Source organism: Hemitrygon akajei, chromosome 2, assembly GCF_048418815.1.
Source record: "Hemitrygon akajei chromosome 2, sHemAka1.3, whole genome shotgun sequence".
NCBI lineage: Eukaryota > Metazoa > Chordata > Chondrichthyes > Myliobatiformes > Dasyatidae > Hemitrygon > Hemitrygon akajei.
In genome coordinates this window covers 191,802,770-191,863,717 of record NC_133125.1, presented here as the reverse complement: position 1 = coordinate 191,863,717, position 60,948 = coordinate 191,802,770, and the positions used below count along the sequence as shown (strand labels likewise).

Sequence of the window (60,948 nt, the reverse complement as noted above, 5' to 3'; positions counted from 1 at the left end):
ATCTTGTGGATAGTCAGAGGCTTTTTGCAAGGGATGAAATGGTTGCCACAAGAGGACACAGGTTTAAGGTGCTGGGGAGTAAGTACAGAGATGTCAGGGGTAATTTTTTTTAATGCAGTGAGTGGTGAATGTGTGGAATGGGCTGCCGGCAACGGTGGTAGAGGCAGATACAATAGGGCCATTTAAGAGGCTTTTGAATAGGTACATGGAAATTAGAAAAACAGAGGGCTATGGGTAAGCCTAGTAATTTCTAAGGTAGGGACATGTTCAGCACAACTTTGTGGGCCGAAGGGCCTGTATTGTGTTGTAGGTTTTCCACGTTATTAAAATGTGGCGGTCAGTGCCAGGGAATTGAAAATTGCTGAGGAGATTGAGGGCATGAGAAGTGTCGCAGATAGAGGTTGGAAGGGAATGACTTGATTGGGATAGGATGGAGTCAATGTATGAGGACACAAGTTCAGTGGGGCAGGAGCACCCAGGAGCAGGGTCGGACAATAGGCCAGCAGTCTGTCTCGCTTTTCAGGAATTTTCCCTTTCAGTTCTGCCTTACAGTGAACCAGACTCCACGCTCCGGGTTCATTTATTTTCTTTTCAAATCTTTTTATTATTATTATTCAAAAATAGCACAAGTACATTGAAGTAACAACACTTACAATGCCTCCTAAAAGAGGAAATTATCTTAAGGATCGAAAATTTTGTGAATAAAAAAAAACCCTACCAAGCAAGAAAAGTGAGGGGAAAAAAAGAAACCCATTGGAGGTACAACCCTGGAGCCATGCGTCATACAAAAAGCTTCTAAAAATAAACATCAAACTGCCAGCAAGAATAAAAGATATATCAAAAAAAATTCACATTTAGATCATGGAGGAAATCTATCAGTTAACTGAAATGATAATAACGAGCAAATGAGCCCCATCTCTTCTCAAAATCAAGTAAAGGTTCAAAGGTTCGACTTCTAATTTTCTGCAAGCTAAGACACAGCTTCACTTGAGAGAACCATTGTGACAAAGTAGGAGCTGATATATCCTTCCATTTCAACAAGATGGCCCTCCCAGCTATCAATGTAACAAACGCAATAACATGTTGGTCAGACACAGAAGTACCATGGATATTCTGAGGAATTATTCCAAAAAGCTCAGTCCATTTATTAGGTTGTAAATTGATTCTGAATGCTTTAGAAGTTGTCGAAAAGATTGACTTCCAAAACTGTTTTAATATAGAATATGACCAGAACATATGTGTCAGTGTAGCTATCTCAGTTTTACTTCTATCACAATACTTGTCAACATTGGGAAATATTTTAGAAAGTCTCTTTCATCCAATGGTAATGATGTACAATTTTAAATTGAATCAGTGAATGACTAGCACAGATCGAAGAAGAGTTAACCAGCTTCAGAATCAATCCAGTCCTCCCATATAAAAGTCAAATTGAGTTCCTTCTCCCAATCCTGTTTAATCTTAAGGATGCTTATCCCATTGTAATAATAAATTATAAATTCTTCCAATAGAACCTTTCAACTAAGGGTTCATATTCATAATAGTATCTAACAAGTCAGACTCCAATATGTAAGGAAAATTACTTAAATATTTTTGTAAAAAATGTCTAACTTGAAGATATTGTAAAAAGTTGAATATGAGAGAGAATACTTATCGACTAATAGTTCAAAAGACATCAATCTGCCTTCTTTAAATAAATCCCAAAAAAAATTGGATCACTCCAAGAAGGTTTAAAAAAGTAATTATGATAAATCATACTACAAAGTTTAAATTTTTTAAGATTAAAAAAAATTACAGAATTGGATCCAATTTTGTAAAGAGAGCTTAACCACAGGATATAGGTTTAAATTAGCAACTTTAGCTAATTGTATAGGTAGAGCAACTCATAATAACGAAGTGTTACAAATCAGCAACAATGAATATATAATTGAGACAGGTTTTTTATAACAAATAAAACATTTATTAAAACACTGAAAAAAAACTCCAAAAGTAAACAAACGACTAGTTTAACCGGAAGTCCGCTGCAATACAGCAGCTCGAACAGTTCTTAAAGCGAGAATGCAGAAACAGTTCTTAGAAGTAGTAATGCGAAAGTCCAAAGTTTTACTCAGTTGCTTAGGAGAGCCTTCCGTGAAATAATTTAAGTTATCTTTCAGGGCGTTATTGCTGATTCCTGTCGAAGAATACTTTGCCCGGAGGATTTACGATCGAGGGAAATAAAACGGCTTAAAGGCACTGACCTTTCCTTGACGAAACTTTGCACCCAGCCCTTTCTACTCTTACAGCAGGGGCTACCATGGGCACAGCTGATCAATTCCTTCTGAATGAGGATCAAACAAGGTCAAACCTGATTCACCGTCGACGTTAACTTTTCCGATCCTTCGATAATTCTGAACTCCGTTGAATCTTCACTCTCCACTGCTGAATTGGCAGTATTGTAACAAAACTGCCCGCAATAACCTTTTAAACTTAAGGCAGAAAGTAAAACTCCACTTTTAAACGAAACTGCGTCATAATATTGGAATATGCAGCAACGTGGAGTCAGCGGCGAATTCAGCCACGAACTGCCCCGCCTCAAAGGAAGGGATCCTCCTTTTATACCCTGTTGAAAAACACTATCACATGACCTCTACTGGTGGGAAAATGACGCTACTCCACTATCACAAGACCATTACCTCATCTCCAGTACAGCCTCAATTGCATCACGGTCCTGTGACAGGTACAAGATACCCATGGGTACGTAACAGAAGTTAAATAAAACTGTTTCACAGCTCTCAGTTCCAGGTCTACCCAAATTGGCCGATTATTCCTATCACTTCAATATAACCAAAAGGACATATACCGCAAATTAACAGCCCAATAATACATTCTTAGATTAGGCAAAGCGAGACCTCCGTCCTTTTTCAACTTTTGCAAATGACATTTACCAATTCTTGGTCTTTTATTATCCCAAATAAAAGATAAAATAATAGAATCAATCTGATCAAAAAAACTTCTTAGTCAAAAAAAAGGAATATTCTGAAATAAATATAAAAATTTTGGTAAAATCATCATTTTAACTATATGAATATGACCAACAAGTGAAAATGTAAGTGGGCTCCATCTACTAAAGGAATACTGCATAGAGTCCACTAAAGGAGAAAAATTAGCTTTATAAAGATCCTTATACTTTTTAGTATTTATAACACCTAAATATCTAAAAGAATCCATAACTTTAAAAGGAATATTATCATATATAGAGACAGATTCATTTAAAGGAAGTAATTCACTTTTACTAAAATTTATTTTATATCCTGAAAAGTCTCCAAATTTGTCAAATAATTTTAGCAAAGCAGGAATAGATTCTTCAGGCTTAGATATATATACCAATAAATCATTAGCGTAAAGAGAGATCTTGTGCATGGTCTCATTCACAAAAATCCCATGAATATTTTTGGCTTCACGAAGGGCAATAGCAAAGGGTTCTAATATTAAGTTAAATAACAAAGGAGTTAATGGACAACCTTGTCTTGTCCTCTGTGATTGCTGGAAAAAAGGAGACCAACAGTTATTAGTGACAACAGTAGCAATAGGAGCTTGATATATCATTTTAATCCAATTATTAAAATTAATACCTAAACCAAAATTTTCTAAAGCATTAAATAAATATTTCCATTCGATTCAATCAAATGCTTTTTCAGCATCCAAAGATATAACACATTGTGGAGTTTTAGAAGGTGAATATATAATGTTAAATAATCTCTGAACATTTGAGAAAGAATAGCGACCCTTTATAAAGCCCGTTTGATCTTTAAAAATGATTTTACCCAAAAAACTCTCCAACTGATTGGCCATTATCTTTGAGAGAATCTTAGCATCAACATTCAATAATGAAATAGGTCTGTATGAGGCACAATCAGTAGGATCTTTATCCTTTTTGAGAATTAAAGAAATGGAAGCTTCATAAAAAGTGAGGGTAATTCACTTTTCACAAAAGATTCTTTAAACATCTCCAACATATATGGAGAAAGCAATTTTCCAAATTTTTTATAAAATTCTACAGGATACCATCAGGTCCCGGGGCCTTACCAGATTGCATTGAAAAAATAGCTTTATGAATTTTGGATTCAGTAATTTGGGCATCAGGAGTTTTGTGATCCTCAGCAGAAATTTTAGGAAAAGCAATCTTTCATAAAAAAGCATTCATTTCAGAAGAGTCTCCTGGACATTGAGATTTATAAAGTTCAGTATAAAAATCTTGAAAAATCTTATTAATTTTTTCATAATCCTGAGCTAAGGTACCATCTTTTCTACGAATTTTCAAAATTTGCCTCTTGGCTCCAGCTGATTTTAATTGAGATGCAAGTAGTTTATTATTTTTATCTCCAAACATATAAAATTGGCTCTTTAACTTAAGTAGATAACCTTCAATTGGATGAGTTAATAATAGGTTATATTGTGATTGAAGTTCCACCCTTATTTTAAATAAGTCAATATTAGGGGAAGTCACATAGATATTATCTAAATCTTTAATTTGTTTTAAAATTTTATCTAATTCTGCTTTAGTCTTTTTTAAGTTTAGTTAAATAAGAAATAATCTGACCACGTAAAAATGCTTTGAATGTATCCCATATAATTAATTTAGACATACCTCCTATATCATTAAAAAGAAAAAATTCTGTTATCTGGCTTTCGATAAAACTGATAAAGTCAGAGTTTTGCAATAAAGTCTGAGACATGTGCCATGGTGGACGGCCAAAGATGACATCGTCAAATTCAAAGGACAAACTCAAAGGCACATGATCAGATACCACAATAGCGTCATATTCACAGTTTTTAACATTAGGCAAAAGATGGGGATCAACTATAATATAATCAATCCTCGAATATTTTTTATAAACATGTTAAAAAAAGAATATTCTCTGTTATCAGGGTGTAAGTGCCTCCATAATTCGATCAACCCAAAGTCAGTCAAAAAGGAGTTAATAACTGACGCAGAACAATTTGGAAGTCGTTGATTAGTTGAGCTCTTATCAATCATAGGATTTAAACAACAGTTAAAATCCCCACCCATTATCAACATATACTCATTTAAATCTGGCAGTAAAGCAAATTTTTTTTAAACGAGAGGGATCATCGAAATTAGGACCATACAAATTGACCAAAACAACCTTTCTATTACAAATCACTCCTTTAACAATTAAAAATCTACCATTAGAATCTGATTCAATATCCTCTTGAGTAAATTTATTCGATTTAATAAAGATAGATACGCCTTTAGTTTTGCTCTGAGAAGTAGCATGGAGCTGTATCCCATTCCACCAGTGAAAAAAACTATTTTGATTTCCCGCCCTGATATGCGTCTCCTGAGCAAAAATTATATCGGGTTGGAATCGATTAATAATTTAAAAAGTTTTTTTCATTTAATGGTATGATTCCAACCACGTACATTCCAACTTTACATTAATCTGTTTAACTGCCATGCAATAATTTTATTCCAATTTACTTTATACATGCGCAGAACACATACCAATATAGGATATCAAAGATGGCGGTGATGAAGAAGACAACCATATAGAAAACACGCATGCTCCGGAACCACCCTAAACACTAACTCTCCGGGTTCATTTATATTCAGACCTCTTTAATCTGTTTCTGATCCCAGGCTGACGTGGAAATTGTTGTGATTCCTGCCCAAAGAACACTTGTGGCAGCGTGTACAGCACACTGGAGGAACTCAGCAGGTTGGGCAGCAGCCGTGAAAACAAGCAGTCAACGTTTTGGGCCATGACCCTTCGTCAGGACTGAAGAGGGAGAGGGCAGGGACCCTATAAAGAAGGTGAGGGGTGGGAGGGAAGGAGAAGGCTGGTAGGTGCCAGGTGAAAAACCAATCAGAGGAAAGATCAAGGGGTGGGGGAGGGGAAGCAGGGAGGGGAGAGGCAGGAAAGGTGAAGAAGGAAAGCACTATGTCTCGTAGAAGGCAGAATCATGAGAGAGGTGATAGGCAGCTGGAGGAGGAGGCAGAGTGAAACTGGGATGGGGGAAGGGAGAGGGAGGGAATTACCAGAAGTTGGAGAATTCGATGTTCAAGGGGCTGGAGACTACCCAGACGGTATATGAGGTGTTGCTCCTCCAAACTGAGTTTGGCCTCATCATGGCAATAGAAGAGGCCATGTATGGACATATCTGAATGGGAATGTGAAGCAGAGTTGAAGTGGGGCAGCCGGGAGATTCTGTCTGTTGTGGCGGACGGAGCGGAGGTGTTCGGCGAAGCTGTCCCCCAATCTGCGTCGGGTCTCGCTGATGTAGAGGAGGCCGCACCGGATGCAATAGATTATCCCAACAGACTCACAAGTGAAGTGTTGCCTCACCTGGAAGGACTGTTTGGGGCCCTGAATGGTGGTAAGAGAGGAGGTGTAAGGACAGGTGTAGCACTTACGCTTGCAGGGATAAATACCAGGTGGGAGATTCTGTGGGGAGGGACTTTTTTCACCTGGCACCTACCAGCCTTCTCCTTCCCACCTTCCCCACACCTTCTTTATAGGGCCCCTGCCCTCTCCCTCTTCAGTCCTAATGAAGGGTCTCGACCCGAAACGTTGACTGTTCGTTTCCACGGATGTTGCCCGACCTGCTGAGTTCCTCCAGCGTGCTGTACGTGTTACTTTGACCGCAACATCTGCAGTGTACTTCGTGTTTACTTGTAGGAACGTTCTGTTCATTCCCCGAAACTGCAGCGCGTCTACTGGACAATCGCGGTACTGCAGGGTTCAGCCGCTCCCCGAACGTGAAAGGATCCTGAACCAGGAAGTACCGGGAGTTAACATGGCTTCGAAAGAACAGGTCGAGAGTTGGACCGAGGAGGCAATTTGTCCCATCTGTCTGGATTTCTTCACCGATCCGGTTATACTGGAGTGTGGACACAACTTCTGTCGCTCCTGTATTACTCGGTGTTGGGAAAGGGAGGAGAGAAACTCCTGCCCGGAATGTAGAGAGGAGATTGCAGACCGCAGCCTCAGGGTCAATCGGGCCTTGGCAAATCTGTCTGAGAAAGCTCGAAAACTAAACCTGAATCCGAAAGAGAAGAAAAGTAAACTTCACTGCGAGAAACATGAGGAAGAACTGAAGCTGTTTTGTGAGACGGACGAGACACTGATCTGCCTGATCTGTGCGACTGCGCGGGAACACAAGTCTCACAACTTCATGCCGGTTACGGAAGCCGCTGAAATCTACAAGGTAAAACTAACCCGCTTTCGATCGTCTTTTAGTCTAATCCAAAAGTGTCATCTTTTTGTCTAATCCATTCACTCTTTGATTCCCAGGATCGGGTTAAATCTTCCTTAGACTCTCTCACAAAAAAGAAATCAGACTTTCAGGAAATGGAGCTGCAACAGAAAGAGAAGATTTCCGGAGTTCGGGTGAGACTTCCTGAGCAGAATTTCCAATATCTCCGTGTAGTTTTGTTCCCTTTAATGCAGAATAGCAGAGTATCGCAGCTCCAGTAACCTGGGATCGATCCTAACCTCTGGTGCTGTCTGCGTGGAGTTTGCATGTTCTCTCCGTAACCAGTAGCTTCCTTTAGCCGACATTCCATGGTTGAACGGTAAATTGGCGACTGTAATTAACCCTGTGAAGGGGTTTGTATGTGAATCAGGTGGGAGTTAATGGGTCAGTGAGGAAGACTGGGTTTCAGGGAAATGTGATTGAAGATCTGAGAACCACTCACTTGCTGCCTGTTATGCCACTGGAGTTTGGGACAGCAATGAAGGTCCTCCATCTCCGGCAGTGTTCATGTCTTCATTCAACATGTCAGTAGCTGCTTCTCGGTTTTCACTACTGTCAGTCATGCAGGTCCTGAGTGGAGACTCGGGAATAACATGGCACTCAGATGTAGAAAGACTCTTCATTGTTTCTGTAACAATTTTGTTTTACCAGTCAGTATTGTTAGCCCTGAGCTGAACCCATGAACCTGGAGGACCAGTAGACCACTCTTACTCTGGCCTCTACCCTTTGACCTGTTTGGCATGGGTGACCCCACCAAGAGTCAAAGCATAAAGCCCACATTCCAGCCAACAGAGTTCTTTGGGTCATTGAGGCACACAAGCCCCAAACCCAACGGCAAGGTTGTGGTCCTCTTGGATGATAATGAGCTGGACAGACCCTTCCATGTCATAAGGAAATACATCAGGGCCAAATAATAAACTAGCCTCTCCTTTCATTCGACAGGAACAGTCACAAAGCATTCAGTCCCACATCACATCCCAGTTTGCTGAACTGCGCCGGATTATCACCGAGAAAGAGCAACGTGCACTCCGAGATCTCAGGGAAGAGGAGGAGAGGATTCTAAATCCAATGGAGAAAAATCTTCAAGAGATTCAAGAGAATTTAAATTCTATTCAGGAGGAAATCTCTAAGTTACAGACACAGATGGATCAGAAAGACAATGTGATATTCCTCATGGTGAGAGATTTCAGTTTGGTTCTGTAAAAGTGCACAGTCACAAAACAATGTATGGCATTTACAGATACTGTAGTTGTAAACTGATTTAAACCGGACAGATGTTTTCACTGTTCTGGACTGTTGTCGTTCCCCAAACTGGCCTCCCACAACATCTGTACATCACAGGACAGTCTGCAACCTTCTCGGGAATGAGTTACTCTGATCAGAGCACTGAGCTGGTGATCGTTTCTGTGATTCCCACGTATAATATCCCCTGAGACTCAGAGTAACACCCAGTTACAGTCACAGGCTGTGAGTGTGTCTGTGGTGGGTGTGAGGGTCTGTCTGTCGATCAGTGGGAACTGAGGTTGAATTCCAGAATGTGACTCACACGTCAGATTTACCATCAATATCTGGTGTGTTTCAGGTTCATTGTTTTGGGGAATTTTGTAGCATCTGTTTTGTTTTTCAGATTTTTTTTTGGATTATATCCCATTTTCCATCAAAGACAGGTCTTTCAGCCCTTCTTCTCCTATCAATTTCCCTGCTTCACAAGCAACCTCCCACACATTCACCACACAGAGCCACAGTGCCCCGAACTCCATGGTCCCTCGTGTTCATGCAGCTTCCCCATTACATTCAATTATTATTAAAGGATTGGACACGCTAGCGGCAGGAAACATGTTCCCAATGTTGGGAGAGTCCAGAACCAGAGGCCACAGTTTAAGAATAAGGGGTAGGCCATTTAGAACGGAGTTGAGGAAAAACCTTTTCACCCAGAGAGTTGTGGATCTGTGGAATGCTCTGCCTCAGAAGGCAGTGGAGACCAATTCTCTGGATGCTTTCCAGGAAGAGTTGGATAGAGCGCTTAAAGATAGTGGAGTCCAGGGATATGAGGAGAAGGCCGGTACGGGGTACTGATTGTGGAAGAGCGGCCATGATCACAGAGAATGGCGGTGCTGGCTTGAAGGGCTGAATGGCCTACTGCTGCACCTACTGTCTATTGTCAATCTCTGCTGTTCCACTTCAGCCGCTCCTGTGGCAGTGAGTTCCACGTTCTCTTCACTACGTTTTTTGTGGCATTTATTGACGGCCAACTGATGTTTCATCTTTGACTTTTGGTCTCTGCCCAAGCAGAAATATTTCCTCCACACCCACCTCATCAAATCCATTTGGAATCTTAAATTCCTCCATCTGATCCTCCCTGACATCATATCCAGATAAAAATACACAACCTGTCCAGTCTCTCCTGTAAGTTCCATCCTCTCAGTTATGGGATAAATTTCATAAACACTCCTTGTGCTTTCTCCCATGGTTCAGTGTCCCTCTTTCATGCCTTAGGAAAACAGGTTGAGTGAACTCGGCCTTTTGAGGTTGAGAGGCATTGATCGTGTGGATGGTCAGAGGCTCTTTCCCAGGGCTGAAATGGCTGCCACAGGAGGGCACAGGTTCGAGGTGCTTGGGAGTAGGTACAGAGGAGATGTCAGGGGTAGGTCTTTTCACTCAGAGGGTGGTGAGTGCGTGGAATGGGCTGCCGATGGTGGTGGTGGAGGCAGAAACGATAGGGTCTTTTAAGAGACTTTTGGATAGATACATGGAGCTCAGAAAAGTAGAGGGATATGGGTAACCTAGTAATTTCTAAGGTAGGGACATGTTTGGCATAACTTTGTGGGCCGAAGGGCCTGTATTGTACTGTAGGTTTTCTATGTTTCTATGTTTCTTTCTCCATGTGTGTTAGTGGGAATTTTCAGCAGTTTTTAATAACTTGACTCAGATTCCTGCTGTTCGGATGCCAACAGTCAGTCTCAGTCAGTTGAGATCTGTGTTTTATTTATTTCAGGAGGAAGCTCGTCGGAAGAGGAGGTAGGACATGGTCTTTACTGAAACTCTGTATGGATTGTAAAATAGTTCAAATATCGCAGATGTTCAGTTTATAACAAGCTGTATAATACTTACAGGAGCAGTGATGAAACCCAGGCATTGTCTGTGACAGATGGTGCCCTACTGACTGAAAAATTCGATCATCCCTATTTGCTGATAGCGTCGGAAAAAGTGTTTGACGGCATTAAGCAAGGTAAAACATACAGTTTCATTTGTCCTTGTTTATGAGACACAATTTCAAAGGTTCAAATTTAATGTCAGAGAAATGTATACAGTATACATCCTGAAATGCTTTTTCTTCGCAACCATCTGCAAAAACAGAGAAGTGCCCCAAAGAATGAACGACAGTTAAATGTTAGAACTCCTAAGCTCCCCCCCCCCCCCCCGCTCCCCTCCCTTCCATGTGCAAGCACCAGCGAGCAGCAATCCCACTTCCCCACTGGCAAAAATAAAGCGCACCCGCTACCAGCACTCAAGCGTGAGCTAAGCGATAGCAAAGACACAGACTGGCAGTTACTCCAAAGACTACATTGTTCACCCGATAGTTTGACACGATGCAAGCGCTCTCTTTCCAGCCATCGGGAGAGATAACAAACAAATTGCTGGATTACGATGTAAAAAGTCCGTTACCTCGCTTTTTCCGAGCTCTGTGCCTGGAGATCACAAAGATCCCCGTCCCCAGGAACCCAGCAGATGTTCCGACTCCCCCAACGACACACGGGTCTCTTGTGATGACATCGACCCTTCATTCACCTGTCTTCTGTTGCTTGGGATCCTAGGCTTATGAAAACATGCCGAGATCGTGGGCTGAGACTTCTGTATGGCAAATAGCAGCCGATTGTGGAACCCCGAGAGCGGGCCCCATCTCGCAAAGAACCGTAGTCAGCATGTAACTCCAGGTCAGGGTCTTCAAAAGAACCCTGAAAGGGAAAAATAGAGATATTAAAGATGGAAATAGACCTGTTTCCGAAGATGGAAGCAAAGGAGTTGCTGTTGGGAGCCAGAATGACTTCGCTCTGCCTCCTTCATATAATTAGATGCAGAACATTGCTGTAATAATAGGGCTGAAGGAGAACTAGAGACAATAAGACATAGGAACAGAATTAGTCTATTTGGCCCATTTTTGAACCTCCTTTGAACCGTGTCCAGTGCCATCACATCACATCAGGAGCCCAGAACTGTTCACAATACTCAAGGTGAAGCCTCACCAGTGCAAATTCAGATATATCAACCAGATTAGCAATGACTACAGTCGGCCCTCCTTATCAGTGAGGGATTGGTTCCGGGACAGGCATGGAGCAACCACTCCCCACTGAACATTGACAGGCTGATGCGAAGGCTGAGGAAATTCCATTTCCTACCCCCCCATCCTCATCACATTCTACAGGGGTTGTACTGAGAGCATCCTGAGCTGCTGCATCACTGCCTGGTTTGGAAATTGCATTATCGGATCGCAAGACCCTGCAGCGGATAGTGAGGTCAGCTGAGAAGATCGTCGGGGTCTCTTTTTCCGCCATCACGGACATTTACACTACATGCTGCATCCGCAAAGGAAACAGCATTATGAAGGACCCCACGCACCCCTCATACAATCTCTTCTCCCTCCTGCCGTCCGGGAAAAGGCACCGAAGCATTCCGGCTCTCACGACCAGACTATGTAACAGTTTCTTCCCCCAAGCTATCAGACTCCTCAATAACCCAGAGCCTGGACTAATACCTTGCCCTATTGTCCTGTTTATTATTTATTGTAATGCCTGCACTGTTTTGTGCACTTTATGCAGTCCTGGGTAGGTCTGTAGTCTAGTGTAGTTGTCGTGTTTTTTTCGCTGCGTTGTTTTTTTACGTTTTCAGCCTAGTTTTGGTACTGTGTCATGTAACACCATGGTCCTGAAAAACGTTGTCTCATTTTTACTATGTACTGTACCAGCAGTTATGGTCAAAATGACAATAAAAGTGACTTGGCTTGACCCCTCGTGGATACCAAAAAACGCGGATGCTCAAGTCCCTTATTCAACCTGACTCAACGTCGGGTGCTCCCGGTGTGGCCTTTTATATATTGGTGAGACCCGACGCAGACTGGGAGACCGTTTCGCTGAACACCTACGCTCTGTCTGCCAGAGAAAGCAGGATCTCCCGGTGGCCACACATTTTAATTCCACGTCCCATTCCCATTCTGATATGTCTATCCATGGCCTCCTCTACTGTCAAGATGAAGCCACACTCAGGTTGGAGGAATAACACCTTATATACCGGCTGGGTAGCCTCCAACCTGATGGCATGAACATTGATTTCTCTAACTCCGTTAATGCCCCTCCTCCCCTTCTTACCCCATCCCTGATTCATTTATTTTCCCTCCCGTTTTATTTCTCTCTATGCCCATCACTCTTTGCCTGTTCTCCATCTACCTCTGGTGCTCCTGTCACCCCTCCCCACTGAACTCATATCTGCATTTCTAGACTCTGTTTTATCCCCCTGGTTCAGTTTCTTCCCACCTACATCCGTGACACCTCACACGCTCTTGAACTTTCGGGTTCCCTGGCCCCCATTATCTTATCTTTACTCTGGATGTCCAGCCCCTATACACCTCCATCCCCCACCCGGAAGGCCTCAAAGATCTCCGTTTCTTTCTGGACACCTGTCCCAACCATGGATGGACATATCCATTCCCCTCCACCACCACTCTGCTCTGCCTAGCAGAACATCCTCACTAAATAACTTCTCCTTTGAGTCCTCCCACTTCCTTCAAACAAAAGGGGTAGCCATGGGCACTCACATGGGTCCCAGCCATGCCTACCTGTTTATTGGCTGCCTGGAACAATTTATGTTGCAATCCTACCCTGGTGGTCACCCCACACTTTTCCTACGCTACATCAACAACTGTATCGGTGCTGCTTCCTGCACCTGTGCTGAACTTGTCGATTTCATCCACTTTGCCTCCAACTTCCACCCTCCCCTCAAATTCACCTGGTTCATTTCTGACACTTCCTTCCCTTTCTCGATCTCACTCTCTCTATCTCCGGAGACCGCTTACCCACCGATGTCTATTATAAATCAACGGACTCCCACAGCCAGCTGGACTATACCTCGTCCCACCCTGCTACTTTTAAAAACGCCATCTCCTTCTCTCAGTTCCTCCATCTTCACCGCATCTGCTCTCAGGATGAGGCTTTTCATTCCAGAACAAAGGTGATGTCCTCCATTTCCAAAGAAAGGGGTTTCCCTTCCTCCACCATCAATGTTGCCCTCAACTGTATCTCTTCCATTTCACACTCGTCTGCTCTTACCCCATCCTCCGGCCATGCTACCAGGGATAGGGTTCCTCTCGTCCTCACTTACCACCCCACCAGCCTCCACATCCAGCACATAATTTCCCAAAACTTCTGCCATGTCCAACTGGATCCCACCACCAAACACATCTTTCCCTCTCCCCCCACCACTTTCTGCTTTCCACAGGGATCGCTCCCTACATGATTCCCTTGTCCATTCACCCCTCCCCACTGATCTCCCTCCTGGCTCTTATCCTTGCAAGCAGAACAAGTGCTACACCTGTCCCTACACCTCCTCCCTCACTACCATTCAGGGCTCCAAACAGTCCTTCCAGGTGAGGTTCACTCCAGGTGACTGGAGGCCACTTTGCTGAGCATCTACGCTCCGTCCGCCAGAACAAGCGTGATCTCCCAGAGCCACCCATTTTAATTCCACTTCCCATTCCGATATGTTTGTCCATGGCCTCCTCCACTGTCGGGATAAGGCCACACTTATGTCGGAGGAACAACATCTTATACTCCATTTGGGTAGCCTCCAACCTGATGGCATGAACATCGATTTCTCAAACTTCCAGTAATGCCTCCACCCCACCTTCGCCATTTCCCATCCCTTTTCCCTCTCCCATGGTATCTCTTTGCCTGCCCACTGCCTCCCTCTGTTGCTTTTCCCCCCATCCCCCCAGCCTTCTTTTTTCCACGGCCTCTGTCTCTTTCACCAATCAACTTCCTAGCAATTTGCTTCATCCCTCCCCTGCCGAGTTTCACCTGGTGTTTCTCTCTCCCCTCCCCCCACCTTCCAAATCTACTCCTCAGCTTTTTTCCTCCAGTCCTGCTGAAGGGATTTGGCCCGAAACGTTGACTGTAGTTTTTTGCATAGATACTGCCTGGCCTGCTGAGTTCCTCCAGAATGTGCTAAATCATCCTGTTTCTACCCTCACTGGTGTGTGGCACAGGCAGCAATCCAGAAATTCCTTCCCGGGAGGTCCTGCTTCTCCCTAGCTCTATAAATTCTCTTTTCAGGACCCCTTTACTCTGTGCTCACTGCCTATTCACATTTCCATTTCTCCAACAGTCTCTCAGCTCCTTGCCTCCTGCAGCTTCGGGGTGACTACTTCCCTGTAACTCTGATCAATGATCTCCTCACTCTCCTCTACAATCCAAAGGTCATCCAGCTGCTGCTTCAGATCCCCAACATCCCCAAGGACTTGACAATCATTGTGCAGAACACCCTCAAGGTTACCTTGCAGGTAGAGTCGGTGGTGAGGAAGGCAAATGCAATGTTAGCATTCATTTCGAAAGGTCTAGAATACAAGAGCATGGATGTGATGCTGAGGCTTTATAAGGCACTGGTGAGACCTCACCTTGAGTATTCTGAACAGTTTTGGGCCCCTCATCTTAAAAAAGTTGTGCTGGCATTGGAGAGGGTCCAGAGGAGGTTCACATGCACGATTCCGGGAATGAAAGGGTTATCACATCAGTAATGTTTGATGGCTTTAGGTCTGTACTCACTGGAATTCAGAAGGATGAGGGAGGATCTCATTGAAACCTTTCGACTGTTGAAAGGCCTGGACAGAGTAGATGTGGAATGGATGTTTCCCATAGTGAGAGGATCTAAGACAAGAGGTTACAGCCTCAGGATAGAGGGGCACCCTTTCAAAACTCAAATGCGGAGAAATTTCTTTCGCCAAAGGGTAGTGAATTTGTGGAATTTGTTGCCACATGCAGCTGTGGAGGCCAGGTTGTTGGGTGTATTTAAGGCAGAGATTGATAGGTTCTTGATTGGACATGGCATCAAAGGTTATGGGGAGAAGGCCGGAACCTGGGGTTGAGGAGGAGAAACAAAACAATCATCCATCATTGAATGGCAGAGCAGACTCGATGGGTCAGATGGCCTAATTCTGCTCCTATGTCTTATGGTCTTGGGCTCGAATGTGGACTTAAGGGAGCTGGAGCCAGATGCACTCCACACAGATGGTGTTCACTGGGTGACTCTGGCTCTCCCAGGACTCCAACATCTGGCACGAAGAACACACAACAGCCATTTACTACTCTAGGTACAGTAAGAGAAAAAAAGGAACCCTTAACAGAAGCTTACCCAGAGCCAACGCCTCTTTGGAGCTGAAGCCTCCTTCGAGCCAAAGCCTGACACTCCTACTCTCACCACTGACCGAATCCCAACAATGGCCACCCCGACAATGGCCGCTCCACTTCTGTGCTTTTAAACAAGCGTCACCAACCTGCGAGGAACCTCGTCGCTGAGGCCTGCTCCTGTCACTGACTGGGCCGTCAAAATGAGGCTGAACGCCTGCAAAGCTCTCCTTTAAAACAAGTGTCACCAACCTGCTAGAAACCTCGTCACCGTGGCCTGCTGCTGCCACTGATCGGGTCATCGGAATTGAAGTTTATTCTGACACCAACCCCACCTGTTGGGAAGCATCACAGTTACATGGTCAGCTGGAGATGTCAAATCCCTGAACAGACCAACACAGGGGGCAACATACAACCCATACACAGCACTGTTCTGTGAACCACTGCATCCTGATCCCATTTGTACTGGACAAATATTTTGAATCCGAACACAGTAGCTCTGGAATTAACATCCAATGAATGTAATTAAAGGGGATGAAATCTGGTATCACTGTGGCGACAAGGATTGCCAGAATAATACACCAGTCCTTCGTGCCCCCTACCCTGTCTGACCTGTCCGTGACCGCAGTCTGATTGACTCAGCTCTGCCCCCTGCTGGACTCGCCAGTCTCACTGTTGTGATCAAACCACCACATTGAGACTGAACCCGGACACACCACCAATCAGCATTGATCTCGGTGAACGACGGGAGAAGATCATGTAACCAGACTGGCAAATCTCCCTCACACACATGCACAAGGACGATTGATAGACTGTAGTCAGAGCCTCAACATTGCACATTGTTATTTCTATATGTATATATGTATATATATATATATATATATATATATATATAGATACACACACACACACACACCAGTGATAAATACCCAGACACACCAGCAGACTGGGACACATCATCAGACGCACAGGCACAAATTTACATTTAAGAATGAAATCTGCCACCTTTATCCAATCTGCCTCTTTCTGTGGCACTGAACTGACGTCACACCAACAGTTCTCAGACAGACTCAAGGGTGAGATTCCTCAGGAGGATGATCTGGGAAGGGGTTTGGTAGATGTTGAACCCATGGCCCAACTCATCCATCCGGGCTAAGATGTCTTCTTGAGTAAGTCCCATCACCGTGTGTTTGTCCCATATCCCTCTAACCATTTTCTATCCGTGTACCTGTCTAAATTTATTTGAAAATATTTTAATTAAACTATAGACCATAAGATAGATAGATAGATACTTTATTCATCCCCATGGGGAAATTCAACCTTTTTTCCAATGTCCCATACACTTGTTGTAGCAAAACTAATTACATACAATACTTAACTCAGTAAAAATATGATATGCATCTAAATCACTATCTCAAAAAGCATTAATAATAGCTTTAAAAAAGTTCTTAAGTCCTGGCGGTTGAATTGTAAAGCCTAATGGCATTGGGGAGTATTGACCTCTTCATCCTGTCTGAGGAGCATTGCATCGATAGTAACCTGTCGCTGAAACTGCTTCTCTGTCTCTGGATGGTGCTATGTAGAGGATGTTCAGGGTTTTCCATAATTGACCGTAGCCTACTCAGCGCCCTTCGCTCAGCTACCGATGTTAAACTCTCCATTACTTTGCCCACGACAGAGCCCGCCTTCCTTACCAGCTTATTAAGACGTGAGGTGTCCCTCTTCTTAATGCTTCCTCCCCAACACGCCACCACAAAGAAGAGGGCGCTCTCCACAACTGACCTATAGAACATCTTCAGCATCTCACTACAGACATTGAATGACGCCAACCTTCTAAGGAAGTACAGTCGACTCTGTGCCTTCCTGCACAAGGCATCTGTGTTGGCAGACTAAGATATAGGAGCAGAATTAAGCCATTTGACCCATCAAGTCTGCTCCACCATTTCAGTGTAGCTGATCCAATTTTCCTCTCAGCCCAAAACTCCTGCCATTTCCCATATCCCTTCATCCCCAGACCTATCAATAATCTATCAACCTCTGCCTTAAATATTCATAAAGACTTGGCCTCCACTTCAGCTTGTGGCAAAGAATTCCACAGATTCATCACTCTCTGGCTAAAGAAATTCCTCCACATCTCTGTCCTAAAAGAATGCTTCCCCATTTTGAGACTGTCTCCTCTGGTCTTAGACTCTCCCACCAGAGAAAACATCCTCTCCATATCCACTCTATCAAAGCCTTTCACCATTCAATAGGTTTCAATGACATCACCCCTCATCCTTCTGAATTCCAATGAATACAGGCCCAGAGCCATCAAACTCTCTTCATGTGACAAGCCATTCAACCCTGGAATCATTTTCATGAACCTCGTTTGAACTCTCTCCAGTTCCAGCTCATCCTTTCTAAGATAAAGGGCCTAAACCTGCTCACAATACTCCAAATGAGGCTTCACCAGTGCTTTATAACGTTTCAACATTACATCCTTGCTTTTATGTTCTAGTCCTCTTGAAATGAATCCTAAAATCACACTTACCTTCCTCACCACAGACTCAATCTGCAAATTAACATTCAGGAAATCCTGTACAAGGACACCCAAGTCCCTTTGCACCTCAGTTTTTTATATTTTCTCTCCATTTCGAAAATAGTCAACCCTTTCATTTCTTCTACCAAAGTTCATGACCATACACTTCCCGACACTATTCCATCTTCCATTTCTTTGTTCATTCTCCCAAACTGTCTAAGTCCTTCTGTAGCTTCCATATTTCCTCAAAAGTACCTGTCATTCCTCCTATCTTCATATCATCTGCACACTTTTTAACAAAGCCATTAATTCCATCATCCAAATAATTGACATATAATGTAAAAAGAATCAGTCCCAACACACACTCCTGTGGAACACCACTGGCCACGGGCAGCCAGCCAGTAAAGGCTCCCTTTGTTCCCACTCTTTGCCTCCTGCCAATCAGCCACAGCTTTGTCCATGCTGGGATCTTTCCTGTAATACCGTGGGATTGTAGCTTGTTAAGTAGTCTCATGTGCGGCACCTTGTCAAAGGCCTCCTGAAAATCCAAGTACACAACATCAACTGATTCTCCTTTGTTTATCTGGCTTGTTATTTCTTCAAAGAATTCCAACAGATTTGTCAGGCAAGATTTTTCCTTGAGGAAACCATGCTGACTACGGACTATCTTATCATGTGCCTCCAAGTACCCTGACAACTCCTCCTTAATAATCAACTTCAACATCTTCCCAGCCACTGAGGTCAGACTAACTGGCCCAGAGTTTCCTTTATTCTGCCTGTCTCTTCTTGAACAGTGGAGTGACATTTTCAAATTTCCAGTCTTCCAGAACCATTCTAGCATCTAGTGATTCCTGAAGGATCATTACTAATGCCTCCACAATCTCCTCAGCCATCTCTTTCAGAACTCTGTCTAGGAGTGGCAACTTCATACACATCATGCCCCCTGACACCTGGAACTTCCACCATACTGCTCGTCTCTTCCACAGTGAAGACTGATGCAAAATATTTCTTCAGTTTCTCCACCCTATCATTGTCCCCCATTACTACCTCTCCAGCATTGTTTTCCAGCAGTCCGATATCCACTCTTGCCTCAAGGATACTAATTTCTGGATTGCTGCCCATGCCTGTGCCAATGAGGGTAGAAACACGATGATTTTGCAGATCAATGTGTGGCTGAGAAGCTGGTGCAGGGGACAATGCTTCAGGTTCTTGGATCATTGGGATCTCTTCTGGGGGAGGTATGACCTGTTCAGAAGTGATGGGTTGCACCTGAACCTGAAGGGGACCAATATTCCAGGTTTGTTAGAGCTATTGGGGAGGGTTTAAACTAATTTGACAGTGGGGTGGGAACTGGAGTGAAGGGACTCAGGATAGGACAGATGGTAAAAATATAAAGATAGTCAGACTGTCAGGAAGGGCAGGCAGGTGATGGGACTCAGTTGCAGCCAACAGGCTGAGTATCAAATCATTAGGAATGCAGAATCAGAAAGGATAGCAAATACGGTACTCAAGCTGTTGTATCTAAATGCACGTAGTGTAAGAAATAAAGTGGATGATCTTGCTGCACGATACAAATTGCCAGGTATGATGTTGTGGCCATCACTGAATTGTGGCTGAAGGATGGTTGTAGATGGGAGCTGAATGTCCAAGGTTACACATTTTATATCAGAGGGATGGGAAGGTAGGCAGAGGGGGAGGTGTGGCTCTACTGGTAAAGAATGGCATCTAATCAGTAGAAAGATGTGACATAGGATTGGAAGATGTTGAATCCTTGTGGGTTGAGTTAAGAAACTGCAAGGGTAAAAGGACGTAGATGGCAGTTATATACAGGCTTCCCAACAGAGCTGGGAGGTGGACCACAGATTACAACAGGATATAGAAAAGGTGTGTCAAAAGGGCAATGTTATGGTAGTCATGGGAGCTTTTAACATGCAGGTCAATTGGGAAAATCAGGTTGGCGATGGATCTCAAGAGAGAGAGTTTGTTGAATGTCTATGTGATGGCTTTTTAGAGCAGTTTTTCGTTGAGCCTACTAGGGATCAGCTATACTAGATTGGCTGTTAAGTAATGAACCCGAGGCGATTAGGGAGTTTAAGGTAAAAGATCCCTTAGGAACCAGTGATCACAGTATGATTGAGTTCAACTTGTAATTTAAGATCCCTTAGGAACCAGTGATCACAGTATGATTGAGTTCAACTTGTAATTTGATTGGGAGAAAGTAAAGTCTGACGTAGCAGTATTTCAGTGGAGTAAGGGAAACTACAGTGGTATGAGAGAGGAGTTGGCCAAAGGAAATTGGAAAGAGCTGCTGGCAGGGATGTCAGCAGAGCAGCAATGGTGTGCGTTTCTGGGAAAAATTAGGTAGGTGCAGGACATGAGTGTTTCTTCATTTCTTCCAATAATGCTCAAATGGTAAAATAGTACAACCATGACTGACAAGGGATGTCAAAGCTATTGAAAAAGCAAAAGAAAGGACATACAACAAAGCAAAAATTAGTGGGATGATAGTGGATTGGGAAGTTTTTAAAAACGTACAGAGAGCAACTAAAAAAATCATTGGAAGGAAAAAGACGAAATATGAAAGCAAGCTCACAAGTAATATCAAAGTGGATAGTAAAAGTTTTTTTCAAATATGTTAAAAATAAAAGAGAAATAGGTCCCAGAGTGGATATAGGACCACTAGAAAATAAGGCAAGAGAAATTATAACAGGGGACAAGGAGATGGCTGGTGAACTAAATTACTATTTTGCATCAGTTTTCACTGTGGTACCTAAGTCACCCGGACCAGATGAACTGTACCCTAGGGTTCTGAAAGAGGTAGTGTTAGAGTTTGTGGTGGCATTAGAAATGACCTTTCAAAAATGATTGGACTCTGGCATAGTGCCAGAGGACTGGAAAATTGCAAATGTCACTCCACTCTTTAAGAAAGGAGGGAGGCAGCAGAAAGGAAATTATAGATTAGTTAGTCTGATGTCAGTGGTTGTGAAGATGATTGAGCCAATTGTTAAGGAGGTGATGGAGTACATGGTGACACAGGACAAGATAGTATAAAGTCAGCATGGTTTCCTTCAGGGAAAATCCTGCCTGACGGACCTGTTGGAACTCTTTGAGAAGATTACAAGTAGGATAGATAAAGGGGATGCAATGGATGTGGTATACTTGGACCTTCAGAAGGCCTTTGTCAAGGTGCCACACATGAGACTGCTTCCCAAGTTAAGGGCCCATGGTATTACAGGAAAGTTACTAACATGGTCAGAGCATTGGCTGATTGGTAGGAGGCAGTGAGTGGGAATAAAAGGATCCTTTTCTGGTTGGCTGCCATGGTATTCTGCAGGGTCGGTGTTGGGACCAATTCTTTTTATACTGTATATAAATGATTTAGATGATGGAATGGATGGCTTTGTTGCCAAGTTTGCAGATGATATGATTGGTGGATGGGCAGGTAGTGTTGAGGAAACAGGTAGCATGCAGAAGGACTTAGGCAGATTAGGAGAATGGGCAAGAAAGTGGCAAATGCCATGTTAGCAGTAATTTCAAGAGGTCTAGAATACAACAGCAGAGATGTGATGCTGAGACTTTATAAGGCTCTGGTGAGGCCTCACCTTGAGTATTGTGAACAGTGTTGGACTCCAAGATGTACTGGTATTGGAGAGGGTCCAGAGGAGGTTCACAAGGGTGATTCCAGGAATGAAATCGTTATCACACAAGGAACGTTTGATGGCTCTGGGTCTGAATTTCAGAAGGATGAGGGGGGAACTCATTGAAACCTTTCGAATGTTGAAAGGCCTAGACAGAGTAGATGTGGAAAGGATGGTTCCCATGGTGGGAGAGTCCAGGACAGGAAGGCACAGCCTCAGGATAGAGGGGCATCCATTTAAAACATAGATGTGGAAACATTTCTTTAGCCAAAGGGTGGGGAGTTTGTTGAATTTGTTGCCACATGCAGATGTGGAGGCCGGGTCGTTGGGTGTATTTAAGGCAGAGATTGCTAGGTTCTTAAATGGACAATGTTTCAAAGGTTACGGGGAGAAGGCTGGGAACTGGGGTTGAGTGGAAAGAAAATAAAAGGATCAGCCATGATTGAATGGCAGAGCAGACTCGATGGGCAGATGGCCTAATTCTGCTCCTATGTCTCCTAATTCACTCTTTATGTATTTGAAGAAACTTTTGTTAACCTTTTTAATATTATTAGCTAACTTAATTTTGTATTCCATCTTTACCTTCCTTATAACTTTTTAGTTGCCTTCTGTTGGTTTCAAAAGTTTCCCAATCCTCTAACTTCCCACTACTTTTTGCTCTATTCTATGCCCTCTCTTTGGCTTTTATGTTGGCTTTGACTTCTCTTGTCAGCCACAGTTATATCATCTTGCCTTTGGAATACTTCTTTGGGATGTAGAAACATAGAAAACCTACAGCACAATACAGGCCCTTCGGCCCACAAAGCTGTGCCGAACGTGTCCTTACCTGAGAATTTACCTCAGCTTATCCATAGTCCTCTATTTTTCTAAGCTCCATGTAGCCATCCAGGAGCCTCTTAAACCACCCTATTGTTTCCGCCTCCACCACCGTCGCTGGCAGCCCATTCCACGCACTCACTACTCTCTGCATAAAAAAACTTAACCCTGACATCTCCTCTTAGGCAGGTCAATATACCACCTAACCCCAAAAAAATTGCAAAAAATTTTTTTGTATGATCATTTATTGTACTATTCGATATGGACAACAACATATCCAAAGTTGGACAATTTTGACACACGGGAAAGCCTCCAAAAATTACATCAAAAAACAAAATGGCCGCCAGCAGAAAAACGTCAAACATCTGACTGATAACCATCAAATTGCAAGTTTTTTAAACCTGATGTTTTTTTAAACCTGATGTACAAATGCTCTTTTCACCAATGTTTTTCAAATAACAGTAGTTCCTGGAATAAAAGTTGCATTTGTACTGACGTTATGATGTCATCAATGATGCAATCAAGGGACAACTCTGGTGTTAAGTACTGACGTCATGACACATAATATGCTACCTTATGGCTTCAGATGCAGTCTTGTTCACCATCCTCTTCTATCACTGGCTCATTTGCCATATTGGCAACGCCCATATGCACTGGTGCATTCCAGCCCATGCTTTCTGCAGGTACACTTTAGCGCATTGCACCCTCCTGAACAGTTGCAGTGAATCATCTGAATAAGTACCTCTGGAGCAGACCTTTTGTCTGTCATCGCTGGAACAAGTTTTTCCCCTTCTACCCTCCATCGCCACTCAGACGGCTCCATTTCATCACTACAGCCCATCACTCCATAATCTGGTAGTAAGTCCGCAGGGAGTGAAATTTACAGGCCGAGGTGGCTGGTGGCAATCTTTTAGGCGTGACAAAAGTCTTACCTCTCGCAACTTTCTTGCAGAGCATATTGTATCTGATGGATGCCAGGGAGTCGTTCTGATTTCCATTGAACAATGCCACCACTGCCCTCCAGCCAATGGTTTCCACAACATCCTGACCTTGCTTTGGTGAACAGAATGCTTTCAAACAGTCTCTGATTCCCTTTTCTTTCTTGAAGATTCTTTGGAACCCCGATTTCTTTCCGATCCCAAATACTCTGAGTTGCTTCTGGTAAAGGCATGGCGAAACAATAGATCATTACAAGCTGCTTCTCCAAGTATCTGCTTAAGGACCTCGATATCATAGGCATTTGATTTTGCCTTGTCCGAGCGGAAATAGAGTTCAGTGCCGTTTGTTTCCACTACATGGTAGAGCAAGAGTACGAGGAGATCTGTGTCTTCTCCAACGAGGGCGGTAGATTTGAAAGCAGACATTGTGATGGCTGCTTTTGTGATCTCAACGTCGGTATTTCCTTCACTTTGAATCACTTTGCAGCCTCTCTGTCGCAAACATTCCATGAGCTGGATAATTACCTGCTTGTTTACCTCATTCGACAAGAATCCTTTTTTCCAACAAATTTTGTCATCCCTGTAACGTTCACCTTGTTCGCATTCAAATTTCTACTTGGATGCTGATGAGTACAGTCCTTTATGCTTGGCCCAACCCCATAACCATCAAACACTACAGTGGCTCTGGCACAGTGTTTGACAGTGAATGAGGCGTGGTCATCTGCAACTGAACTGTAGGTACACCACTCCGTCCATTTTAAACAGTGCAGAAGTGATTCCCCCATCTAGAACAGAGTGATCTGTCACTGGGACCGTCTGTATGAGAGCACTGTCCGATTTGGAGGTGACATAGTTCTATATCGGTTCTGCCAGTTGTGGCTTATCCAGCTGGTGCAAGATGTTCTTTGCTTCAAACAAAGATCGGATAAGGACAGAGTTCAGAGTTCATCACTTCGTCTAGCTGGAGATCACCTGTCTGTGACACAACTAGCAACCTCTGGAATAACAATACTGGATCTATGGTACAGTCTTCAGCAACCTTGACTGCCCTGCTGGATGCTAGTGTCTTGACCTTCAAACTCCTTTTGTGCAAATACGAGAAAACAGAGTGTCCGTCCATCTTCCTATGTCATTTCCTATTGCGAACAGGTCATGTACATTGACATCCTCATTTGCATAAACCCCTGTGATGATGTTGCGCAATGATTTATCATCCGAAAATGGTGATAAAATACTCCCTGCAGCTGTTCCCATTCACATTTTATACCACAATTATGGCACTACCATTGTCAGGAACAGTGAAATATAGCAAAATAAGACAGATATGGGTCCAATTCTTTTCAATGGCAGCCATTTTTTTACATCAGATTTTTTGACTTTCCCATGCTCTGTTTCTGTCCAACTTTTGAGATGTTGTTCGATATGTCTGAAAGTACAAGAAATGACCATAAAACTTTTTTTGCAATTCTTTTTGGGGTAGGGGTATTTTGGCGCTACATCGCTACATTGACAGCATTATCTGTACCTACTTCCAAGCACATTAAAACCGTGCCCTCTCATGTTAGCCATTTCAGCCCTGGGAAAAAGCCTCTGACTATCCACATGAACAATGTCTCTTATCATCTTATACACCTCTATCAGATCATCTCTCATCCTCTGTCACTCCAAGGAGAAAAGACCGAATTCACTCAACCTATTCTCATAAGGCATGCTCCCCAATCCAGGCAACATCCTTGTAAATCTTCTCTGCACCCTTTCTATGGCTTCCACATCCTTTCTATAGTGAGGCAACCAGAACTGAGTACAGTATTCCAAATGGGATCTGACCAGGGTCCTATATAGCTGTAATATTACCTCTGGGCTCCTAAACTCAATCACTTGATTGCTGAAGGCCAATGCACCGTATGCCTTCTTAACTACAGAGTTAACCTGCATAGCAGCTTTGAGTGTCCTATGGACTCGGACCCCAAGATCCCTCTGATCCTCCACACTGCCAGGAATCTTACCATTAATACTATATTCTGCCATCATATTTGACCTTCCAAAATGAACCACCTCCCAGTTATCTGGGTTGAACTCCACCTGCCGTTTCTCAGCCCAGTTTTTCATCCTATCAATGTCCCGCTGTAACCCCTGACAGCCCTCCACACTATCCACAACACGACCAACCTTTGTGTCATCAGCAAATTTACTAACCCAACCTTCCACTTCCTCATCCAGGTCATTTATAAAACTCACGAAGAGTAGGGGTCCCAGAACAGATCCCTGAGGCACACCACTGGTCACAGACCTCCATGCAGAATATGATCCGTCCAACTTGATGCTTTCCAAAAGCTGCAGCACATCCTCTTTCTTAGTATCTACATGCCCAAGCTTTTCAGTCTGCTGTAAGTCATCCCTACAATCGCCAAGATCCTTGCCCTAGTGAATACTGAAGCAAAGTATTCATTTAGCACCTCTACTATCTCCTCTGGTTCCATACACACTTTTCCATTGTCTCACTTGATAGGTCCTATTCTGTCATGCCTTATCCTCTTGCTCTTCACATACTTGTAGACTGACTTGGGGTTTTCCTGAATCATTCAGGCACCAAGGCCTTCTCAAGGCCCCTTCTGGCTTTCCTAATTTCCTTCTTAAGCTCCTTCCTGCTAGCCTTTTAATCTTCTAGATCTCTATCATTACCTAATTTTTTCAATCTTTCTTGACTAGATTTACAACAGACTTTGTACACCATGGCTCATGCACTCTACCATCCTTTCCCTGTCTCATTGGAATGTACCTATGCAGAATTACGCTCAAATATCCCCTGAACATTTGCCACATTTCAGCCGTACATTTCCCTGAGAACATCTATTTCCAATTTATGCTTTCAAGTTCTTGTTTGATAGCCTCATATTTCCCCTTACTCAATTGAACACATTCCTAGCTTGTCTGTTCCTATCCCTCTCCAATGCTATGGTAGAGGAGATAGAACTGTGATCACAGGAGACAGAATTGTCTATATCCTGTGCCTTCTGAATTGCTTCCAGAAGTTCCAGCCATTCCTGCTCTGCCAATGTCCCTGCCAGTGTTTTTTTCCAATCAATACTGGCCAACTCCTCTCTCATGCCTCTGTAATTCCCTTTACTAAACTGTCATCCTGATATATCTGACTTTAGCTTCCCTGCAAATTCCAGGGTGAATTTGATCATATTATGATCAGTTGTCCCTGAGTCTTTTATCTTAAATTATCTAATTAAATCTAATCAATACCCAATCCAGAGTAGCTGATCCTCTTGTGGGCTCAATCACGAGCAGCTCAAAAAAGCCATCTCATAGGCAGTCTCGGAGTTCTCCCTCCTGTAATCCCGCATCAGCCTGATTTTAACAATCTACCTGCGTACCCATGACCATGGTAACATTGCCCTTTTGCCATGTATTTTCCATCTCCCATTGTAATTTGAAGGCCAAGTCCTTACTGCTGTTTAGGGGTCTGTATACAACACCAATCAGAGTCTTTTTACGCCTGCAGTTCCTTAGCTCTATCCACAATGATTCAACTCCTTCTGACCCTATGTCACATCTTTCTAACGATTTGATTTCATTTATGACCAACAGAGCAATGGAGCCCCATCTCCCTTCCTGCCTGTCCTGTCAATACAATGTTTATCCTTGGACATTAAACTCCTTGCTGTAATCTTTCATCCATGATTCAGTGATGCCTACAACATCATACCTGCCAATCTGTAACTGTGCTGCAAGTTTATCTACCGTATTCCGTATACTGCGTGTATTCAGATACACCTTCAGTCCTTTTTCAATTTTACGTTGCAGCTCATCCTGTTGAATACAATTTTTCCCTATCAACAGCCTCTCCTCACTACTCATTGCCTCTGTTTGTAAACCAGCTACCTCATCTTCAACACTATTATCCACCTTTCCTACGATACTTCCTGCATTGAAATATACGCAGCTCAGGACACTATTACACCGTGCTCAACCATTGGATTCCTAACTTTGTCTGAGGTCTTACCTCCACAACCTCTCCACTAACTGTTCTGGCACTCTGGTTCCCATCCCCTACAGTTCAAACTCCACTTCCCATCCAGTTTAAACTCCACTGTGCAGCGTTAACAAACCTTCGCACTGGGATATTAGTCCCCTCCAGTTCAGGTGCAAACTGTCCCTTCTGTACAGGCCCCACCTTCCCTGGAAGGAGCCCAATGATGCAAAACTCTTCTGCCCTCCTCCCTACACCAACTCCTCAGTCACATATTAAACTGTATAATCTTGCTTGTTCTGGCCTCACCAGCACATGACATGATTAACAATCCTGAGATCACAAAGCTGGAGGTCCTGCCCTTTAACTCAGCACTTAACGCCTTGAACTCCCTATGCAGATCCTCGTCACTCGTCCTACCCATGTCATTGGTACCAATATGGACCACAACTTCTGGCTGTTCACCCTCACACTTAAGAATACTGAGGACTCAATCCGAAACATCCCATTCGGGAATCTCATTCTCACCCACAGAGCCTCCTGTCCTTTCCCCCATCTAACAAATCCCCTATCACCACAGCATGCCTCTTCTCTCCCCTTCCCTCCTGATCCACAGAGGCAGACTCAGTACCAGGGACTTGACCACTATGACTTTCCTCTGTTAGGTCATCCCCCCCCCCCCCCCCAGACCATATCCTAAAAGATATAGAGAGGGAGAGCCACAGGGGTACTCTCCACTGGCTCCTAAACCTTTCCCCTTCCTGACTATCACCCAGTTTCTGTGTCCTGCACCTTGGGTGTAACTACCTCTCTATATGTCCTGTCTCTCATTCGTTCAGGCTCCCGAATGATCTGGAGTTCACCCAGTTCTGGCTACAACTCCTTAACGTGGTTTGTTAGAAGCTGCGGCTGGATGTACATCTCACAGTTGTAGTCATCAGGGACACTGGAGGTCTCCCTGCCTTCCCACATCCCGCAAGAGGAGCATTTGACTGTCCTGCCTGGCATCTCTACCGTCCTGGCTGAGCAGATAGAAAGATGAGAAGGAATCAATTTGAGCTTTTCTTTCCTTTGCTTTCTCTGTGTGAAGCCTCGAAGAGCAAAAGCCTGAAGGTCACCACTCTGACGATGTCCACTCGGACGGTGTCCACTCGGACGGTGTCCACTCAGACGATGTCCACTCTGACGGTGTCCACTCTGACGGTGTCCACTCTGACGGTGTCCACTCGGACGATGTCCACTCGGACGATGTCCACTCTGTCGATGTCCACTCTGACGGTGTCCACTCGGACGGTGTCCACTCTGACGGTGTCCACTCGGACGGTGTCCACTCTGACGGTGTCCACTCTGTCGATGTCCACTCAGACGATGTCCACTCTGTCGATGTCCACTCTGACGGTGTCCACTCGGACGGTGTCCACTCTGACGGTGTCCACTCTGACGGTGTCCACTCGGACGGTGTCCACTCGGACGGTGTCCACTCGGACGGTGTCCACTCTGACGGTGTCCACTCGGACGGTGTCCACTCTGACGGTGTCCACTCGGACGGTGTCCACTCGGACGGTGTCCACTCGGACGGTGTCCACTCAGACAATGTCCACTCGGACGGTGTCCACTCGGACGGTGTCCACTCGGACGGTGTCCACTCGGACGGTGTCCACTCAGACGATGTCCACTCAGACGATGGCCGCTGTGCTTGCCCGTCTTCCTTTAATTTGCTCTTACTAATCAATCCCAGATGCCGATTGGTCACTGGTTGCTCTGCAGCTCCCTTAAAAATCTCTCCCCTCTCACCTTCCCTCTCTGCCCTCTGGTTTTGGACTCCCCCTTTCTGGGGAAAAAAACCATGACCTTATGTCTGCCCCTGATTTTATATACCTCGGTAAGGGGTCACCCCTCAACATCCATCACTCCAGGGAAATGTCCCCAGCATATCCAGTCTCTCCTTCTAACCCAAGCCCTCCAGCCATTGTTACAGCCTCCTGAAGGTTCCTGACCGGTGTAATGACATCTTCCCAGAGTCGGGGAACCAGAAATGCACACAATACTCCACGTGTGGTCTATGATCAACATCAACGGCCTTGGTGAAGTTCATGTGGACAATGTCTACCACCCTGTCCTGGTCAATCCTCTCTGTCACCTCTTCAACAAACTGGAATTTGTGAGACATGATTTTCCATGCACAATGCCGTGGTGACTGTCCCTGATCAGTCCTTGTCTTTCCAAATGCAGCAGGCAGGATGCAGGGAGGATGTTTCCCCTGTCTGAGGGGTCGAGGGTCAGGGGTCACTGTCTCAGGATGGGTGAACCCTCAGAGGATGGTGTATCTGGAATTCTCTGCATCGGAGGCTGTGGGGTCTCAGTTATTCAGTTCATTTAAAGTCACAGAGTCATCGTCGTACAGCAGAGAAAAAGGTCCTTTGGCCCATCACCTCTGTTCTGACCTATTTAGGTCAGTCTCCATCTGTGCCTTGTCTATTGAAGTGTCTGTCTGAGTGTATTGAAAACACAGTGATTGTATCTGATTCCATCGCCTCCTCTGGCAGCAAGTTCCAACATCAGCCACTCCCTGTTCAAATAAACTCACCTTTAAACTCCTTCCTCTCACCTCAGACATGTGAGCTCTTGTATTTGATCCCCCTCCTGTGGGAAGAAGATTTCAACCATCTGCTCAATCTAACCCCTCATAACCTTATATATTTCTGGCAAATCACCCATCGGCCCATTTACCTGCATTTGGCCCGTATCCTTCTAAACCTTCCCTGTCATCATTTCTCTGTCCCAGGTCTCAACTCCTCTTCTGTGCCAGTTCCACAGGGCCCTCAATTCCCCCGTGTTACAGAAGATGATCGACCTCATTTTCTACCACATTACGGAAGCAAATGTGTTGCAGGACCTAAAATGCAGAAAGGTAGATAAATCCCCAGGTCCTGATCAAGAGTATCCCAGGACATTGTGGGAAGTTCGGGAGGAAAGTGTGGAGCCCTTTTGGAGATATGTGTGTCATTGATAGCTGTGGGTGAGAGGCCAGAAGACTGGAGGGAGACTAATGTTGAAACTTTATTGAAGACAGGCTGTTTGGAAAAGCCTGGTTAGCACAATGGTTTACAGTACCAGTGACCTGGGTTCATGTCCCGTCACTGCCTGTGAGGAGTTTGTACGTTCTCCCCGTGACCGTGTGGATTTCCTCTGGGTTCTCCGGTTTCACAGTCCAAACGCGTACCGGTTGACAGGTTAATTGGTTATTGTAACTTGTCCCATGGTCAGGCTCGGATTAAATCAGGGGTTGCTGGGTGGTGGGGGTCATTGTAACTTGTCCCATGGTCAGGCTCGGATTAAATCAGGGGTTGCTGGGTGGTGGGTGTCATTGTAACTTGTCCCATGGTCAGGCTCGGATTAAATCAGGGGTTGCTGGGTGGTGGGTGTCATTGTAACTTGTCCCATGGTCAGGCTCGGATTAAATCAGGGGTTGTTGGGTGGTGGGGGTCATTGTAACTTGTCCCATGGACAGGCTCGGATTAAATCAGGGGTTTCTGGGTGGTGGGGGTCAAAGGGCCGGAAGGGCCTATTCCGTGCTGTATCTCAATAAATAAATTACAGCTGATGAAAGTGCAGTAGACATCGTCTCCATGGAGTTTAGCGAGGGATTTGACAAGGTAGCAGAGAGTTAGATCACATGGGATACAGTACGATCTGGAATAGGATACAGAGTTGTCTGGGTGGAGTCCTGTGACCAGTGGTTGTTCTGCAGGGATCGGTGCTGGGTCCACTGTTTCTCATCATTCCTATGATTGATTTGGAGAGAATGTAGGTGATGTGTTTAGTAGGTTTGTGAAGGACTCTAAAATTGGTGGTTTCATGGACAGTGAAGAGGTTATTTATTTATTTAGAGACAGTGTGAAACAGGCCATCCCAGACCAACGATTCGCTCCACCCAGCACCCCAACTATTTAAAACCAGCCTAATCACGGGACAATGTACAAAGACCATTTAACCTACAAACTGTTATGTCTTTGTACGAGCGTCACAGAGTGATAGAAACTAACAGCACAGGCCCTTCAGCCCATCTGCTCTATACCGAAACATTTAAACTACCTGCTCCCATCGACCTGCACCGGGACCATGGTCCTCCAACTCCGACCATCCATGTACCGTCCAAACTTCTCTTAAGTGTTTAAATCGAGCTTGCATACACCACTTCCTCCAGCAGTTCATTCCACCTTCTCACGACACTCTAAATGAAGAAGTTTCCCCTCATGTTCCCCTTGAACTTTTCATCTTTCACCCTTAACCCATGACCTCTGGTTGTAATCCCACACACCCTCTGTGGAAAAAGCCTGCTTGCATTTACCCTATGCTTACCCCTCATAATTTTGTATACCTCTATCAAATCTCCCCTCAGTCTTCTATGTTACAGGAATAAAGTCCTAAACTATTCAATCTTTCCTCATGACTCAGGTCCTCCAGTCCCAGCTGCATCCCTGGAAATTTTCTCTGTACTCTTGCAAACTTGTTTACATCTTTCCTGTAGCTCGGTGACCGAAACTGCACACAATATCCCAGATTAGGCCTCACCAACATCTCATAGAACTACACATAAAATCCATCTCCTGTACTCAATACTTTGATTTATGAAGGCCAAAGAAAAGCTTTTTATTATGTCCCCATCAACCTGTAACACCACTTTCGGTGTATTCTGGACCTGTGTTCCCAGATCTGCTGTAGAACAGAGTCCTCAGTGCCCGACCATTCACTGTGAAAGACCGACACTGGGGTCCTACCGAAGAGCAACAGCTCACACTTGTCTGCATTAAATTCCAGCTGACACTTTTCAGCCCATTTTCCCAGCTGCCCCAGATCCCACTGCAAGTAATGATGGTCTTCCTCGCTGTCCACTCCTCCCCAATCTGAGGGATGAATCGGGAGCACCCGGAGGAAATGCACGAGGTGACAGGGAGAAAGTACAAACTCCTTACGGATGGTGTCGGAATTGAACTCTGAACTCCGGAACACCCTGAGGTGCAACAGTATTGTGTTATCCACTACATAACCCTGTTGCTCATCGTTTATCCAAGATTACAGCAAGTTCTTGATTCATTGGGTCTCTGGGCCATTGGATGGAAATTGATTTAAATTCAGAGAGATGTGGGTGTTGCATTTTGGAAGGTAAACCAGGACAGGATTTACACATCAATCGGGGGCCCTGGAGAGTGTTGTGGAACAGAGAGACCAGGAGGTGATTACCTTCATCAGTCAGAATACTGAGTACAGGATCTGGGACGTCACGTTATGAGTGTACAAGACATTGGGAAGGCCACATTTGGAGCAGAGTAACACACACAAACTGCTGGAGGAACTCAGCAGGTCAGGCAGCAGCTCTGGATATGAATAAACAGTTGATGATTTGGGCCAAGGTTTTGTGTGTGTTGCTTTGGATTTCCAGCATCTGCAGATTTTCTTGTCTTTATGATTTGGATCAGTCTGTCCAGTGCTGGTGATCTTTCTATAGGAAGAATGTCATTAAACTGAGAGGGTATAAAACAGATTTACAAGGGTGTTACTGGGACTGGAGGGTTTGGGTTATAAGGAGAGGCTGAATATTCTGGGTCTTTTTCCTGGAGCTCAGGAGGCTGCCAAAGGAAACCGTAGAGGTGGATACAATGATTTAAAAGACATCTGGACGGGTACGGGTTGGGGGGGGAAAGGGTTAAAAGGAATAATGGGCAAATACAGGCAAATAAAACTAGTTCATTATAGTGAGTTGGTCGTCACGGATGAATTCTGCCTTACCTCCTCTTTAAATGCCTCCAGTGTTCACTCACCCCATCCTCATCTGGATCCAGTTGTTGCTCTATTCCTTCCTCACACCCGTTTCCACTGCTATCTCTCGTCTTTCTTTCCAATCTTGAGGAAAGGTCTCGGCTGAAACATCGACTGTACATCTCCCTTATCACACGCCGCTTGACCCGCTGAGATCCTCCAGAATTTTGTGATTGTTGATCGGGAAAAATCCGCTCTCCTCCTGGAAAAACCTCGGGAAGATGCTGGTTGTCCATCCGCTGCGTTTGGGTAAATCCCCGGGAAAGGGTCCTGTCGCCCACCCGATCCCGGGGCCGCGCTGCCCGAGTCTCCCCCCGGTCCCCGGGGCCGCGCTGCCCGAGTCTCCCCCCGATCCCCGGGGCCGCGCTGCCCGAGTCTCCCCCCGATCCCGGGGGCCGCGCTGCCCGAGTCTCCCCCCGATCCCCGGGGCCGCGCTGCCCGAGTCTCCCCCCCGATCCCGGGGCCGCGCTGCCCGAGTCTCCCCCCCGGTCCCGGGGCCGCGCTGCCCGAGTCTCCCCCCGATCCCGGGGGCCGCGCTGCCCGAGTCTCCCCCCGGTCCCCGGGGCCGCGCTGCCCGAGTCTCCCCCGATCCCCGGGGCCGCGCTGCCCGAGTCTCCCCCCGATCCCGGGGCCGCGCTGCCCGAGTCTCCCCCCGATCCCCGGGGCCGCGCTGCCCGAGTCTCTCCCCGGTCCCCGGGGCCGCGCTGCCCGAGTCTCCCCCCCGGTCCCGGGGCCGCGCTGCCCGAGTCTCCCCCCGATCCCCGGGGCCGCGCTGCCCGAGTCTCTCCCCGGTCCCCGGGGCCGCGCTGCCCGAGTCTCCCCCCCCCCCCCGATCCCCGGGACTCTCTAATTCTCTGCTTCTCCCCCCAGTCTCTGTCACCCTGGATGTGGAAACGGTGAATCCGGAGCTCGAGGTGTCTGAGGATCGGAAGAGTGTGAGACGGACCGAGACCCGGAGAAATCTCCCTGACACCGGGAAGAGGTTCACAAACTGGCGTTGTGTGCTGGGATCGGAGGGATTCACATCGGGGAGACATTACTGGGAGGTGGAGGTGACGGGGAATCGGCGCTGGGGTCTGGGAGTCGCCGCAGAGTCTGTGAAGAGGAAGGGATGGGTCACACGGAGTCCGGAGACCGGATTCTGGATCATCAGGCGGCGTGATGATGACGTGATGCGGGTTTTCACCTCCCCTGAGTCCCGTCTCCCTGCCGGTCCCATCCCCGGGAGGGTGGGAGTTTATCTCAGTTACGAGTCCGGGACAGTTTCATTTTACAACGCGGAGACCAAGTCCCATCTCCACACCTTCACTGGGAATAAATTCACGGAGAAACTTTATCCTTTCTTCTGGACTTGGAATGTAAACGAGTGGCTGAGAATCTGCTCCGGTTCCGCTCCGGATCTGTAAACGGGTCGGGTCCGGGACCGGCGTCAGGAGTCAGTCAATGTAAATATAAATGTGCAGAGAGTGAAATAAACACGATGTGAGAATTATCGATCCATTAATTTTAACTCGTTCATCGCATCAGTCAACGGAACAGAAACACTGGGGATTCAGCAGCAGCCGCGGGCGGCGGGTCCTGAGCTCCCCGGCTCCCCCGGGTGCTAAAGTCCACCCGCCCCGGGACAGGTGAAGTGGGACAAGTGGTGGTGATGGTGTCTGGGAGAGGGAGGTCAAGGTGAATCTTGCAGAGGTGGGACACGTGATGGTAACAGGCTGGAGAATCTCAGCGTGTCAGGCAGCATCTATAGAGAGAAATGGATAATTGACATTCTGGTTCCGTTCCCTTCAATTGGGCTGAAAAGAAAAGGAGAGGTGACCGGTGTGGAATGATGAAGGGAAGGGTGGGGTAAGAGCTGGCAGGTGATGGGTGGATCCAGGTGAGGGGGTGATTGACAGATGAGGGAGGGGTAGAGGGTGGAAATGTGTCAGAAGCTGGGAGGTGAGAGATGGCAGTGACAAAGATGATGGAATCTGTTCGGAGATGAAAGTAGAGCCAGAATAAAGGGAACGAGGTGGGGGAGTGTTTGGGGGATGGGCAGATAGGGAGTGTGGGGAGGAGGGGGAAGAGAGAGGGTGATGGGGGGTTGGAGGATCAGAAGGGCAGACAGAATTAAAAAGGGAAAGTTACAGAGAGGGTAAATACAGGAAGTTTGAGAATGTCGCTAGGTTGCAGGCTGCCCAGACAGAACGAGACAAGTAGAACCGGGATCCCAGCAGGTTCCCACATGGAATCAGTTAGTTAGTTTCAAACCCATTTTTGTTCGAGGAAATGCTGGTAATATGCATCAGTCCCAATCCGTGGAATTCGTATTCCATGCCAATTCCCTCTCCTGGAGTCTCCACCTATCACCTGCCACCTTGTACATCTTCCTCACATTCCCCACCTTCTCCCCTTCCTTTCCAATCCTGCTGAAGGGTTTCAGCCCGAAACGCTGACTGTATTCCTTTCCATAGATGCTGCATGGCCGCTGACTTCATCACACAAAATGCTGGAGGATCTCAGCAGTCCAGGCAGCATCTATGGAAAAAAGCAGTTGAGGGTTCAGGCCAAGACTCTTCAGCAGGACTGGAGAAATAAAAGCTGAGGAGCAGATTGTAAAGTTTGGGGGGAGCGGAGAGAGAAACACCAGGTGTTGGGTGAAACCAGCAGGAATGAAGTAAAGAGCTGGGAAAAGGTTTGAAAAAAAAAGACCGCCATATACAGCGGCCATCGTCGGAGTGGACTGAGGCAGAGTGGGACGGCTTTGGCTCAATCAGGCTTCGGCGAGAACAGGCAGAGGCGAGGGTAGATTCCGGTAAGTTGACTTCATTAACTTTGCCTCTAACTTTCACCCTGCCCTCAAATTTACCTGGTCCATTTCTGACACCTCCCTCCCCTTTCTTGATCTTTCTGTCTCCATCTCTGGAGACGGCTTATCTACTGATATCTACTATAAGCCTACAGACTCTCACAGCTACCTGGACTATTCCTCTTCCCACCCTGTCTCTTGCAAAAATGCTATCCCCTTCTCACAATTCCTCCGTCTCCGCCGCATCTGCTCTCAGGATGAGGCTTTTCATTCCAGGACGAAGGAGATGTCTTCCATTTTTAAACAAAGGGGCATCCCTTCTTCCACCATCAACTCTGCTCTCAAATGCATCTCTCCCATTTCCCACACAACTGCCCTCACCCCATCCGCCCACCACCCCACTCGGGATAGGGTTCCCCTTGGCCTCACCTACCACCCCACCAGCCTCCAGGTCCAACATATAATTCTTCGTAACTTCTGCCACCTCCCAACGGGATCCCACTACCAAGCACATCTTTCCGTCCTCCCCCTTTCTGCTTTCCGCAGGTATCGCTCCCTACGCGACTCCCTTGTCCATTCATCCCCTCCCATCCCTTCCCACTGATCTCCCTCCTGGCACTTATCCTTGTAAGCGGAACAAATGCTACACCTGCCCTCACACTTTCCCCCTCACCACCATTCAGGGCCCCAGACAGTCCTTCCAGGTGAGGCGACACTTCACCTGTGAGTCGGCTGGTGTGGTATACTGCGTCCGGTGCTCCCGGTGTGGCCTTTTATATATTGGTGAGACCCGACGCAGACTGGGAGACCGTTTCGCTGAACACCTACGCTTGGTCTGCCAGAGAAAGCAGGATCTCCCAGTGGCCACACATTTTAATTCCACGTCCCATTCCCATTCTGATATGTCTATCCATGGCCTCCTCTACTGTCAAGATGAAGCCACACTCGGGTTGGAGGAACAACACCTTATATACTGGCTGGGTAGCCTCCAACCTGATGGCATGATCATTGACTTCTCTAACTTCTGTTAATGCTCCCCTCCCCTTCTTACCCCATCCCTGACATATTTAGTTGTTTTTTCTCTCTCTCTGCCCATCACTCTGCCTGTTCTCCATCTCCTTCTGGTGCTCCCCTCCCCGTTTCTTTCTCCCGAGGCCTCCCGTCCCATGATCCTTTCCCTTCTCCAGCTCTGTATCACTTTCGCCAATCACCTTTCCAGCTCTTGGCTTCATCCCACCCCCTCCGGTCTTCTCCTATCATTTTGCATTTCCCCCTCCCCCCACTACTTTCAAATCTCTTAGTATCTTTCCTTTCAGTTAGTCCTGACGAAGGGTCTCGGCCCGAAACGTCGACAGTGCTTCTCCTTATAGATGCTGCCTGGCCTGCTGTGTTCCACCAGCATTTTGTGTGTGTAGTTTGAAATTCCAGCATCTGCAGATTTCCTCGTGTTTGTCCAGTAAGATTTATTTTGTTTAAGGTAGGGAGAATGCCAGGCATGATGTTGGAATGCTCCCCTTGGAGAACTCCGGTCTCCCTGACAATGACACCTGCAGGAAGTGCATCCAGCTGCAGCTCCTAACAGACCACGTTAGGGAACTGGAGCAGGAGCTGGATGACCTCCGGATCATTCGGGAGACTGAGATTATAAATAGTAGCTTCGGAGAGGTAGTTACACCTAAGGAACAGGGCACAGGTAATTGGGTTACCGTCAGGCGAGGGAAGGGGAAAGGGCAGGCAGAGAAGGGCTCCCCTGTGGCCATTCCCCTCAACAACAGGTATACCGATTTGGATACTGTTGGGGGGGGGGGGGATGGCTGGGATAAGCTGTGGCAGCCGGATCTCTGGCACAGAGTCTGGTTCTGCAGTACAGAAGGGAGGGAGGAAGAAGAGGAGAGCAGTAGTGATAGGGGACTCCATAGTCAGGGGTACAGACAGGAAGTTCAGTGGTCATGACAGAGACTCCCGGGTGCCAGGGTCAGGGATGTCTCTGATCGCGTGCACAACATTCTGAAATGTGAGGGTGATCAGCCAGATGTCATGGTACAGATCGGTACCAATGACGTAGGAAGAAAGAGTGAGGAGGTCCTGAAGAGTGAGTACAGAGAGCTTGGTAGGAAGTTAAGAAGCAGGACCTCAAGGGTGGTAATCTAGATTGACACATGGAATTATGACGTTGTAGCCATTAGATAGATAGATACTTTATTCATCCCCAAGGGGAAATTCAACATTTTTTCCAATGTCCCATACACTTGTTGTAGCAAAAACTCATTACATACAATACTTAACTCAGTAATAATATGATATGCATCTAAATCACTAACTCAAAAAAGCATTAATAATAGCTTTAAAAAAAAGTTCTTCAGTCCTGGCAGTTGAATTGTAAAGCCTAATGGCATTGGGGAGTATTGACCTCTTCATCCTGTCTGAGGAGCATTGCATCGATAGTAACCTGTCGCTGAAACTGCTTCTCTGTCTCTGGATGGTGCTATGTAGAGGATGTTCAGGGTTTTCCATAATTGACCGTAGCCTACTCAGCGCCCTTCGCTCAGCTACCGATGTTAAACTCTCCAGTACTTTGCCCACGACAGAGCCCGCCCTCCTTACCAGCTTATTAAGACGTGAGGCGTCCTTCTTCTTAATGCTTCCTCCCCAACACGCCACCACAAAGAAGAGGGCGCTCTCAACAACTGACCTATAGAACATCTTCAGCATCTCACTGCAGACATTGAATGACGCCAACCTTCTAAGGAAGTACAGTCGACTCTGTGCCTTCCTGCACAAGGCATCTGTGTTGGCAGTCCAGTCTAGCTTCTCATCTAACTGTACTCCCAGATACTTGTAGGTCTTAACCTGCTCCACACATTCTCCATTAATGATCACTGGCTCCATATGAGGCCTAGATCTCCTAAAGTCCACCACCATCTCCTTGGTCTTGGTGATATTGAGACGCAGGTAGTTTGAGTTGCACCATATCACAAAGTCCTGTATCAGTTTCCTATACTCCTCCTCCTGTCCATTCCTGACACACCCCACTATGGCCGTGTCATCAGCGAACTTCTGCACATGGCAGGACTCCGAGTTATATTGGAAGTCTGATGTGTACAGGGTGAACAGGACCGGAGAGAGTACGGTTCCCTGTGGCGCTCCTGTGCTGCTGACCACCGTGTCAGACCTACAGTCTCCCAACCGCACATACTGAGGTCTCTCTGTCAAGTAGTCCACTATCCAATCCACCATGTGAGAGTCTACTCCCATCTCCGTTAGTTTGTGCTTTAAGATCTTGGGCTGGATGGTGTTAAAGGCACTAGAGAAGTCAAGGAATGTAATCCTCACAGCACAACTGACCCCATCTAGGTGAGAGAGTGATTTGTGCAGCAAATACGTGATAGCATCCTCCACTCCCACCTTCTCCTTATACGCAAACTGAAGAGGATCCCGGGCGTGCCTGGTTTGTGGCCTCAGATTCTGTATTATCAGCCGCTCCATGGTCTTCATCACGTGCGACGTCAAGGCAACAGGTCTGAAGTCATTCAACTCCTTTGGTTGTTGGTCCATTAGTGAAACTTGGCTACAGGAGGGGCAGGACTGGCAGCTCAATGTTCCAGGGTTCTGATGTTTCAGACGTGATAGAGGCAGAGGGATGAGGGGGGGGGGGGGTGGCATTGCTAGTCAGAAAAAATGTTACAGCAGTGCTCAGGCAGGACAGATTAGAGGGCTTGTCTACCAAGGCCATATGGGTGGAGCTGAGAAGCATGAAAGGTATGACCACATTAATGAGGTTGTATTATAGACCACCCAATAGTCAGCGAGAATTGGAGGAGCAAATCTGCAGAGAGATAGCAGACAACTGCAGGAAACATAAAGTTGTGATTGTAGGGGATTTTAATTTTCCATGTACTGATTGGGACTCCCATACTGTTAAAGGTCTCGATGGGTTAGAGGTTGTGAAATGTGTTCAGGAAAGTTTTCTAAATCAATATATAGATATACCAACTAGGGAGGATGCAATATGAGATGATCTATTAGGAAATGAGGGCAGGTGACGGAAGTGTGTGTTGGGGAACACTTTGGTTTCAGTGATCATAACACCATTAGTTTCAACTCGATCACGGAAAAAGATAGATCTGGTCCTCGGGTTGAGGTTCTAAACTGGAAAAAGGCCAAATTTGAAGAAATGAGAAAGGAACTAAAAAGCGTGGATTGGGACAGGTTGTTCTCTGGCAAGGATGTGATTGGTAAGTGGGAGGCTTTCAAAGGAGAAATTTTGAGAGTGCAGAGTTTGTATGTTCCTGTCAGGGATTTAAAGGCAAAGTGAATAAGAATAAGGAACCTTGGTTCTCTAGGGATATTGGAACTCTGATAAAGAAGAAGAGAGAGATGTATGACATGTATAGGAAACAGGGAGCAAATAAGGTACTCGAGGAATATAAAAAGTGCAAAAAAATACTTAAGGAAGAAATCAGGAGGGCTAAAAGAAGACATGAGGTAACTTTGGCAGACAAGGTGAAGAATAATCCAAAGAGCTTCTACAGGTATATTAAGAGCAAAAGGATATTAAGGGATAAAATTGGTCCTCTTGAAGATCAGAATGGTTGGCTATATATGGAACCAAAATAAATGGGGGAGATTTAAATGGGTTTTTTGCGTCTGTATTTACTAAGGAAACTTGCATGGAGTCAATGGAAATAAGGCAAACAAGTAGTGAGCTCATGGAACTTATACAGATTAAAGAGGAGGAGGTGCTTGCTGTCTTGAGGCAAATCAGAGTAGATAAATCCCCAGGACCTGACAAGGTATTCCCTCAGACCCTGAAGGAGACTAGTGTTGAAATTGCAGGGGCCCTGGCAGATATATTTAAAATGTTGGTATCTGCAGGTGAGGTGCCGGAGGATTAGAGGATAGCTCATGTCCCGTTGTTTAAAAAAGGCTCTAAAAGTAATCCGGCAAATTATAGGCCGGTAAATTTGACATCGGTAGTAGGCAAACTATGGGAAGGAGTTCTAAGAGATAGGATCTACAAGTATTTGGATAGACAGGGACTTATTAGGGAGAGTCAACACAGCTTTGTGCGTGGTAGGTCATATTTAACCAATCTATTAGAGTTTTTCGAGGAGGTTACAAGGAAAGTGGATGAAGGGAAGGCAGTGGATGTTGTCTACATGGACTTCAGTAAGGTCTTTGACAAGGTCCCGCATGGAAGGTTAGTTAGGAAGATTCAGTCACTAGGTATACATGGAGAGGTAGTAAATTGGATTAGACATTGGCTCAATGGAAGAAGCCAGAGAGTGGTAGTGGAGGATTGCTACTCTGAGTGGAGGCCTGTGACTAGTGGTGTGCCACAGGGATCAGTGCTGGGTCCATTGTTATTTGTCATCTACATCAATGATCTGAATGATAATGTGGCAAATTGGATCAGCAAATTTGCTGGTGATACAAAGATTGGAGGTGTAGTGGACAGTGAGGAAGGTTTTCAAAATTTGCAGAGGGATCTGGACCAGCTGGAAAAATGGGCTGAAAAGTGGAAGATGGAGTTTAATACAGACAAGTGTGAGGTATTGCACTTTGGAAGGTCAAACCAAGGTAGAACATACAAGGTAAATGGTAGGACAGTAAGGAGTGCAGTAGAACAGAGGGATCTTTGAATACAGATACAAAATTCTCTAAAAGTGGCGTCACAGGTAGATAGGGTCATAAAGAGAGCTTTTGGTACATTGGCCTTTATAAATCAAAGTATTGAGTATAAGAGTTGGAATGTTATGGTGAGGTTGTATAAGGCATTGGTGAGGCCGAATTTGGAGTATTGTGTGCAGTTTTGGTCACTTAATTACAGGAAGGATATTAATAAGGTTGAAAGAGTGCAGAGAAGGTTTACACGGATGTTGCCGGGACTTGAGAAACTGAGTTACAGAGAAAGGTTGAATAGGTTAGGACTTTATTCCCTGGAGCGTAGAAGAATGAGGGGAGACTTGGTAGAGGTTTAAAATTATGATGGGTATAGATAGAGTGAATGCAAGCAGGCTTTTTCCACTGAGGCTGGGGGAGATAAAAAAAAAACAGAGGGCATGGGTTAAGGGTGATGGGGGAAAAGTTTAAAGGGAACATTGGGGGGGGCTTCTTCACGTAGAGAGTGGTGGGAGTGTGGAATGAGCTGTCAGATGAAGTGGTGAATACGGGCTCACTTTTGACATTTAAGAAAAACTTGGACAGGTACATGGATGAGAGGGGTTTGGAGGGATATGGGCCAGGTGCAGGCCAGTGGGACTAGGCAGAAAAATGGTTCGGCACAGCCAAGAAGGGCCAAAAGGCCTGTTTCTGTGCTGTAATGTTCTATGTGAGGAATAAAGTGAAGAGCTGGGAAGAGATTGGTGAAAGAGACAGAAGGCCATGGAAGAAAGAAAAAGGGGGGAGGAACACCAGAGGGAGGCAATGGGCGGGCAAGGAGATAAGTTGAGGGAGGGGAAATGATGAAGGAGGGAGGGTGGAGGGGCATTACTGGAAGTTGGAGAAATCAATATTCATGCCATCAGGTTGGAGGCTACCCAGACAGAATATAAGGTGTTGTTCCTCCAACCCAAGTGTGGCCTCATCATGACAGTAAACGAGGCCATTGGTGCACATATCTGAATGGGAATGGGAAGTGGAATGTAAATGAGTGGCCACTGGGAGATACCGCTTGTTCTGGTGGACGGACGTAGGCGCTCGGTGATGTTGTCCCCCAATCTACGTCTGGTCTCACAGATATACAGGAGGCCTCACTGGTAGCATAGAACATAGTGAATGACCCCAACAGAAGTGTCACCCATTTCAATTCCACTTCCAATTCCCATTCCAGCACGTCATCTCCCAGTGGCCACCCATTTGAACTGAGCGAGAGAGAGATTAATTATCCAATAACTTCACCTGTTAATAGAATACTAACCTTAATAAACACTGTTTAACATTTTTGTTAAGGAATTGATGTATATGGATGACACCACACGGAATGTAGTAGTTTAAGTCGCTCATTTTTCAAGGACATTCGGTGGCAGTAAATGTTGGCCCTGCTGTTGAAGCCCACATTCCGTAAACAATGAATTCTTGCCCCTGTTTCCCCCTCCCCGAGAGTTGCCTCATTTTCTTTCCGCTCCTCCTGCAGTACCGATTCTCGACAGCGGATGGCGATCCTGCACCGTGAAACTGCGCAGATCTCTGGGCCGCTCGTCACCGCCACCCTGTGGTTGAAGGCGGCACCATAATGTTATTTCCTGTACACAAGTGTGAACGAAAACGAAATAATTGTTACTCCGGATCCGATGCGGCTAAGAAAAAGCACAAAACATAAAGAACGATTGAGCAACGGCCAATCGGAGATCCGAAGCATGAGACGTTCAATGACGTGAGGCTTCAGTCATTTGTTCAGTTAGGATTGCTAGACAGGATAGTAAGTACAGTGCTCCTCGTGGTATTTTGCGGGAAGGCAGGGAGAACTTTAGGGTCCCTGACAACTTCTCCTGCGAGAAGTGCATCCAGCTGCAGCTTCGAACAATCCACGGTAAGGAGTTGAACCTGGAACTGGATGAACACCGGATCACTCAGGAGGCTGAGGGGTGACAGATAGGACATACAGACAGGTAGTTACACCCAGGGTGTAGAATACAGGAAACTGGGCGGCAGTCAGGAAGAGGGAGGGGGCTGAACAGCCAGTGCAGAGAACACTTGTGACCATCTCCCTCAAGAGTATCACCGTGACCATCTCCCTCAAGAGTATCACCGTGACCATCTCCCTCAAGAGTATCACTGTGGCCATCTCCCTCAAGAGTATCACTGTGACCATCTCCCTCAAGTGTACCATCTCCCTCAAGACTATCACTGTGACCATCTCCCTCAAGAGTATCACCGTGACCATTTCCCTCAAGAGTATCACTGGCCATCTTCCTCAAGAGTATCATCGTGGACATCTCCCTCAAGAGTATCACTGTGACCACCTCCTTCAAGAGTATCACTGTGACCACCTCCCTCAAGAGTATCACTGTGGCCATCCCCCTCAAGCGTATCACTGTGACCATCTCCCTCAAGAGTATCACCCTGACCATCTCCCTCAAGGGTATCACTCTGGCCATCTCCCTCAAGAGTATCACTGTGACCACCTCCCTCAAGAGTATCACTGGCCATCTCCCTCAAGAGTATCACTGGCCATCTCCCTCAAGAGTATCACTGTGGCCATCTCCCTCAAGAGTACCACTGGCCATCTCCCTCAAGAGTATCACTGTGACCATCTCCCTCAAGTGTACCATCTCCCTCAAGAGTATCACTGTGACCATCTCCCTCAAGTGTACCATCTCCCTCAAGAGTATCACTGGCCATCTCCCTCAAGAGTATCACTGGCCATCTCCCTCAAGAGTATCACCGTGACCATTTCCCTCAAGAGTATCACTGGCTATCTCCCTCAAGAGTATCACTGGCCATCTCCCTCAAGAGTATCACTGTGACCATCTCCCTCAAGTGTACCATCTCCCTCAAGACTATCACTGTGACCATCTCCCTCAAGAGTATCACTGTGACCACCTCCCTCAAGAGTATCACTGTGGCCATCTCCCTCAAGAGTATCACCCTGACCATCTCCCTCAAGAGTATCACTGGCCATCTCCCTCAAGAGTATCACTGTGACCATCTCCCTCAAGTGTACCATCTCCCTCAAGACTATCACTGTGACCATCTCCCTCAAGAGTATCACCGTGACCATCTCCCTCAAGAGTATCACTGTGGCCATCCCCCTCAAGAGTATCATCGTGACCACCTCCCTCAAGAGTATCACTGTGACCATCTCCCTCAAGAGTATCACTGTGGCCATCTCCCTCAAGAGTATCACCCTGACCATCTCCCTCAAGGGTATCACTCTGGCCATCTCCCTCAAGAGTATCACCGTGACCATTTCCCTCAAGAGTATCACTGTGGCCATCTCCCTCAAGAGTATCACTGTGACCACCTCCCTCAAGAGTATCACTGTGACCACCTCCCTCAAGAGTATCACTGTGGCCATCTCCCTCAAGAGTATCACCCTGACCATCTCCCTCAAGGGTATCACTCTGGCCATCTCCCTCAAGAGTATCACCGTGACCATTTCCCTCAAGAGTATCACTGTGGCCATCTCCCTCAAGAGTATCACCGTGACCATTTCCCTCAAGAGTATCACTGGCCATCTCCCTCAAGAGTATCACTGGCCATCTCCCTCAAGAGTATCACTGTGGCCATCTCCCTCAAGAGTATCACTGTGACCATCTCCCTCAAGAGTATCACTGTGACCACCTCCCTCAAGAGTATCACTGTGACCATCTCCCTCAAGAGTATCACTGTGACCACCTCCCTCAAGAGTATCACTGTGACCATCTCCCTCAAGAGTATCACCGTGACCACCTCCCTCAAGAGTATCACCGTAACCATCTCCCTCAAGAGTATCACTGTGACCACCTCCCTCAAGAGTATCACCGTGACCATCTCCCTCAAGAGTATCACTGTGACCACCTCCCTCAAGAGTATCACTGTGACCATCTCCCTCAAGTGTACCATCTCCCTCAAGACTATCACTGTGACCATCTCCCTCAAGAGTATCACTGTGACCACCTCCCTCAAGAGTATCACTGTGGCCATCCCCCTCAAGAGTATCATCGTGGCCATCTCCCTCAAGAGTATCACTGTGGCCATCTCCCTCAGGAATATCACTGTGGCCATCTCCCTCAAGAGTATCATCGTGGCCATCTCCCTCAAGAGTATCACTGTGGCCATCTCCCTCAGGAATATCACTGTGGCCATCTCCCTCAAGAGTATCATCGTGGCCATCTCCCTCAAGAGTATCACTGTGGCCATCTCCCTCAGGAATATCACTGTGGCCATCACCCTCAAGAGTATCATCGTGGCTATCTCCCTCAAGAGTATCACTGTGGCCATCTCCCTCAAGAGTATCACCCTGACCATCTCCCTCAAGGGTATCACTCTGGCCATCTCCCTCAAGAGTATCACCGTGACCATTTCCCTCAAGAGTATCACTGTGGCCATCTCCCTCAAGAGTATCACTGTGGCCATCTCCCTCAAGAGTATCACCGTGACCATTTCCCTCAAGAGTATCACTGGCCATCTCCCTCAAGAGTATCACTGGCCATCTCCCTCAAGAGTATCACTGTGGCCATCTCCCTCAAGAGTATCACTGTGACCATCTCCCTCAAGTGTACCATCTCCCTCAAGACTATCACTGTGACCATCTCCCTCAAGAGTATCACCGTGACCATCTCCCTCAAGAGTATCACTGTGACCATCTCCCTCAAGTGTACCATCTCCCTCAAGACTATCACTGTGACCATCTCCCTCAAGAGTATCACCGTGACCATCTCCCTCAAGAGTATCACTGTGACCATCTCCCTCAAGTGTACCATCTCCCTCAAGAGTATCACCGTGACCATCTCCCTCAAGAGTATCACTGTGACCATCTCCCTCAAGTGTACCATCTCCCTCAAGAGTACCACTGTGACCACCTCCCTCAAGAGTATCACTGTGACCATCTCCCTCAAGAGTATCACCGTGACCATTTCCCTCAAGAGTATCACTGGCCATCTTCCTCAAGAGTATCATCGTGGACATCTCCCTCAAGAGTATCACTGTGACCACCTCCTTCAAGAGTATCACTGTGACCACCTCCCTCAAGAGTATCACTGTGGCCATCCCCCTCAAGCGTATCACTGTGACCATCTCCCTCAAGAGTATCACCCTGACCATCTCCCTCAAGGGTATCACTCTGGCCATCTCCCTCAAGAGTATCACTGTGACCACCTCCCTCAAGAGTATCACTGGCCATCTCCCTCAAGAGTATCACTGGCCATCTCCCTCAAGAGTATCACTGTGGCCATCTCCCTCAAGAGTACCACTGGCCATCTCCCTCAAGAGTATCACTGTGACCATCTCCCTCAAGTGTACCATCTCCCTCAAGAGTATCACTGTGACCATCTCCCTCAAGTGTACCATCTCCCTCAAGAGTATCACTGGCCATCTCCCTCAAGAGTATCACTGGCCATCTCCCTCAAGAGTATCACCGTGACCATTTCCCTCAAGAGTATCACTGGCTATCTCCCTCAAGAGTATCACTGGCCATCTCCCTCAAGAGTATCACTGTGACCATCTCCCTCAAGTGTACCATCTCCCTCAAGACTATCACTGTGACCATCTCCCTCAAGAGTATCACTGTGACCACCTCCCTCAAGAGTATCACTGTGGCCATCTCCCTCAAGAGTATCACCCTGACCATCTCCCTCAAGAGTATCACTGGCCATCTCCCTCAAGAGTATCACTGTGACCATCTCCCTCAAGTGTACCATCTCCCTCAAGACTATCACTGTGACCATCTCCCTCAAGAGTATCACCGTGACCATCTCCCTCAAGAGTATCACTGTGGCCATCCCCCTCAAGAGTATCATCGTGACCACCTCCCTCAAGAGTATCACTGTGACCATCTCCCTCAAGAGTATCACTGTGGCCATCTCCCTCAAGAGTATCACCCTGACCATCTCCCTCAAGGGTATCACTCTGGCCATCTCCCTCAAGAGTATCACCGTGACCATTTCCCTCAAGAGTATCACTGTGGCCATCTCCCTCAAGAGTATCACTGTGACCACCTCCCTCAAGAGTATCACTGTGACCACCTCCCTCAAGAGTATCACTGTGGCCATCTCCCTCAAGAGTATCACCCTGACCATCTCCCTCAAGGGTATCACTCTGGCCATCTCCCTCAAGAGTATCACCGTGACCATTTCCCTCAAGAGTATCACTGTGGCCATCTCCCTCAAGAGTATCACCGTGACCATTTCCCTCAAGAGTATCACTGGCCATCTCCCTCAAGAGTATCACTGGCCATCTCCCTCAAGAGTATCACTGTGGCCATCTCCCTCAAGAGTATCACTGTGACCATCTCCCTCAAGAGTATCACTGTGACCACCTCCCTCAAGAGTATCACTGTGACCATCTCCCTCAAGAGTATCACTGTGACCACCTCCCTCAAGAGTATCACTGTGACCATCTCCCTCAAGAGTATCACCGTGACCACCTCCCTCAAGAGTATCACCGTAACCATCTCCCTCAAGAGTATCACTGTGACCACCTCCCTCAAGAGTATCACCGTGACCATCTCCCTCAAGAGTATCACTGTGACCACCTCCCTCAAGAGTATCACTGTGACCATCTCCCTCAAGTGTACCATCTCCCTCAAGACTATCACTGTGACCATCTCCCTCAAGAGTATCACTGTGACCACCTCCCTCAAGAGTATCACTGTGGCCATCCCCCTCAAGAGTATCATCGTGGCCATCTCCCTCAAGAGTATCACTGTGGCCATCTCCCTCAGGAATATCACTGTGGCCATCTCCCTCAAGAGTATCACTGTGACCATCTCCCTCAAGAGTATCACTGTGACCACCTCCCTCAAGAGTATCACTGTGACCATCTCCCTCAAGAGTATCACTGTGACCACCTCCCTCAAGAGTATCACTGTGACCATCTCCCTCAAGAGTATCACCGTGACCATCTCCCTCAAGAGTATCACTGTGACCATCTCCCTCAAGTGTACCATCTCCCTCAAGACTATCACTGTGACCATCTCCCTCAAGAGTATCACCGTGACCATCTCCCTCAAGAGTATCACTGTGACCATCTCCCTCAAGTGTACCATCTCCCTCAAGACTATCACTGTGACCATCTCCCTCAAGAGTATCACCGTGACCATCTCCCTCAAGAGTATCACTGTGACCATCTCCCTCAAGTGTACCATCTCCCTCAAGAGTATCACCGTGACCATCTCCCTCAAGAGTATCACTGTGACCATCTCCCTCAAGTGTACCATCTCCCTCAAGAGTACCACTGTGACCACCTCCCTCAAGAGTATCACTGTGACCATCTCCCTCAAGAGTATCACCGTGACCATTTCCCTCAAGAGTATCACTGGCCATCTTCCTCAAGAGTATCATCGTGGACATCTCCCTCAAGAGTATCACTGTGACCACCTCCTTCAAGAGTATCACTGTGACCACCTCCCTCAAGAGTATCACTGTGGCCATCCCCCTCAAGCGTATCACTGTGACCATCTCCCTCAAGAGTATCACCCTGACCATCTCCCTCAAGGGTATCACTCTGGCCATCTCCCTCAAGAGTATCACTGTGACCACCTCCCTCAAGAGTATCACTGGCCATCTCCCTCAAGAGTATCACTGGCCATCTCCCTCAAGAGTATCACTGTGGCCATCTCCCTCAAGAGTACCACTGGCCATCTCCCTCAAGAGTATCACTGTGACCATCTCCCTCAAGTGTACCATCTCCCTCAAGAGTATCACTGTGACCATCTCCCTCAAGTGTACCATCTCCCTCAAGAGTATCACTGGCCATCTCCCTCAAGAGTATCACTGGCCATCTCCCTCAAGAGTATCACCGTGACCATTTCCCTCAAGAGTATCACTGGCTATCTCCCTCAAGAGTATCACTGGCCATCTCCCTCAAGAGTATCACTGTGACCATCTCCCTCAAGTGTACCATCTCCCTCAAGACTATCACTGTGACCATCTCCCTCAAGAGTATCACTGTGACCACCTCCCTCAAGAGTATCACTGTGGCCATCTCCCTCAAGAGTATCACCCTGACCATCTCCCTCAAGAGTATCACTGGCCATCTCCCTCAAGAGTATCACTGTGACCATCTCCCTCAAGTGTACCATCTCCCTCAAGACTATCACTGTGACCATCTCCCTCAAGAGTATCACCGTGACCATCTCCCTCAAGAGTATCACTGTGGCCATCCCCCTCAAGAGTATCATCGTGACCACCTCCCTCAAGAGTATCACTGTGACCATCTCCCTCAAGAGTATCACTGTGGCCATCTCCCTCAAGAGTATCACCCTGACCATCTCCCTCAAGGGTATCACTCTGGCCATCTCCCTCAAGAGTATCACCGTGACCATTTCCCTCAAGAGTATCACTGTGGCCATCTCCCTCAAGAGTATCACTGTGACCACCTCCCTCAAGAGTATCACTGTGACCACCTCCCTCAAGAGTATCACTGTGGCCATCTCCCTCAAGAGTATCACCCTGACCATCTCCCTCAAGGGTATCACTCTGGCCATCTCCCTCAAGAGTATCACCGTGACCATTTCCCTCAAGAGTATCACTGTGGCCATCTCCCTCAAGAGTATCACCGTGACCATTTCCCTCAAGAGTATCACTGGCCATCTCCCTCAAGAGTATCACTGGCCATCTCCCTCAAGAGTATCACTGTGGCCATCTCCCTCAAGAGTATCACTGTGACCATCTCCCTCAAGAGTATCACTGTGACCACCTCCCTCAAGAGTATCACTGTGACCATCTCCCTCAAGAGTATCACTGTGACCACCTCCCTCAAGAGTATCACTGTGACCATCTCCCTCAAGAGTATCACCGTGACCACCTCCCTCAAGAGTATCACCGTAACCATCTCCCTCAAGAGTATCACTGTGACCACCTCCCTCAAGAGTATCACCGTGACCATCTCCCTCAAGAGTATCACTGTGACCACCTCCCTCAAGAGTATCACTGTGACCATCTCCCTCAAGTGTACCATCTCCCTCAAGACTATCACTGTGACCATCTCCCTCAAGAGTATCACTGTGACCACCTCCCTCAAGAGTATCACTGTGGCCATCCCCCTCAAGAGTATCATCGTGGCCATCTCCCTCAAGAGTATCACTGTGGCCATCTCCCTCAGGAATATCACTGTGGCCATCTCCCTCAAGAGTATCATCGTGGCCATCTCCCTCAAGAGTATCACTGTGGCCATCTCCCTCAGGAATATCACTGTGGCCATCTCCCTCAAGAGTATCATCGTGGCCATCTCCCTCAAGAGTATCACTGTGGCCATCTCCCTCAGGAATATCACTGTGGCCATCACCCTCAAGAGTATCATCGTGGCTATCTCCCTCAAGAGTATCACTGTGGCCATCTCCCTCAAGAGTATCACCCTGACCATCTCCCTCAAGGGTATCACTCTGGCCATCTCCCTCAAGAGTATCACCGTGACCATTTCCCTCAAGAGTATCACTGTGGCCATCTCCCTCAAGAGTATCACTGTGGCCATCTCCCTCAAGAGTATCACCGTGACCATTTCCCTCAAGAGTATCACTGGCCATCTCCCTCAAGAGTATCACTGGCCATCTCCCTCAAGAGTATCACTGTGGCCATCTCCCTCAAGAGTATCACTGTGACCATCTCCCTCAAGTGTACCATCTCCCTCAAGACTATCACTGTGACCATCTCCCTCAAGAGTATCACCGTGACCATCTCCCTCAAGAGTATCACTGTGACCATCTCCCTCAAGTGTACCATCTCCCTCAAGACTATCACTGTGACCATCTCCCTCAAGAGTATCACCGTGACCATCTCCCTCAAGAGTATCACTGTGACCATCTCCCTCAAGTGTACCATCTCCCTCAAGAGTATCACCGTGACCATCTCCCTCAAGAGTATCACTGTGACCATCTCCCTCAAGTGTACCAGCTCCCTCAAGAGTACCACTGTGACCACCTCCCTCAAGAGTATCACTGTGACCATCTCCCTCAAGAGTATCACTGTGACCATCTCCCTCAAGTGTACCACTGTGACCATCTCCCTCAAGAGTATCACCGTGGCCATCTCCCTCAAGACTATCACTGTGACCATCTCCCTCAAGACTATCACTGTGACCATCTCCCTCAAGAGTATCACTGTGACCACCTCCCTCAAGACTATCATCGTGGCCATCTCCCTCAAGAGTATCACTGTGACCATCTCCCTCAAGAGTATCACTGTGACCATCTCCCTCAAGTGTACCATCTCCCTCAAGACTATCACTGTGACCATCTCCCTCAAGAGTATCACTGTGACCACCTCCCTCAAGAGTATCACTGTGGCCATCCCCCTCAAGAGTATCATCGTGGCCATCTCCCTCAGGAATATCACTGTGGCCATCTCCCTCAAGAGTATCATCGTGGCTATCTCCCTCAAGAGTATCACTGTGACAACCTCCCTCAAGAGTATCACTGTGGCCATCTCCCTCAAGAGTATCACTGTGACCATCTCCCTCAAGTGTACCATCTCCCTCAAGAGTATCACTGTGGCCATCTCCCTCAAGAGTATCACCGTGACCATTTCCCTCAAGAGTATCACTGTGGCCATCTCCCTCAAGAGTATCACCGTGACCATTTCCCTCAAGAGTATCACTGGCCATCTCCCTCAAGAATATCATCGTGGACATCTCCCTCAAGAGTATCACTGTGGCCATCTCCCTCAGGAATATCACTGTGGCCATCTCCCTCAAGAGTATCATCGTGGCTATCTCCCTCAAGAGTATCACTGTGACCACCTCCCTCAAGAGTATCACCGTAGCCATTCCCCTCAAGAGTATCAGTGGGACAATTCCTCTCAAGAGTATTATCATGGCCATCTCCCTCAAGAGTATCATCGTGGCCATTTCCCTCAAGAGTATCACTGTGACCATTTCCCTCAAGAGTATCACTGTGGCCATTCCCCTCAAGAGTATCACCGTGACCATCTCCCTCAAGAGTATCACTGTGACCATTTCCCTCAAGAGTATCACCATCGCCATTTCCCTCAACAGTACTGACACGTACCCCACGACCGGGTTAAAGAACCATCAGAAATGGAAAACACTTTGGAGTATTTTATTACTGTAAACTAATAATGTTTATTAGTAGACTAAGCAATACTGTACTATAAATGCAAATATATGAAAGAGGTTAGCAATGATATCTACAGTTGTGTAGAAATAGGAACCAAAACCAGGCTCTTTCAGAGCTAGGGGTAAGTGGATAGTCTTACGATATGATGAAGACAGTTCAGTTCAGTTCAGTTCGAGGTAGTTGTTTGAGTATCGTTGGAGAGAGAGAGAGGTGATGAGAGGTGAGGCTGTTGCCGTCGATCTTCCCGGTGTCTCCCGATGTCTTATAATGGTCCCCGACTAGGACCAGGATACGTACGACCGTTCTTCAGTGGTGGACCTGTTACTCAGGCGAGGGTGGACACACAAACAGTTCCCCACCGGCTGCACCTTCTCACACTGTGAGCCACTGACCGAGTCCCCGAATCCCCACCTACTCCTGGGTGCAGAAAAGCTCGTTCAGTGTCTCATGGTGTGTCTGTTTGTGTCTCAACAGACCTGCTTTTTATCCACCATTCTAGATATCAACTGTCCATCAATCAGCTCCTCCCCGCCGTTTCTGCAAGAATCTTAACAAGCAGGCAAAATCCTTGAAGAAAAGTTAAATTATCAGCCGAGGAACCATAATATTAAGTCATGTCTCTCTCTCTCATCTCAGCTGCACTGGACGCTTCCCTCTGTCTCTCTCATTAACAGCATAGTTCATGGGGGGTTCAATGCTGGACCCCTTCTCAAACTTGGTTTGCCCATCACACCGCCCCTTTAGGAAATTTTTACGGGGGGGGGGGGTAAAATTTCAAACGTGAATGCACATTACAGAGCCTCATACAATACATAGGTAATCTGTAGCAACACTGCCCCGGCAGCCTCGTCACTAGCATCCGTTGCTAGGGAGAAGGGTTTTGAAAAGTCAGGCGCTTTAAGCACAAGATGGTAACACAATATAGTTTTCCGCCTCTCAAAGGCTTCTTGGCAAGGGTCACTCTATACAAATTTCTCACACTTTCCCTACAGCTTGGTACGAGGAAGAGCGATATCTGCAAAGTTTTTACAGAACTTCCAAAAATTACCCTACCATGTCTAAAAACCTCCGCAGAGCTTTCTTATCTGTCGGAACGGGAACTTCGAAAATAGCCTGCACTTCAGCTTGTACCGGAGCCAGCTGCCCCTGACCTACCACATATCCCAAATACGAGACAGCAGCGTGGCCAAACTCACTTTTGGCAAGGTTCACCGTTAGATTAGCTTCAGACAGCCATTCGAACAGTTTTTCCACAGCCACAATGTGCTCGTCCCACGTGTCACTCCAGACCACTAAATCATCGATATAAGCGCCTGTGTTTTCTAACCCTCTGATCACTGAGTCAATCATCCTTTGGAATGTCCCTGGAGCATTTTTCATTCCGGAAGGTAAAACATTATACTCATACAACCCTGACGGTGTTACAAACGCAGAGATTTCCCTCGCCCTGTCAGTTAAAGGGACACACCAATACCCCTTCAGCAAGTCAATCTTCGTGATGTACCTAGCCTTTCCCACTCTATCAATGCAATCATTTATCCGCGGGATAGGATAGGCATCGGTCTTTGTGATGCCATTTACTTTTCTGTAATCTCGCACTACCGTTGGGCTTCGGCACAATCACGCACGGCGACGCCCAATCCGAGGTAGATCTCCAAATAATACCTGCAGCTAGCATGTGCTCAATTTCTCTTTCCTCTAATTTGCTCTTTTCTAAATTCATTATATAGGGATGCTGCTTAATTGGCTGAGCTGATGTTACAATTACATCACGTACTGCGACCGTGCATCGCCTCGGGACATCTGGACATAAATCTGTATGCCGGTTAATTAACTTTGTCAGCTGCTCTCTTTGTGTGGTCTCTAAGTGACGGACCTTATCAGTAAAGTTGGTCAAAATAACAGAATTCTCCAGTCTGGCGGACACAATATTTAACTTATTAAGATGCTCTTGCCCCTCATCATCAGATTCCACAACCTCATTTGTTTTCATGACAGCACCGACTACTACTGCCTTGGGGTCATAACAAGGGTTAAGCATATTTACGTGGACTAATTGATTAGGCTAGCGTCTATCAGGGGTTTCAATAGCATAGTTCAAAGAGTCAGTCTTCTTAATCACCTTGTATGGACCCTGGAATCTCACTCGGAGGGGGTTGCTCATTAAAGGGAATAAAACCAGGACCTTATCGCCAACCTGAAACACCTGTTCTCATGCTCGTTTATCATACCACTGCTTCATTTTGACTTGGGAGTCTTGTAGATTTTTCTTTGCAATGTCGCAGATCTTACTAAGACTCTACCAGACTTTCAAAACATAGTCAATCACATTGACATGCACTGTCAGGTTAGACTGTTGCTCTTTAAGTAGGGTCAGAGGTCCCCTGGGCCTATGACCGAAAACGAGCTCAAAAGGGCTGAACCCCAGAGACTCCTGAACCGTGTCTCTCACAGCGAACAGCAAGAGAGGTAATCCATCATCCCAGTCTCTAACATTCTCCTGACGGTAGGTTTTAATCATAGTTTTCAAAGTCGAGTGGAACCACTCCAAAGCCCCTTGAGACGTCGGGTGGTATGCGGAGGACACAATTTGTTTAACTCCCAGCTCAGAAACCATCTGCTGGAATGTGCGGGACGTGAAAGTACTCCCCTGATCTGATTGAATCTCTTTAGGCAACCCTACCATGGTGAAAAACTTGACAGTGCCTTAACCACAATGTGGGCTTTTATGCTCCCAAGAGGCACAGCCTCCGGGAATCTAGAGGCAGCAGACATAATGGTCAGCACATACTGACGACCAGCCGCAGTCTTTGGCAAGGGTCTTACACAGTCCACAACGACTCGGGAAAATGGTTCCGCAAAAGCAGGTATCGGTCGCAGGGGTGCCCTGGGGATGGCCTGATTCGGCTTGCCAACACCTGGCACGTGTGACACCTTCTACAATAATTAACAATATCTCTCCTCATGTTCGGCCAATAGAATTCCCTTATAATTCTATGTACCGTTTTCTTTATTCCAAAATGTCCACCTAGGGGTATCCTGTGGGCCAGGTACAAAATTTCATCCCGATAAACCTTCAGAACCACCACCTGGTATATAATCGCCCAATCTTCATTTGCGGGCACTGTAGCCGGCCTCCACTTTCTCATTAATACTCCATCTTTAATGTAGTATCCCACTGGCTCACTCTGAATTCCCTCCTCGGAGAGAGCTGTCTCTTTCAAAGTCAGGAGTTCTGCATCTTTGTTCTGTTCCTTCACAAAGCCTTTCCTTAACAACGATAAATCGACCTCGTTCCCCTTCCTCTCCTCAGCTTTCCTGTCCCCTAAATCCTGTTGGTACAGGGACAGTAAGAAATTCTCAGAGAGACCATTGTTTGTCTCAGCAGCGTTTCTCGCCATGCGGGCGGGATAAACTTCAGAATCTATGGGCGGGTCCTCAGCACTTGCAGGCTTGCTTGTGAGCTGAACGGCTGAGTACACATCCCCACCTGCCAGGTCATTCCCAAGTAAGACATCCACATCCGCAGACCGCACCCCTATTGTGACTGGCCCGGATACCAAGTCACATTTCAAAAATATTTTATGCAACAATACGGCCTCGGTCCCTTTCCCAATACCATCTATCACATCCAAGTCACCAATCTCTGTCTCAGCACTGAATTCCAACTCCTTTTTTAGGATTAAGGACTGAAAAGTCCCAGTGTCTCTCCAGATACTCACTGGAACCGGGGTGCCCCCTCCTTTACCGATACTAACCCATTCGAAATAAACCTCTCGCATCCTTCCTGAACTCGGCTTGACCCCTCCTCCCTTAGCGGAATTTCAGCCGGCGTAACGCAGGCAGTCGGGGTTGTCGCCTTTCCCTTTCCTTTCTCTCTTTTTGGAGCAAAATACTGAGACGCTACGTGACCGGTCTTCCCACAGTTAAAACACGTGAAACTGGGGAGCTTCCCTCCTGACTGCTTCTCATCCTTCTTACCCTTTCCGCTAGTCCCCGGCTTACTCTCTGACTTAGCCGGTGGGCTCTCTCTACCATCCCTACTACCCCTCTGGTAGCTCTTACTCAGAGAAAACTTTACCTTGTGGGTTAAGGCATACTCGTCTGCTAATTTGACAGTCGCAGACGGAGTTTCTGCCTCTTTCTCATCTAAGTACATCGTCATACCCTCGGGGACGCAGCTTTTAAACTGCTCAATCAGCACCAACTGTATTAGTTTGTCAAAATCCCCACTGGACCCTCTCGAGGTGCACCAACGATCAAAGTACATCTGCATCTCACGGGCAAACTCTAAATACGTGCGGTCCCATGGCTTCCTCAAATTCCGGAACCTTTACCGATATGCCTCCAGAACTAACTCGTAATTCTTAAGTATAGCCCCTTTTACTTCATCATAATCCCTCGCTTCATCCGCAGACAGCGCGGAATAGGCTTGCTGAGCCTTCTCCTTGAGTACACTCTGTAACAAAACAGCCCACTACTCCTTCATCCAGACCTGGTTCATAGCGACTTCCTCAAAATGTAGAAAGTACCTATCGACATCCGTTTCCTCAAATGGGGGTATCAACTTAATCTCCTGACTCACCTTGAACCCCCTGACTGGGTCTACTGCCTGTCCCCATGCCTGCAACGCTCTTATCCTGTCTAGCTCAAACTGCATCTCTTTTTCCCTTTCTTCTGGCTCTCTTTCCTTTTCCTCTTTCTCCCTCTCTCTCTGCCTTTCTTCTTCCTCAGCCTCCAGCTTTTTTATTCGTAACTCAAACTCGTGCTGTTGTTCTCTTTTCTTCCCCTCAGCCTCGAGTCTTAATCTTTCCATCTGAAGTTGCACCTCAATCCCATTAGGTTTGCTTTCGGGAAACAACTCCAGCTCCTCTTCGGAAAACACCCACTTGGACACATAATAGTCAACTATGGCTATCTGCACCTCTGACTTCCTCGAGGAAGGCTTCAACTTTGAAAGATTCAACTTTCTTTCAATATTCAACAGCTCCACCCTCCTAGAGTCCTCTAATGCCTCTGAGGTTGGCTCCCTCAAAAATTTATAGACTTCAATTTCTTCTGTTTTTCCACACAAAAACCAAATCAATTAAGGGAATTTACCCCAATCAATTCAAACAGACCCCCCCCCCCATTCCTTGTTCAAAATCCCGGACGAGCCCCCAATTTTGCCTCGTACTCCGTGACCGGGTTACCAAACCAGCAGAAATGGAAACACTTTGGAGCCTGCTATTACTAGTACCCAATAGTGTTTATTAGTAAACTAAGCAATAAAGCACTATAAATGCAAATATATGAAACAGGTTAGCAATGATATCTACAGACGTGGGGAAATAGGAATCAAAACCAGGCTCTTTCAGAGCTAGGGGGTAAATGGATACAGTCTTACGATATGATGAAGAAAGTTCAGTTTAGTTCGAGGTAGTTGTTTGAGTATCGTTTGAGAGAGAGAGACATGATGAGAGGTGATGAGATGAGATGCCATTGCCGTCGATCTTCCTGGTGTCTTCCAAAGTCTTGTTATGTTCCCCGACTAGGACCAGGATACGTACGACCGTTCTTCAGTCACCCAGGCGAGGGTGGGCACACAAACAGTTCCCCACCGTCTGCACCTTCTCACACTGTGAGCCACTGATCGATTCCCCGAATCGATCCTCCAAAACCCCCACCTACTCGTGGATGCAGCAAAGCTCGTTCAGTGTCTCGTGGTGTGTCTGTCTGTGTCTCAACAAACCTGCTTTTTATCTCCCATTCTGGATACCAATTGTCTATCAATCAGCTCCTCCCTGCTGTCTGTGCAAGAATCTTAACAAGCAGGCAAAGTCCTTGAAGAAAAGGTAAACAATCAGCCGAGGAGCCATAATATTAAATCATGTCTCTCTCTCATCTCATCTACACTGGATGCCTCTCTCTCTCTCTCTCTCTCTCTCTCTCTCTCTCTCTCTCTCTCTCTCTCTCTCTCTCTCTCTCTCTCTCTCTCTCTCTCTCTCTCTCTCTCTCTCTCATTAACAGCATAGTTCGTGGGGGGTCAATGCTGGACCCCTTCTCAAACTTGGTTTTCCCACCACAGTACCACCGTGGCCATCCCCCTCAAGAGTAACACCGTGGACATCCAAAGTCTTCACTTTGGATATTGTTGGGAGGTGGAGGGATGACCTAGCAGAGAAAAGTCACAGCGGTTATGTCTCTGGCACAGAGTCTGGCTCTGACTGAGAAGGGAATGGGAGAGAAGAGGCATGCTGTGGTAATAGGGGATCCATTTGTTTGGGGAACAGAAATAAGTCTGTGGATGAGAACAAGATTCCCAGGTGATATGTTGCCTCCTGGATGCCGGGCCTGGGACATCTCAGATTGAGTGGGAGGATGAGCAGCCAGAAGTCGTGGTCCACATAGGTACCAATGACAGAGGCACAAAGAGTGACGAGCTTCTGCCAAGTGAGTTCAGGGAGTTAAAGGGCATGAACTGCAGGGTCATGATCTCAGGAATGCTACCTGTGCCATGTGCTCGTGAGGGCAGACAAGAAGAGTGGATAGTTTAACATGTGGCTAAGGAGTTTGTGCAGGAGGGAGGTCATCAGACTTTTCGACCAATGGGCACTCTTACAGGGAATGTGGGACTGTACAGAAGAAACGCTTTGCTCCTGTACTGGAAGGAGACTAATATCGTAGTAGGATAGTTTTCTAGTGCTACACGGGGTGGGGTGGGGGGGGGGCGTAGTTTTAACTGGAGTTACAGGGGAATGGGAACCAGATTGTGGAGACAGATGTTCCTAAATCCTCAGACAATGTCAGGAATCAAAAGGTTGAGCATGGTGCGTCTAATGTCCTGAGGTGTGGATATCTCAATGCAGGAAGTGTCGTAGGAAAGGCAGATGAACTCAGGGCATAGATCAGCACATGGAACTACGATATTGTAGCCGTTAGTGAGACTTGGTTGCAGGAGGGACAGGACTGGCAGCTCACTAAACTGGGGTTCTGTTGTTTTACACATGACAGAGCGGGAGGGATTAAAGGAGGAGGAATGGTGTCATTAGTAGGGGAAAATGTCCGGACAGTGCTCAGCCAGGACAGACTGGAGAACTTTGAGTGAGGCTTTATGAGTGGAATAGAGGAATAAGAAATGTATGACCACATTAGTGGGCCTGTATTACATACCACCAAGCAGTCCATAGGATTCAGACGATCAGATTTCTAGAGATCACAGACTGTTGCAGGAAAAATAAGGTTGTTAGAGTAGATTACTTTAACTTTCCACATATTGACTGTGGCTCCCACACTGTTAAAGGGCTAGATAGGATAGAGTTTGTCAAGTGTGTTCAGGAAGGTTTCCTTTATCAGAACAGAGAAGTCCCAATGAGAGAGTGTGCGATACTGGATCTGCTGTTAGGGAATGAGACAGGGAGGTGAAATAACTTTGTGTAGGGGGAGACTCTGCATCTACGGATCATAACGCCATTAGTTTCAAAGTAAATATGGAAATGGATCAGTCTGGTCCTCGGGTTGAGATTCTAAACTGGTGAAAGACTAATTTTGATGCTGTCAGAAAGGAGAGGGCAAGTGTGGATTGGGACAGACTGTTTTCTGGCAATGATGTACTTGGCGAGTGATAAGTCTTCAAAAGTGAAATTGTGAAAGTACAAAGTTTGTGTGTGCCTGTCAGAATAAAAGGTAAAGATAATTGCCTTCGGGAACTTTGGTTTTCAAGAGATATTGGGGACCTGGTTAGGAAAAAAAGAGGTGCATAGCAGGTAAAAGCAGGCAGGAACGAGTATGTGTGGAGTATAAGAAATGCAAGAGAACCCAAGAAAGAAATCAGGAGGCTAAAAGAAGGCATGAGGTTGCCCTAGCAGACAAGATGAAGGAGAATCCTCAGGGTTTCTGCACATATGCGAAGAGCAAAAGGATTGCAAGGGACAAAATTGGTCTGCTCCAAGATCAGAATGTTAATCCATGTGTGGAGCAAAACGAGATGGGGGAGATCTGAAATGGAATTATTGCATCCATATTTACTCAGAAGACCACAAGCGTCTATAGAAGTGAGGCAAAGCAGCATCGAGTTCATTGACCCTATACAGATTGAAGAGGAGGAG

The 60,948-nt window shown here is 46.6% G+C and overlaps 1 protein-coding gene across 2 annotated transcripts; it reads left to right on the top strand.

Annotated features, from left to right (window-relative positions):
- The first annotated feature begins 6,637 nt into the window (after positions 1 to 6,637).
- LOC140719418 (zinc-binding protein A33-like) lies at positions 6,638 to 34,845 on the top strand. 2 transcript variants are annotated; one of them, XM_073034066.1, is made up of 6 exons: positions 6,642 to 7,209; positions 7,296 to 7,391; positions 8,200 to 8,433; positions 10,253 to 10,275; positions 10,371 to 10,486; positions 34,227 to 34,845. In XM_073034066.1, exons 1-6 carry the CDS (start codon positions 6,799 to 6,801, stop codon positions 34,760 to 34,762), a joined length of 1,416 nt encoding a protein of 471 aa, XP_072890167.1. In that variant the 5' UTR covers positions 6,642 to 6,798; the 3' UTR covers positions 34,763 to 34,845. The 2 variants fall into 2 exon arrangements, with proteins under 2 accessions (XP_072890176.1, XP_072890167.1); XM_073034075.1 differs by lacking the exon at positions 8,200 to 8,433 and having other exon boundaries at positions 6,638 to 7,209.
- Positions 34,846 to 60,948: the final 26,103 nt, after the last annotated feature.

Excerpts from the sequence above, each read along its gene's own strand:
- LOC140719418 (XM_073034066.1), top strand. The coding sequence starts at position 6,799 with ATGGCTTCGAAAGAACAGGTCGAGAGTTGGACCGAGGAGGCAATTTGT. Across the intron at positions 7,210-7,295 it reads AAGCCGCTGAAATCTACAAG|GATCGGGTTAAATCTTCCTT; the intron begins GTAAAACTAACC and ends TTTGATTCCCAG. Across the intron at positions 10,487-34,226 it reads GTTTGACGGCATTAAGCAAG|TCTCTGTCACCCTGGATGTG; the intron begins GTAAAACATACA and ends TTCTCCCCCCAG.